A 72089-nucleotide genomic window follows, 5' to 3' on the forward strand; every position below is an offset into this window, starting at 1 on the left:
AAATGCATCTTTGTAGGTTACCCCTCGACCTCTCGAGGATACTACTTCTACAAACCTCAAGATAATAAAGTGTTTGTGTCTTGCGAGGCTGTCTTCTTAGAAAGAGAATTTATTTCTAAGAGACAGAGTGGGAGAAATTTTGAACTTGATGAAGTTCAAGAGCCACAAACCGAGCTAGAGACGCAAGAAGAAGTTCCTTCGTCGTCTAATACGGTTATTCCTCCTCCTCTTAGAAGAATGGGCCGTGTTTCTCGTCATCCCGATCGATATGTGGGACTTATCGAAGAAGATGGAACACTTGATGTGTTGCTTATAGAAAGTGACGAGCCCGCTACCTACAAGACCGCAATCTCTAGTCCTAATTCCTCCTTATGGCTTGAAGCCATGAAGTCCGAAATGGATTCTATGCATGAAAACCAAGTTTGGGACTTGGTAGATTTGCCTAAAGGGGCAAGACCTCTTCAATGCAAATGGATATTCAAAGTCAAGAATGGCATAGAAGGACATGACGATGTCTACAAAGCTAGGCTAGTGGCAAAAGGATTTACCCAAGTCCAAGGTCTCCATTATGATGAGACCTTCGCCCCCGTAGCCATGCTAAGATCCATACGGATTTTGTTAGCGATTTCCGCATTTCATGATTATGAAATATGGCAAATGGATGTCAAAACCTCTTTTCTAAATGGGCATTTAGAAGAGGAGGTGTACATGATACAACCCGAAGGTTTTGTTGATTCCAAGAATCCTAACAAAGTGTGCAAGCTTAAGAGATCCATTTATGGTCTTAAGCAAGCATCTAGAAGTTGGAATCATCTATTCAATCATGTTATAAAGGAAAATGGTTTCACTCGAAGTGTTGAGGAACCGTGTTTATACATGAAATTTAGTGGGAGCAATGTTGTGTTCCTAATCTTGTATGTCGATGACATACTACTCATTGGAGATGATATTCCAATGTTGTCTTCTGTTAAGAAGTGGTTTGGTAACCACTTCCAAATGAAGGATTTAGGAGAAGCACAACGCATATTAGGTATCCGGATCCATAGAGATAGACCCAAGAGGATATTGACACTAAGTCAAGAGTCTTATGTTGATAAGATTCTTCGACGATTCAGCATGGACAAATCCAAAAGGGGATTGGTACCTATGGTAACCGGGACGATATTAAGCAAGACTCAATCTCCCTCCGAACCTCATGATGTTGAACGCATGAAGACGATCCCTTATGCTTCCGTTGTTGGATCAATCATGTATGCCATGATATGCACACGTCCTGATGTCTCGTATGAAAGAAAAGTAGATCTTTATACATACTAACATACTCATATATGAGAAATTAATTTGTCATAAAATTAAATACGGATTTTATGCATGCAAACAATATAATAAAATAGAGAAGAAATCATATCCTTACAATGGTATTTCGATTTAATGGGGCACAAAAGAAATCTTCTTTTCTTTTGTTCTTGAGCTTTCCTTTAATGGAAGAACAAGATCCAAGTGTAGGATCTCTCCTTAGGAATAATACCCAAAGCTAACTCTTAATCTAATTAATATTATTTGAGCTAGTATAATATTAATCTAGTGAAAAATTGAACCAAAATTGTTTGGTTTTTGGGTTCTCAAAACCGGTTGAGAGAGAGGGATTCTTGGAGGATTTTATCTTTCTAAAACTTAATCCTTTTAGAAGTTGGATGAATGAATAAAATGTTTTTCACACTATTACATGTAGTGTATGTTAAAAAATAAAAGACAAAACCCTTTGCCCTTTTCTTTTGTGAACCGTGTAAGAGGAGAGGAGAGGGGAAGAAAAAGACCCAATGCATGCATTAGTTTGCCTTCACAAGGTAAATAGGGTTGCATGGCTACTCTCCCTTTTTAATCATTATGTTTACCACTTAATTATAAACACAATATTAAGCCTAATACTCCTCCAATTTTTCGGCACATTGTATAATATGGATTCCATATTATTTTCTTGTCAATTGTCAATATGTCACATGTCACATGTCACATAAATTTGTTATGTATTTTTAACATATTAAAAATCAACGTATTAGTAAAAATACGTCATATACAAAATCGACTTAGTAATTCATAATTACTTGTACCAAAACATTTTATCTTTTATAAATCGTATTTATAATAATTCATTTAAATTTAATTGTTTCCTTGAACAATAATTTCATCCGAGTAATGATACAATTCAATTACTCAGACCGTATCTCATTTAATCACATTTCAATTTGATACGTAAATTTTACTTCCAAAATCGTCCGTCAATTTTTCAAGTAATTTAATTAACTCGTAACATTATACGATTAATTAAATGATCAATTAAGAGTATTGCCCTATAGGTATGACCTAGGGGGTCAACTGATCACCACCTTCACACGACAGTAATGTCAAACTCTAGTCAGCCAATCATTACCGATATATGTTGACCAGTTGACAGTAACAAAATTACTTCCCAATTGTATTCTTTAAAATGAGATTTAATAATGATATTTAAATCACATGATCGCGATATTGTTGAGGACACATTTCCCAACAATCTCCCACTTGTCCTCGACAAGTGTGCGTCACCAATTCTCTTATCCTATTACTATCTCCCACTCAATGCAAGGTGTCTTTCAGGTCGTACTTGCAAGTGATCATATCGAGAGTGGTTTCCTCGATCTGGAGAATAACTGATTGACCGGACTTATCTATCATAGATACTTTCCGAGCGTGGCCACGCATTTCCAGTTCATTACTCCTCGAGTGGCCCTGAGATATTGTTATAACCCTGACTAGGGGTGGACAATTCCTATCGCACTCATTCCCTTCGACTAGCCACAGCCATCATAACCCAAAATATGCCCATTTGACCCCATTTACGAAGGTCGTAGTAACACAAATCAAAGTTAATCAAATCGTGCCATCTCAGGGCGAATAGTCTTTAGTCAAAAGAATCGACTCATTAGAATACTATAGTAGCTCTCGCCACGACCAGGCTATATAAATTTGCCAGAACTCTATAAGCGGTCATAAGGCCCGACAAAATGTTCCTAACATTCTGCCTATGTGATCGACTAGTCATCTCACATGACTCTATGGCACTTGAACTTGCCATCAATCGCCTCACACTCTAGTCACTTCGAGACGTCACCTCATACAAGTGACTATGGGCAAATACTATGTTAATCCGTGTTCACTTTAACGGGGTTCAATTGTCTTTACAACCCGTTTGGATGTAACAAAGTATAAATTAAAGATAAAAGACAAATGTGATTATGAACATGAACAAAAACAACACTTTTATTTCATTTCAAAATCTAACAAAAACTTGGTACACGTTTAAGTCCCATGGACGTAACATGTCCATCATGCTTAGCCTGCGATAAAGGCTTGGTGAGCGGATCGGCTATGTTTTCATCCGTCCCAACCTTACAAATCGCAATTTCCTTTCTTTCAATGAAATCTCTTATTACATGATACTTTCTAAGTACATGTCTAGATCTATTACTAGACTTTGGCTCCTTAGCTTGGAAGATCGTCCCACTATTATCACAATAGAGAGTGATGGGATCATTGGCGGTAGGTACTACTTTTAGACCTTCCGTGAATTGCCTGATCCAAACAGCTTCCTTAGCGACTTCGATGCTTTGCGATGTACTCACCTCCGTTGTAGAATCATGATTCTGACTTCCTTGAAGCTTCTCCAGCTTACGGCACCACCATTGAGCATAAACACGAAACCAACTTGTGATTTCAAGTCATCTCTATCTGTTTGAAAACTTGAGTCCGTGTATCCATTAACATGCAACTCGTGTCACCTCCAAACACAAGGATAGAATCCTTAGTCCTTCTCAAGTACTTAAGGATGTTCTTGACAGCAATCCGGTGACTCTCACCTGGATTTCCTTGATATCTACTCGTCATGCTCAAGGCATACGAGACATTAGGACGTGTGCATATCATGGCATACATGATTGATCCAACAACTGAAGCATAAGGGATCAACTTCATGCGTTCAACATCATGGGGTTCGGAGGGACATTGAGTCTTGCTCAATATCGTCCCGGTTACCATAGGTACCAAACCCCTTTTGGATTTGTCCATGCTGAACCGTCGAAGAATCTTATCGACATAAGACTCTTGACTTAGTGCCAATATCCTCTTGGATCTATCTCTATAGATCCGGATACCTAATATGCGTTGTGCCTCTCCTAAATCCTTCATTTGGAAGTGGTTACCTAACCACTTCTTAAACGAAGACAACATTGGAATATCATTTCCAATGAGTAGTATGTCATCGACATACAAGATTAGGAACACAACATTGCTCCCACTGAATTTCATGTATAAACATGGTTCCTCAACACTTCGAGTGAAACCATTTTCCTTTATCACATGATTGAATCGATGATTCCAACTTCTAGATGCTTGCTTAAGACCATAAATGGATCTCTTAAGCTTGCACACTTTGTTAGCATTTTTAGAATCAACAAAACCTTCGGGTTGTATCATGTACACCTCCTCTTCTAAATGCCCATTTAGAAAAGCGGTTTTGACATCCATTTGCCATATTTCATAATCATGAAATGCGGCGATCGCTAACAAAATCCGTATGGATCTTAGCATGGCTACGGGGGCGAAGGTCTCATCATAATGGAGACCTTGGACTTGGGTAAATCCCTTTGCCACTAGCCTAGCTTTGTAGACATCGTCATGTCCTTCTATGCCATTTTTGACGTTGAATATCCATTTGCATTGGAGGGGTCTTGCCCCTTTAGGCAAATCTACCAAGTCCCAAACTTGGTTTTCATGCATAGAATCCATTTCGGACTTCATGGCTTCAAGCCATAAGGAGGAATTTGGACTAGAGATTGCGGCCTTGTAGGTGGCGGGCTCATCACTTTCCATAAGCAATACATCGAGTGTTCCATCTTCCTCGATAAGTCCCACATATCGATCGGGATGGCGAATTACTCGGCCCGTCCTTCTTAGTGGAGGAGGTACAACCGCGTTAGACGACGAAGGAACATCTTCTTGCGTCTCTTCCTCGGTTTGTGGCTCTTGAACTTCGTCAAGTTCAAAATTTCTCCCACTCTGTCTCTTAGAAATAAATTGACTTTCTAAGAAGACAGCCTCACTTGACACAAACACTTTGTTTTCTTGAGGTTTGTAGAAGTAGTATCCTCGACAATGCGAGGGGTAACCTACAAAGGTGCATTTTTTGGATCTTGGGGCAAGCTTATTTTCGGCTTTAGTCTTGACGTAAGCATCACATCCCCAAATCCTCATATAGGATATATTGGGAACCTTTCCCGTCCACATCTCATATGGAGTCTTTTCGGTGGATTTAGTGGGACTATTGTTCAAAGATCTAATTGCGGTTTGAATCGCAAATCCCCAAAACGAGTTCGGTAACTCGGTTTGACTCATCATGGATCGAACCATATCAAGTAGGGTTCGATTCCGCCTTTCGGCAACACCATTGAGTTGTGGTGTTCCGGGTGGAGAAAGTTGTGATATAATACCACAACCTTTCAAGTGTGAATCAAACTCAAGGCTAAGGTATTCACCACCACGATCGGAACGTAGTGCTTTTACCTTTTTGTTCAATTGGTTCTCTACTTTGTTTTGAAATTCCTTGAATTTCTCAAACGCTTCACTCTTATGTTTCATTAAATAGACATGCCCATGTCTACTTAAGTCATCGGTGAAGGTTATAAAGTAGTCATAATTACCACGAGCGGTGATACTCATTGGTCCACACACATCGGTGTGTATGAGTCCCAATAGTTCACTGGCTCGTGTCCCTTTATCACTAAAAGGATTACGAGTCATTTTGCCAAGTAGGCAATATTCGCATGTACCAAATGATTGATAATCAAATGGTGTAATCACATTAGTAGAAATTAATCTTTTGATGCGATTCTCGTTTATGTGACCTAATCGACAATGCCAAATGAACGCTTCACTTGGGTCACTTGTTTTGAGTTTCTTTGATTGAATGTTATAAATATCATTAGTCGGATTTGAGGTCTCTAAAATGTAAATGTCATTGATAGAGGAAGCTTGGCCTATAACCAAGTCGTTCCTAGAAATAGTACAACGATTGTTCTTAATGACAAAACAAAAACCGTCCACGTCTAGCATGGCGATTGAAATAATGTTTTTAGAGAGTGTAGGTACATAAAAACAATTATGCAAATACAATTCAAATCCATTTGGCAAAGCTAAAACATAAGTTCCCTTGGATTCGGCCGCTACCCGAGCTCCATTTCCAAGGCGTAGATCCACATCTCCCTTGCTAAGCCTCTCCACATCTCTTAAACCCTGTAAATGATTACAAAGGTGAGAACCACAACCGGTATCTAGTACCCATGTCGTAGTGGAAGTATAATTTATATCAATAACATAAATTTCTTTAGGAATTGTACCTTTTGGAGCAATGAGTCCTTCCCTTATATTTCGCAAATACATGGGACAATTCCTAAGCCAATGTCCCATGCCATAGCAATAATGGCACTCATCATTAACTTGCTTGAAGTTTTTGATTTTCTTTCCTTTCTTCTTGAACCTCTTGCCCTTTGAAGCAAGAACTTGATTGCTAGAGCTCCCACTAGCTTTGGCATCTTTATCTTCCAGAGACAAAGACCCTATAGATTGTATGAGGTAGTCTTCCTGAGACGGACTCACACGAGGTCTAGTAGTAATAGGTGGTTTAGAAGAAGTGATGAAGTTAAGGTTTCCATCCGAACCTATCCCGAAATGAAGTTCTCTAGTAGTATCGAAATTGTTGTTGGAGCAAACGTCGTCAAGAACATTGTGATATGACTCAATAGTTAATCGGTGCGGTAGCATTTGGTGGATTCATTGTAAAGAACTACAAATATGGAGGAAAAGGAAATATTAACACTTGTCTTTTTAAATCATACTTGCAAATTAACAAGATATGAGCATTTATATAGTGACCTCTACCCAACTATAGTAAATGATTCCAAGATCCAAATTCATATTAACTTGGGCACGGTATGGCCGATGAAACCCTTATCAATATAACTCGGTGGATTAACGTTTTAATCGATTCTACTTTTAGAACTCTTGGTCGATAAAATTACTCTAATATTTATCTATAGCCCGGAACACATGCAACTACGGTCGCAAATACTTCCGTTGAGCTCAATCCAAATTTCGAATAAATGTGTCCATGATCCAAGTCCACATCAACTTGGGCACGGTATGGCCGATGAAACCCTCATTAACATGAACTCGGTGGATTAACATTCATCACCCACTTCCCCTACGTAACAAGGTTTGTACCCGGTAGGGCCGAGTGCACTCCCTCGCGAAATAGGTTTTCATGGTTTCTACTATTTGGTAAGGCTATGTCTCAATTGTTTGTTTTAGCGAGAGGTCATGTCAATTTATTATCTATCACGTTTTAAGTGAACTAAAGCGGTGAACTACGATAATTCGAATTGACACGGTCGATAAACTCGATAAAATAAGGATGCATGTTTTAGTTATGGCGATTTAGCGATGCATGCGACATAAAATAAAATGCAAGCATAAAGATAAATAAATCCTAGTATGGCCTTTCCTAAAATAGAAAAACTATTTAACTATTACATATTCGGAAACCAACTCCATTGGTCCCTTGAACTTCGGTTGTGGCACGCATCTCGAGGTAACACCGTCTTTATATATCGCCATCTTGAAGAAATCCGTCTTTGGGAACTCCGAGATAAATAAAATTACATAATAAATTACATAATTTCCTATTATACATTTGTTACTAAAATAAAATAAATCTATTAAATTACAAAACGGTGATACGAGATCACAATAAAAATTACAACCGAATCGATATTCCCATACATTTCGGGAAATACCAATTAAAATCTAAGGCCATACTAAGTAAAATTACATAATTCAAAATTACATAAATTAAAATTATGACAATCATAAAGAAAATGCAGCATTATAATATGTATGGACATGCTCAATTTTATGCTAAATCGCCTTTAATTAGCCAATATCGTATATTACTCGGTTTTTACGGATTTGCGTGATTTCAACATTTTATAATCACAAAAATACATAAACTCATATTTATGCATAAGTTAATTACCCTAACCTCTTAGGACTCAAAATTTAGTCTTCACTAATAATTTGACCATAATTTTTTTTTTTGGTCGAATGTTAGTAATATTATAAGCACGGTCCAACTGGACAAACCATTACATCAATTGCTGTATAGCAAAGTTTGTGACTTCAAACGGATCAGACTAATAAGAAGCATACAGTCATTATAAACTTAGACCTATGTCATTACACCAATTTCTATCTACTGCTTTCATGACTCCATGATACACACCCAACACTCTCCGTTTGCACACCAATTTGACCTGTTGTATTAACTGCTCAGGAAGGTGGACATAACCATCAACCCTACAATGATTCCTATTTTGCCAAATTCCATAAACTACTCCTGCCACAGCAGCTTGGATGATTCTCTTACTCAGGAGTGAATGACTTCTCAACTTCAGTAACAAATTCAGATCAATGAGATTCCCAATTGGAATATGCAGCCAGTCTGCAAGAAGCTGAAAACATCTAATTGCATAAGTGCACTCAGTAAACAGATGAGTGTGATTCTCTGGATCCAGGCCACACACAAAACAGATATCTTGATCTGTGATGCCCATTTTCTGAAGACGATCAAGAGTGAGCAGTCTCTGATGCTGCTTGAGCCACATTATAAAACACCATTTAGGGAGATTATATCTATTCCAAACCAGCGTGTGCCATGGAACCTTATGAGTAGTCCCCTGCATCAGCCAACAATAACCATCTGCAATATGATAAGGAGTATCAAGGCCTCTCCATTTACCATTCACATGCCCCATTTTGAAAGTATCCTTAACTTCACAAATCTTCCTCCAGGACCAGGAACTGTATTCAGTAGGCTTATAAGACATCCAGGGCACTCCTTTCAAGTAAATATTATCCACCCACCGAATCCATAGATGGTCTTGCTTTGTTGCTAACCACCAGACAAGCTTTCCAATGGCAGCAACATTCCAAATATGGCTATCAAGAAGTCCTAAACCTCCAGCATCTTTAGGCTTACACAGGACCTGCCAGGCAACTAAAGGAGCTTTAGAATAACTGTCACTCCCTTCCCATAAGAAATTCCTGCAAAGTGCTTTGATTCTCTCCATAACACCAGCAGGCAAGATAAAGATTTGGGACCAGTAATTGTGAATAGTAGAGAGGACAGACTTAACTAGGATCAATCTCCCAGAGTAAGAGATTTTCCTGCTATTCCATCCCCTAATCTTACTCACCATTCTGTCAACTAGAACATTGCAATCAATTTTGGTGAGCCTTTTATGAGAAATTTTAACCCCCAGGTACTTAAAAGGGAGGTCACCTTTCTTAAAGCCAGTACCCTGAAGAACTTTAACCACCACATCATCTTTCATTCCATTGCAATAAAAATCTGATTTCTCAGAATTAATATTAAGGCCAGAAGCATTGGAAAATCTCCTAAACAGCTCCATAATAATGCATATGGATTTTACTTCCCCTTTGCAAAAGAGTAGCAGATCATCTGCAAACATTAAGTGAGTCAATCTGAGAGGCTTGCAGAGGGGATGGAACTTAAACCCAGGGAGGTTACTACCCAAGCAAAGCAATCTACTAAGATACTCCATACAGAGTGTAAAAAGCAGAGGGGACATAGGATCACCCTGCCTAAGTCCCCTGCCTCCAGGGAAATAACCATAGCTCTGCCCATTCAAACTGATAGAGTAGGTAGGGGTACTGATGCATTGTAAGATAAGCCTGATAAATCTTGGAGGGAAACATAAGGCCTCCATCATCTGCTCCACAAAGACCCACTCAATAGAGTCATATGCCTTCCTTAAATCCACTTTCATCAAGCACCTAGGAGACACACTCTTCCTCTTATAAAGTCTGATCAAGTCCTGACTAATTAAAATGTTGCCCAAAATACTTCTTCCTCGAATAAAAGCACATTGAGAAGGATTTATAAGCTTTGGTAGGCAGTCACTCATTCTGGTACAGAGAATCTTGGAAATTACCTTGTACATGGTATTACAGCAGGCAATAGGACGAAACTCCTTCACAGATTGAGGTTTATCTACCTTTGGAATCAGAACCAGAGTAGTACTATTAATCTGCCTCAGCATTTTCCCATTAGCAAAGAAATCCTTTATGGCATTACAAACATCATCATGAACAATATGCCAACTATTTTTGAAGAAACAGCTTGTGTATCCATCAGGTCCAGGGCTCTTATCATTAGGAATAGAGAACAAAGCAAGTTTAATCTCAGCTTCAGTAGGACTCCTACACAGCTCATCCCAATCAGCAGCATCCAAAGTATTGCCCTGTGTCACCACATGAGGATAGAAGTCACTAGTTTTTGCACTAGTTCCCAGCAGCTCTTTATAGTATTCATCAAAAGCTTGAAGAATAGCTTCTGGATCCTTACAAACTATTCCAGCAGTATTCTCAATTTGGAGCACTTTGTTATGAATTTGCCTATGCTTAATAGCTTGATGAAATATAGAAGAAATAGTATCCCCTTCCTTAGCCCAGCTGCATTTAGCTTTTTGCATAAGATAGTCAGTTCTAGCAGTATCAAGCATATGATAGGAATCTCTAACTTGTCTTTCCTTATCCATCAGAATAAGATTAGAGGAGTCTGCTTGTAACTTCAGTTGACAGTCAATCATGAGGTGATAAGCAACATCAGCATTTTTCTCAATATCAGAAAATAAGGACCTATTTAACTCCTTCAATCTAGGTTTCAGTTCTTTGAGTTTCCTGGCAACTCTAAACAAAGGAGAACCATAGATCATCTTCTGCCAAGAATCAGCAACAACCTTACCAAAATCCTCCACTTTAACCCACATATTGAAGAATTTAAAAGCTTTCTTTTTACCAACAAAATTCTCCCCACAAGAAATGGTACAAGGACAGTGGTCAAAATCACCTTCAGGGTGATAGTGAGCATTCCAGTCAGTATTCCAATTTAGCCAGTCACCATTAACAAGCACTCTATCAATCCTGCTAAAGACTCTAGTGGCACTAGGCTGCTTATTATTCCACGTGAAAAAAGAACCAGTAGATTTCATATCATGGAGGTCACAGCTATTCACAGTAGATTGAAAAGGAACCATTTCATCATCTTTGACCATCTTACCCAGCCTCTCATTAGCATACATCACATTGTTGAAGTCCCCCAAAACAATCCAAGGACCACTCACATTCAACCTAATAAGATCTTGCCAAAGAGAAGCTCTCTCCTCAACTTTATTAAAAGCATAAATAAAAGTAGCCCTAAAGCATTGATCAGTGTTCAAATCTTTCACCTTAAGATGCATATATTGAGCCTCCATATCTAAGACCTCAATATCCACATTATTCTTCCATAAGATCCAGATTCTCCCACCCGGATGCATTATTGTATTAGTACTATAATTCCAATTATAACAGACCTGACTAGCCACTCTATTTAGAGATCCAGGTTTTACTCTGGTCTCAAGGAGCCCAAACAGATCCACATCATTTTGATGTAGAAACCATTTAACATCTTTCTGTTTATTCTCACTGTTCAGGCCCCTAACATTCCAAACTCCTAGTTTAATCATTGGGGGGGTTAACCTCCCCTCCACCACCTCCTTTATCAACCATTTCAGCAGCACCAGAAGCCTCAGCCAGCTCTGCATTAAAATTAACTGAGAATTCCCCTTGCTTCCCATCTACCACCCTTGATTCATGTCTAGTTATTTTTGTGATCACCCTAGCAGGAGTAAAAATTGAACCATGAGGAATTTGTGCAGGGGTAATACTAGGGGTAGAAGGAACAGTAGCAGCTGGGGTGGTAATATGAGGAGAGGTCCTGACAGTAGGAACCAGTGGAGGAAACTCAGTAGGATCCACAGCAGGAGGTGCACCCACAGGTTTAGGCCTCCATACTTGTCTCATTGGTTGAGTAGCCACTGGCTTCCTAGTACCAATTACTCTTCCTCTACACTTAGCAGTCATATGACCAATGCCTTTACATTTTTGACAGGTGATAGGCAACCAATCATACTCAAGAGCAACTCTCACCTCATGACCTAATTCATCCTCAAAAACTATCTGAGACAAGAATTCCTGGTCTATTTCAACCTCTACCATGATTCTAGCAAACCCTAGCAGAGATTTATCCAAAGTAGCATCATCAATTCTAACAAAACGACCTACTAAACCAGATAATTTTTCCAGACATTTAGCACCCCAAAATTTTAAATCCAAACCAACTAGCTTAACCCAAATGGGGACCTTCTTCACAGAGACCTTAGAGATTCTAACAGAAGGGTCCCAAGGACGCACTATGATAGGTTTCCCATCAAAGGTAAACATTCCATTGGCAAGAACTAACTTATGATGTTCAGATTTAGCAAACCTTACCACAAACAAGCCATTTGGGAGGAAAGAGATCTTCGAGATTTCATAGGCAGCCCATATGCGACGCAAATATCCTTCAATAACATCTCGAGGAGGATTTGCACCCATAACATATCCATATATCGCCTGTTTCCAGTACGCAATTTCATCCTGAACATCAGCAACCGATAGCTTCAATAAGGACTTAGAACATTCCCCAGTTTCACACTCAACTTCTGCAATTGGTTCTAATCTCGTTGAAGATTTACCCTTAGAGGCAACCTTCCAATCATTAGGATCATCAGACAACACCAATCCCTCATTCAGAGTCACAACTTCCTCCTCCTGCACCATATTTTCAACTTGAATTCGAGCAGATTCAATTTCTTCATCAATCGTATCAACCTGTACATGAGGTAGTAAAATTTTATTGTTATTAGAAGACTGTTGTATTTGATTTTCAGTAGGATTAATACTAGTATTATTATTATTATTATTATTATTATTATTATTAATTGATGAACTATTATTTTTATTTGATTGTTGTTGATTAATTGGTTGAGAATGTTTAGACAGCGATTGTTTCCGAGCCATTGCTACGAAGAACCCTAATTCCTAGAGATTTTTCTCTCTCTAGGTTTCTCTCTCATCCTCAATGTTTTTTTTTTTTTTTTTTTTTTTTTTTTTTTTTTTTTTTTTTAATTTGACCATAATTAACCCATATTTACAAAATTTGTTCATAAATGGACCAAAAATTACAAAAATAAGCTATTAAACTTCAAATAAATCACAAAATTTCAAATAAATTCAAAATTTGAAATTTAAACTCATGAACATTCTGGAAAAATTCCATGACACTCATAATGTTCAAAATCTTAGGTTAAAAAAATTTCGAAAATTTACCGGAAAAACAATGTTGCGGTTTATCGATTTTTTTTTTTTAATAAAATAATCATAAAAACATGGAAAAATTATTTTCATTAACTTTTAAATTTTAGATCTGAAAAAGATAATAAAAGGCAACATTAGACGTTTTTCCTAAGTCATAGATTACGTTTTATTAATTTTCCACTAATAATGTCACTATTTATGCTATTTTTCTTCAAAAATCCATAAATCATGCAAAAAGACTTCTTTATAGCCAATTATTTTACACACATCTTGTAAAATTGCATGTGACAACATATTAATTTTCTATGACCAGATTCGAAATTTAACTCATATTAACCTATTTTTAACCTAAATCCGAATTTAATAATGAAAAATTCATTTTTCGAGCATAACAAGTCCAAAAATTATGAAAATTTACAGGTTATCTTAAAATAATATATGTGACAACATATCCAAAAACCAACTGAAAATTCGAAGTATAGCTAATTTTAGACCAAAAATGACATTTTTACTCATAAAATCATATTTAAATGCCATTATAGAGAAATATGAACAATAAAAATCCGTAAAATTAACCAAAATATCCTAAAACATTTTAGGACCAGAAATATTAACATGCATGGATTAATTTCGTGATATTTCATAATAACACAAATTTTACAAGTTTTATTTGTTATTCTTATAACTCGGAAAAACTTTTAACCGATTTGCATGCAAACAACCGTGGCTCTGATACCAATTGAAAGAAAAGTAGATCTTTATACATACTAACATACTCATATATGAGAAATTAATTTGTCATAAAATTAAATACGGATTTTATGCATGCAAACAATATAATAAAATAGAGAAGAAATCATATCCTTACAATGGTATTTCGGTTTAATGGGGCACAAAAGAAATCTCCTTTTCTTTTGTTCTTGTGCTTTCCTTTAATGGAAGAACAAGATCCAAGTGTAAGATCTCTCCTTAGGAATAATACCCAAAGCTAACTCTTAATCTAATTAATATTATTTGAGCTAGTATAATATTAATCTAGTGAAAAATTGAACCAAAATTGTTTGGTTTTTGGGTTCTCAAAACCGGTTGAGAGAGAGGGATTCTTGGAGGATTTTATCTTTCTAAAACTTAATCCTTTTAGAAGTTGGATGAATGAATAAAATGTTTTTCACACTATTACATGTAGTGTATGTTAAAAAATAAAAGACAAAACCCTTTGCCCTTTTCTTTTGTGAACCGTGTAAGAGGAGAGGAGAGGGGAAGAAAAAGACCCAATGCATGCATTAGTTTGCCTTCACAAGGTAAATAGGGTTGCATGGCTACTCTCCCTTTTTAATCATTATGTTTACCACTTAATTATAAACACAATATTAAGCCTAATACTCCTCCAATTTTTCGGCACATTGTATAATATGGATTCCATATTATTTTTTTGTCAATTGTCAATATGTCACATGTCACATGTCACATAAATTTGTTATGTATTTTTATATATTAAAAATCAACGTATTAGTAAAAATACGTCATATACAAAATCGACTTAGTAATTCATAATTACTTGTACCAAAACATTTTATCGTTTATAAATCGTATTTATAATAATTCATTCAAATTTAATTGTTTCCTTAAACAATAATTTCATCCGAGTAATGATACAATTCAATTACTCAGACCGTATCTCATTTAATCACATTTCAATTTGATACGTAAATTTTACTTCCAAAATCGTCCGTCAATTTTTCAAGTAATTTAATTAACTCGTAACATTATACGATTAATTAAATGATCAATTAAGAGTATTGCCCTATAGGTATGACCTAGGGGTCAATGATCACCACCGTCACACGACAAGAATGTCAAACACTAGTCACCAATCATTACCGATATATGTTGACCAGTTGACAGTAACAAAATTACTTCCCAATTGTATTCTTTAAAATGAGATTTAATAATGATATTTAAATCACATGATCGCACTATTGTTGATGACACATTTCCCAACATCGTATGCTTTGAGTATGACGAGTAGATATCAAGGAAATCCAGGTGAGAGTCACTGGATTGCCGTCAAGAACATCCTTAAGTACTTGAGAAGAACTAAGGATTCTATCCTAGTGTTTGGAGGAGACACTGAGCTGCGTGTTAATGGATACACGGACTCAAGTTTTCAAACAGATAGAGATGACATGAAATCACAAGCTGGTTTTATTTTCATGCTTAATGGTGGTGCCGTAAGCTGGAGAAGCTTCAAGGAAGCTGTAACCGCGGATTCTACAACGGAGGCTGAGTACATTGCAACATCAGAAGCTGCTAAGGAAGCTGTTTGGATCAGGCAATTTACGGAAGGTGTAAGAGTAGTACCTACCGCCAATGATCCCATCACTCTCTATTGTGATAATAGTGGGGCCATCTTCCAAGCTAAGGAGCCGAAGTCTAGTAATAGATCTAGACATGTACTTAGAAATATCATGTAATAAGAGATTTCATTGAAAGAAAGGAAATTGCGATTTGTAAGGTTGGGACGGATGACAACATAGCCGATCCACTCACCAAGCCTTTATCGCAGGCTAAACATGATGGACATACGGCGTCCATGGGACTTAAATGTGTACCAAGTCTGTTAGATTTTGAAATGAAATAAAAGTGTTATTTTTGTTCATGTTCATAATCACATTTGTCTTTTATCTTTAATTTATACATTGTTACATCCAAACGGGTTGTAGTGACAATTTAACCCCGTTAAAGTGAACACAGATTAACATAGTATTTGCCCATAGTCACTTGTATGAGGTGACGTCTCGAAGTGACTAGAGTGTGATGCGATTGATGCCAAGTTCAAGTGCCATAGAGTCATGTGAGATGACTAGTCGATCACATAGGCAGACTGTTAGGAACATTTTGTCGGGCCTAATGACCGCTTATAGAGTTCTGACAAATTTATATAGCCTGGTCGTGGCGAGAGCTATTATAGTATTCAAATGAGTCGATTCTTTTGACTAAAGATTGTTCGCCTAAGATGGCACAGTTTCAGATTAACTTTGATTTGTGTTACTACGACCTTCGTAAATGGGGTCAAATGGGCATATTTTGGGTTATGATGGCTGTGGCTAGTTAAAGGGAATGAGTGCGATAGGAATTGTCCACCCCTAGTCAGGGTTATAACAATATCTCAGGGCCACTCGAGGAGTAATAAACTGGAAATGTGTGGCCACGCTCGGAAGGTATCTATGATAGATAAATCCGGTCAATCAGTTATTCTCCAGATCGAGGAAACCACTCTCGATATGATCACTTGCAAGTACGACCTGAAAGACACCTTGCATTGAGTGGGAGATAGTAATAGGACAAGAGAATTGGTGACGCACACTTGTCGAGGACAAGTGGGAGATTGTTGGAATATGTGTCCTCTGACAATAATGCGATCACAACTATTGATCATGATGATCACATGTTTAAGTCTCATTTTAAAAAATATAATTGGGAAGTATTTTTACTGTAAACTGGTCAACATATATCGGTAATGATTGGCTGACTAGAGTTTGACATTACTGTCGCGCGACGGTGGTGATCAGTTGATCCCCTAGGTCATACCTAAAAGATAATACTCTTAATTGATCATTTAATTAATCGTATAACGTTACGAGTTAATTAAAAATAATTGACGGATATTTTTGGAAGAAAATTTACGTATCTCATAATAATCTGATTAAAGAAGATACGGTCTAGATAATTGAATTGTTTCACTACTTAAATGAAATTATTGTTTAAGGAAACAATTGAAATTGAATGAATTATTATAAATACAAGTTATTGTAATTTGTAATTGGTAAATTATTTTGGTACAAGTAATTGTGAATTACTAAGTCATTTTTGTATATGACGTATTTTCATTAATACGTTGATTTTTAATATGTTAAAAATACATAACAATTCTATGTAACATGTGACATGTGACATATTGACAAATTGACAAGGATAAAATGAAATCCATTTTATCCTCAAATGGACAGAAATATTGGGTGTGATTAACAATTTATATAATGTTAATTAAGACTAGTGGAATACATGATTATTTCTCTATAATAGGCATGCATACCTAGTGTCTTTTGTGGAAGAGCACCAAGCCCATGCATTGGCCATCCCACACCCTCCTACCCGGTTTCCCCTAGGAAAGAACAAAGGGTCTTTTGCAAAAACTTTAATCATTTCACTACATGCTTTAGTGTATGATTCAATATATTCATTCTATCATCAAATATTATTTTTAGAGAGATAAAAATAATTTTTCTTCCTTCTTCTTCCTCTTGACCGAAATCCAAGAGGACCAAAATATTTTTGGGTCTTTTATTTAAGATTAATATTATTCTAGTTTTGATAATACTAATTTTATTAAGGGTATTTCTTGGGTATTATTCTTTGGGAGGGATACTATACTTGTATCCTCTTTGTTCATCCATTTAAGGAGAGCTCAAGAACAAGAGAGAAGGAGAACTCTCTTGTGCCTTATTGATCCGAAAAACACAATGTAAGATGATGATTTCTTCTTCATTTTGTTTATAAGTTTGCATGCATAAGATCACTTATTAATTTTATGACAAATTAAATTAAAACATATATGAATATGTTAGTATATATAGATCTACATTTCCTTCAAAATGTACAAGTTAGTTCATAAGCTTAAAAATCTAAAAGGGCCACTTAAGAGTCTCAATAGGAATGACTTTGATGATATTGAGAACAATGCTGCCAGGGCTAGGATGTATCTTGAATCCATTCAGGAGAAGTTAAGGATTGATCCCAACAATCCTGATCTAATTCATATGGAAATTGAAGCTGCTAGCAGTGTGAGATTTTTGGAGGATGCTTGCTATACGTTTTTAGTTCAGAAATCCAAAGTCACATGGGTGGATAAAGGTGACAGCAACAATAGATACTTCCACAGTGTGATCAAAACAAGGCAAGTGAGGAGTAAAATTATGAAAATTGAGGATACAAAGGGTGTGTTGTGTGAAGATATTACTCAAATTCAGAATGCTTTTCTTGATTTCTACACTGATTTACTTGGCACCAGCACATCTGTTACAAAAGTATCTCAACATGTGGTTCAGCTGGGTAATCTTTGTTCTGAGGATCATCATGCTATCCTCTTTCTCCCATCACCAATGATGAGATTAAACAGGTATTATTTTCTATTCCCCCCCATAAGGCTGCTAGACCTGATGGGTACTCCAGTGGGTTTTTTAGGGATTCCTGGGACATTGTGGGTCCTTCTGTGTGTGAGGCTATTCATGATTTTTTCCACAATGGTCAGCTTTTAAAACAACTTAATCATACTCTTGTTACCTTAATCCCTAAATGTGACTTGCCCAAAAATGTTACACAATTCAGACCCATTTCTTGTTGCAATGTAGTGTATAAGTGTATTTCCAAGTTGTTGTGCAACAGGCTAGCTCAAATTCTTCCTCATATTATTAGTGATAGCCAGGGTGGGTTTATTAAAGGTCGAAGTATAGTGGAGAATATCCTAATTTGTCAGGATGTGATTAGATGTTATAAGAGGAAGTCTGTGTCACCTAGGTTTATGCTCAAAGTAGACTTAAAAAAAGCCTATGACTCAGTTAATTGGGATTTCTTGGAACAAATGCTTACCTACTTGAATTTCCCTCCTTTCTTTATTCATCTAATCATGGAGTGCACAAGATCTGCTTCATATTCTCTTGTTCTTAATGGTGAGTCGTTTAGACATTTCAAGGGTGCTAAAGGTCTGAGGCAGGGAGACCCCCTGTCTCCCCTTCTTTTCACTATTGCTATGGAGTATTTGAGTAGGATCTTAGCCTATACCACAGCTACATTTCCTTTCAAATTCCATCCTCTTTGTAGTCCCTTGAGATTGTCCCACCTGATGTTTGCTGATGATCTATTACTTTTCTGCAAAGGAGATGTGAAGTCTATTATGGTTATTTTGAGATTTTTTTCCACCTTTTCTCATGCCTCTGGTCTCCAAATGAATCCTACCAAGACTAATGCTTTTTTTAATGGGGTCCCTAGTGATGTTAAGCATGAGATACTACAAATTTCTGGGGTTCAAGAAGGCCTCCTGCCCTTCAGGTATCTTGGAGTCCCCATTACCTGTGGCAGAATGTCTAAAATGGATTGTAGTATTCTGGTGGAGAAACTAATCACTCGCATAAGAAGTTTTGGTTCCAAAAAATTGTCGTACTCTGGGAGATTGGTGTTAGTGTCCTCTGTGCTCACTACTCTTTACAACTACTGGGTGAATATCTTTGTTATACCTAAGGGTGTGCTCAACAAAGTCAATTCCATATGTAGGAATTATCTATGGGATGGAGGGCCTGACTTTATCAGATGTCCAAGAGTGAGTTGGGAGAAAATATGCTCCCCAAGTCCGAGGGGGACTGGACTTAGAGACATCATGTTTGGAACATTGCGGCTATGGGCAAATTAGTATGGTGGATATATTACAATCCGCATGACTTTGGGTGAAGTGGGTTAATCAAATCTACTTAAAGGGCCAATGCTTTGGGATGATTATCAACCTGGGAATGACATCGATTGGGGTTGGAAGTCGGTTTGTAGGATCAAAGATAAACCGTCGCCGGTTATTCCAATGGGCAATGGGTGTTAGATATTAAAGGCTATACAATTCAAAGTGGTTATGAGCTTCTCGGATGTAAATTCCAGATCAGAACTTGGCACAAACAGACTGAATACTTGGTGCATCCCTAAACATCAATTTATAGCTTGGCTTGTGGCTAGAGAGGCTCTTCTTCTCAAGGAGAGGTCATTTGTCACTAGGTATAGCCGATGCGATCTTGCTTATTATGTGGCAAGGGGATAGAAAATCATATTCACTTGTTTCAGACATGTGAATATGCAAGGAAGATCTTTGATGAGCTTGGTCAACTGTTGGATGTTGCTCTTCCTGCAACTGACTTGGTACACCTTATAGATTCTGGACAACATTCAAAGTTGAAGAAAGGGGTCCTGCTGTGTGCTGTTCTTGTAGCACAATACCACATCTGGATCCAGCGTAATCAGGCTAGAGTTGCTGGCTGTATTCTTAGGCCTACTCTAGTTGTCTCACAGATAATGAAGTTACTTAAAATGCGAGTTGGTTCACGTCTTCAGCCTAATTTAGTAAGTCGAGATGTAATGTGGCTAAGTAGTGTTAAATTGCATATGTAGATTCCTTCTTAGGAACTGAAATTGTTGTGTAACCAAAAAACGGTGTTGTAACTTTTGTTACGGTTATTAATGGAATTCTTACATTTCACCAAAAAAAAAAAAAAAAAAAAAAAAAACCAAACAAGGCAACGATTTCCTTACCTTCAATAGACGATCTTATGACCGTTGTAAATATTCTAGGAGCCTTTTTCTTATTCTTTCCGTAAATATTAGGATACATCACTTGTATATATAGTGAAGAGTTTACATTGTACAAAACACAATTGTGATGAATAATAATCCAACGTTTACCGTTTATAATATTGGACTTGAAAAAAAAGTTGGTAGCATGAAATCGAAAAACATTGACCATATCATCTCTCACATTAAACTTATGCAATTACAAATGAGGGCCTCCACAACTTCTCCACGTACTACTCTCTTCATGGGTATCATTTTGTCTTAAGAAAGAGAAATATTGTTAGATACATACATGAACACAAATAGGCGACCAAGAGTAACAACACATTCATTCATTCGTCATCACGTTTAGCCAATACTTGTCATTCGGTAATTTACTTCCTCTTCTACTTTGTTGTATGTTTTCACTTTCCATGAGACTCTTTGTCTTGCTTGCGATAATTACAAGTTTGTGACTTATCATAACCCTCTTCTCTTTTTAACGTTATTTAATCTTTTGTGAGTCGTTATAAACTTGTGACCATCACAAGTAAGAATTTATATTTATTTTATATCCGGAATATTTAGAAGTAAGAATTTGTACGTTTTGGTTGTCACATCGGAGAAAGTTAGAAGACCCTGTTTGGTCAATGTTGTCCCAGTTTTTGAAGTTTCATTATTGATTCCGAAAAATGTATGTAGAGATACAATGTAAAATTTGTGAAGATTGATTTGTAAAAATAATTATTAATAATTTTCGTCATCGGATTATAGAGTAGATGTTAATTAGAAATCTAATATGACATGAGAATAAATAATAATGCTAGACCTTTGTACAAAATGTAATAATGTAGGTGGAATTATTTTCCTGGCAAAAAAATTGCAGTTGTTATTCCTCCGAAAGGTATTGTTTGACTTTAAATTGTGACTGTTTCATAGGTTAGCGCGGTTCCACAAATTCATCGTATGAAATGAGGATGAAAGGAGGTTGCTTTTCTGCTGTGGGGAAGGTCGTCAACTCTGAGCCCAAGGAGGAGAACATTCAGGTTAGATATCAATCAATTCAATTCCTTCATGATCAATTTTCGTACATGATATTCATCAATTCAGTAATTTACATGAGCTCATTATATGCTGCATAAGAGGAATCGGATGTATGCTGCCTTTTCGAATGTTAGAAACTCAAACAACTGGTTTTTTAACGGTTGTTGATGATTTTGTCGAAAAAACATCGCCCTGCTGTTATTTTTACTTCATATCATCAGTCTTTGGGTACATCGTAAATAAAAGCAATTCATTGATACAAATACAATTAGTCCATATGATACGGATTATCGACTATGTTTGAAACCATTTGTGTGTTTTCAACATAAAGAGTACTATTGTGGTTGTTGGCTTGTTGCTGCTGCCTATGACTTATTTCCCACCTTGTTATAATTAACCTTCCTTAGAAATCAGCAAAATCAAGGCGGAAATGGTTTAGGAAGAAAAAACGGGCTATTTCCAACACAATACAACCAGAAACTAGTGCTACAATCACGGCAGTACCACCTGTACCAATTCTGCCTCAAGTGGTTCCTCCAACTGAACTGCCAAAATTAAGTACGGTGGACAAGGAAGACGTAAAACATGCTCACACAAGTACCATCGTTGAACCAATGAAACTGAGTGGAGTAGACAAGGAACTGACAAAACATGCCTACAATGTCTCTCTTTCCATTGACAAGGCCGTCGAGATTGTTGTTGCAGCAGCACCAGCTGCTATAGAGGCGGAATGTGTGACAACTGCAGATCCCATTGTTGACAAACCTAATGAGGAAATGGCTGCCACTAAGACCCAAACATCATTCAAGGGTTACAAGGTACCATTTCATTTGTTACTGCTTTCGTTTATGATATAAAACTTACATACTCCGTAGAAAGGATAGTACAGCAGTTGGTATGAGTTACGTAAACAGCATCATTGACGTGATTCCTAATGAACCATTCCAAATGGACATGATTTTTTTTCTCAAGTTTGTTTTATATTTAACTTTCTACAGCTATCAACAAAATCGAAAAAGAGATGGTTTAAGAAGAAAAGGCGGGCTGTTTCAAACAAGCAACAAGATGACACTGCCCCAACAACAACGACTGTACCTCCTTCACCAATACTGCCTTCAGTGGAACTGCCAAAATTAAGTGGAGTGGACGGGGAACATGGAAACCATGTTCCCACGACTCATATCCTTGAACCAGCGAAACTGAGTGTAGAGGACAATGAAGCTTCAAAACATGCTCACACAAAATTTACTATTGAAGCAGCCAAACTAAGTGGCGTGGACAAGGAAGATTCAAAGCATGATTACATGACTCCTGTCGTTGAACCTGTTAAACTAAGTGGAGTGGACAAGGGAGATTCAAAGCATGATAACATGACTCCTATCGTTGAGCCTGTTAAACTAAGTGGAGTAGACAAGGGAGATATAAAACATGCTTACACGACTCCTATCGTTGAATCAGTTCCATTAAGTGATGTGGAGAAGGGAGAAACTAAACAAGCTTACATGACTCCCGTTGTTGAACCAGTGAAGTCGAGTGAAGTTGTCAAGGAAGATTCGGGACATGTTTTACCATCTTTTATAGAAACGGCCAAACCAAGCGGATTGGACAAGGAAAATTCCAAACATGCTGACACAAATCATATTGCTGAACCAAAGAAGCTGAGTGGAGTGGGCAAGGAACATTCAAAATACACTCACACGACACCTATCATTGAACCCAAGAAGTTGAGTGAAGTGAGTGTGGTGGACAACCGAAATTCAAAACGTGTTATCCCAGCTCGTAATGTCGAACAAGTGAAGGTGAGTAGAGTGGACACGGTAGATGAAAAAAATGGCTATGGGGTCGTTCATGCGACAACTAAGGCTGCTGAGGCCGTTGTTTCAGCTGCGCAGACTGCAGTAGAGGTGGTTCGTTTGTCAATTGCAGGTCGTTTTGCCGACAATTCCAAAGAGGAAATGGCTGCCATCAAAATCCAGACTGCTTACAGGGGTTACCTGGTACTATTTCTTATCTGTTTTTCTTCAACAATATACTTTGTAGCTTACAGAGTCTCATGTCTGATAATTAAGTCAAACCGAGGCCTACACTTTGATATGTACATGTGGCCAACAACTCAAAACCCGTACACAAGTCCGAGTTACATAAAAAGCTAGCAAGTACTGTATATTTTAATATTGATGTTACCTCTGGAACTTGCAGGCAAGAAGAAGATTACGAGCCATACGAGGACTGATGATGTTGAAATCAGTGATGAAAATACATGCGGTAAAGCTACAGGGTTCAAACACTCGGAGATCTATGCAACGTTTGGCAGGAATGCAGTCTTTGTTTTGCGAGGGTAGACTGAGTAACAGCAAAGGAGAATGTGGCAGCTCTAAAATACGAAAGAGCAAGCCATGGAACTTGGGAAATTAGGAGCTTCTGAATCAAGAACCCAAATACAAGTAAAGTCCGGGTTCGAAATGGGCAACTCAGAGAACATATAGAATAATACAAGCAAAATCGCAAAGCAAGCCTAAAGCGGATATTATAAGAGAAAGCAGTTTGGCTTAGGCCTTTTGTCATTAGATTCCTTGCATAGGCAGAGCTTTTGAAACACCGGGGTTATGTTGTTGTAGAGATGATTAAAGGAGTCGGTTTTCAAATCAAGACTTTTGACTTTCCCTAGTAGTTAGTCTGTAATTTAGCTCGGAACTTCATCGTGCTATAGGAAATTTGCAGTCCATTCTATTGTAACCAGCCTTTGTGTATCAACAACATGAATTCTGAGAGATTCAGAACATCTTCGTAAACTGCATCTTCCCTAAGTTTGAATTCTGATTGAACCTTACTGCCTTGTACTTTAGGCTCACAGTTTCAATTCTAGTTTTAACGACTCTAGGCGTATATCGTAAGACTTTTTAAATACGGAGTACATAATTGGCCATTGTTGTTTGATAAATCAAAGACAAAAGTTTTCGTTAAACATAACAACTTGTAGAAACTGATGTTCTTAATTGCCATAGTTAATTAGTTAGACAGCCAAAGTCAAAAGCTAAAGGAATATCGTATATCTCTATCTTCTTCCACGTTAGTTTTAGGCAAATATTTAGTGGAATGGTAATATGTGAAGGAAAATAGAAGTAGGAGAGAAAATGTGGGGTTGCATGTGATATTAACCATAAACGATAGACAAATAAGGAAAGTGGAAGATCATTATGACTTATCGGTTTAGTAAATGTGGAAGATGTTAGTGAATAAGATGGAGTAAAATATAGTTAAGGAATGTAATATCGTGTAATATCTTTTAGCATATTCTTAGGGATTAGTTACCCTTAGTAAAGATTTAGTTTGTGTATATATGTAACACATCCGACTTGAATAAGATCATCAAGTTTTAACCTTTCAATATACTTCATTCTCTCATTTCTTAATTTCACATGGTATCAGAAAAATCATCGATCCATTTAAAAAAAAATCAAATCATAATGCCTGGCGATGGTGCGAAATCCCAGGGACTTAAACACAATGAAAAACATTCCATCTCCATGACCTCACCCCTTTATCTTCATCCCTCCGATAACCCTAACTTGATGCTTACACAAACCCTTTTTAATGGGGAAAACTACAAGTTGTGGGCAGACGCAGTCAACAATGGTCTTGATGCCAAAAATAAGTTAGGCTTCATTGAAGGAGAAGTTAAGAAACCAGAGGGAGTTGAAGGAGAGGACAATCTCGAAGCTGTGGCATAGAGGCAGTGTAATGACATGTTGAAAGCGTGGCTACGGAATGTGATAGATCCGAAATTACATTCAGGTATTTCATTTTCTTTGACCGTTGAAGAAATATGGTCGGAATTAAAGGATCGTTTCTCGGCTGGTAATGCGCCGAGAGTCCATCAATTAAAAGGTGAATTGAACGAGTGTAAACAAGGGCGTCAATTTGTTGTCGAGTATTACACTCGTCTAAAGGCAATATGGGACGAGCTCAATAATTATAACAAAGCCCCAAAATGTACTTGTGGAGCAGCAATGATGATGGCCAAGGAGCGAGAAGAGGAGAAGATTTAACACCCCCTCATACCAAGGTACCTTACCAAGGATTACCCTAGCATGAGAATCTGTTACCATCTCGGTTGCCCGAGGTTAGTATATCAAAAGCAACAATCCAAAACCACTATATTAAAGTATAAAGAGTTTAACGATTACATTATCTCAGACCAACCCAAAATAAAAGTGTAAGGACCTCAATACAACTGAAATCAAAGACACTAAACTCGTAAATAAATGAAACTAAACTCGAAGTGATGACTCCCCATGTCTGTCCCATAGCTAAACATCTGCATTACCTGTCATATCTGCTCACCATCCCCGAATGGATGACCGCAGGTTTTACAAAACAACAACACGGGGTCAGCTACTGCATAATTCAAATAAGACAAACAAATAATGTAACCGGCTGATCATCCTCCATCCCCGGTCTCCCGATCTCACACAGTAACCGACTACACACCGAAGTGCGTAGCCCTGCCAGATTACCCATCGCAACAGGTAATCCTCGCCGCCAGTGGGTGACCGCAGCCCATCCCCACCTAATCCAGCTCATCAACGAGCGACTAACAATCTCTGTCCCTTAATATGCACATCCCCTCCCGTGACGGGTTCCACGGAGGGCGAACTAGGGTGTTAAGCCACTCCCGCAAGTGACTCCACCACAATCACACACACAAGATCACAAAATTGTCACAACACCACAACCGTCACAACACAACCACATCAACACCGTCACCACAACACCCAACCTCTCGATGATCAACGATAACAATCATACACAAGACAATCACAATCTTAAATCAATTAACAAGAACCGAGTAGGAAACCCTACCTTTTCGCAATCCGCTATGCTGCAATCAATCATACAAATACATAACAAATACCACATCGTCACCTACAACAATGGTAATCAACAATCAACACATATATGATGAGCAAACCCTAAACCCCCAAATTAATCAAAATTAGGGTTTGCTAACTTATAAGAACAACAATAGATTAATAAAGATAAGACACTTACTATGACGACTGACACAGAATATGGTGCTAGAACCCACAATCGATGACCTTTACCTTGGAATTGATGAAGATGATTAGAGGGGGAAGAAACGTAGTTTATGTTTTTGGAAGAGAATGCCTTTATAAACTGACAAACGATTATATAAATAATCACTAATCATTTTAATCAAAACCGCGAAAATAAGACCCGACAGACCGGATACTCGGTCGAGTATAAAGTATACTCGGCCGAGTAATCTCTACTCGGTCGAGTATTCAGCATACTCGGTCGAGTGTTCCTGGGCAGTAGCCAAACAGGCTACACGACACACTCTACTCGACCGAGTAGGTCATACTCGGTCGAGTACCAGCCTATAAAATCCGTAGTATTACGCGTCTTCCTCCTTAAAAAGAACTTCGTCCCCGAAGTTCCAACCCAACCTATGAAACCTGAACACCTAACACTAGGTCTACCAACCACACTTACTTCCACAACATGACTCACGATATCGTCCCAACTACAGCATATACTCTCAATACTAACTCCATAATATTACCAAATAACCACAATATAATGTTGCCAACCTTGTCTCACTTCCATAACACTCACTGGTAACTCAATACCGAGACAATCCACCAGACAAGATCAACCATCAAGATGGAATGTTACATTCTACCACCCTTATAACGAACTTCGTCCTCGAAGTTTACTCACACACATAAACATCCTCATACAATCCGTTAATACTATCAAATTTTACTCACAGTCCTAAACATCATACTACTACGAACACTGCCATTACCTGTATTAAAATCAACCATAACACGAATCCATCCTTTACTCTACACCAACACTCAAACTTCCAAATGTGTTATAACATGTACAACCATCAAACTCTCTTTTCCCTCTCTACTCCTATTAAGATAAATGTTACGTCCTCGTAACTCACTAATACTAGGTCCTTTGCTATACCTCCCATAAACCCTCATTACCATCGCATGACAACGATAACCCACTACAACCTTAAGACCTACAAACATTCCTATATCCAGGGCTCTCTTTCTCTAACAGTTCTCGTGCCTCCAATTATTCTGTACTCCCATAACATATATCAGAAAATCCTCAGTATAACCACTACTCCATATTTTCTATATTACCACAAAATGACATACTTCTATATACATATACACTCATCTCCACAATCTTATCTCACAATCCACAATTGTTACACATACTCACATTAGCTTCTCAATTTCATCTCCTTTATTACCACAGAACTCACTCTTAACTTGACATGATGCTAAGTCCCAAAACTCCGTACTTGTTGTCCCAAGAAAAGGTGTTAAGCACACGTAGTTCCAGTTCAATATCATACATGCTCCACAATTCTCTTGCCACAACTATGTCCACCAATGCCTCATCTAAAACAAGGTCAAAGTACTCCAACAACCTCTCACAACGGTGTCCCATTAACAGAATATTACTTTACCATGACAATAACAGAACCATACCCAACTCTCTTTCATATCATACTCTATACAAACCAATAGGAACATACCCATACCGACACTGGTAAGAAACATCGGGAAATAACACAACGGTCTATATGCCCTGACCGACACTGACAAGAAATAGCAAAAAACAAACAAATGACCTATGACAACACGAAAATACTCGTATCACAACACGAATTACCGTGCACAGTGCACAAAACCACATCGATAGCCATCACAATTTTTACAATCTCATTACACTGACTCAGCACAACTTCCTTGACCATAAGACTTTCTTAAAACTGCTCTACCAGATCACGACGCAGCATATTAGACGGGATCACAAATACCAGCCTTATGATTATTATCCATACCATGACTCTTGAGGCCGGAACCTCACACCATTACTTACATATATCATACATACACATATAAGTAGAACATATAACGCAGGACACACATATAACGACTCGTATCTATCACGCCACACCATTACTCGTGAGGCCAGGACCTCACACAAAGTTTTACACACCTCATGGACCCATAATCGAATCTAACTAGCTAATCCTGATCACGTAAGTTACCACTTGACAATGAATACCTCTCATCCGGACTTAACTCAGGTGCCTTTCATAACATATCCTCTCATACACACAATTATCACCCCTCCGGCAAACGTAGCCATAACATCAGTATCCAACTTCGAGCGAACACCTCATATATCCACATCTTATACTCCCTCACAACCAAACATACTAATCACCTCCACAAAATCAACCACATTAGAATAACTAACTTCTCTAAAGTAACATCATCCTCAACCACTAGTGACAATACTATGACACCAACATCCTCCATGTGACTACTCTCTTACTATCACTTCTTAATATAACAATCCGTTTCCTCTCTTTGGTTATCATCCCAAATAACAAACATCCAATCCATCAACAAAATCTACCTCAACATTATTCCCAATTCTATCTTTTATCATATCGTTACCTAACTCTCCATCAAAATCTCAGATCGTGCAAACACTCTACAAGCTTCTCATTCCATTAATACCTCGAAACTCACGGCTAACATGTCGTCTTACTCTCCTATATAACCACTAACTCACACCCTCTAATGATGCTATTGTACATTTCCATAATTTCCTACCTTCAAACTCCTTAACTCCGGTCAACATTCTCTCAACTTACTTCCATCCTTATTTCCCTTTTTTTACTCAATAATACCAATTAATAATTTATCTCCTTTCTCTTTCTACCTAACTCTTTAGTAATTTGTTTATTTTTCCATAGCTCCATAACTCTAATTCCCTTAATTCATATCAATATCGTATCATTCTTCTTATCATTTATCCTTTCTCATCTTGCTTCCCACTCACCCTTGTCACCATCAAGTCTACACACTAACAATTACTCTTCAATAAGCCGTATCTCCCTGTCGTATCTCTAGGAAACCAAAAATTCATCTCATACCGTTAATTGCCCAAAGAATTACACACTAGGCTCACCTTTGATATTCCAAATTCCCAAATCAACCACTATCTACTCATCGCGGCATAACTCGATCCCACTATACACCATTCGTTTCCATCTCTCTATAGCGACCTTTTATCACATATATCCTTAAGCAACTCAATTCTAACCGTCTCCCTCCATAAATCCTTATACACCCCAATATGCCACTATTCGTATCCCTCATTTCAATCTTTCATTCTCACGTTTCTTTACACTTACATCACCCTTGCCCATATACACTTACTTTTATATTACTCAACACACGATTATGTTACTCATCATATCTCACAAAACATGCTTCTTGTCTTGATTAGCTCATCAATCTACTCTTTTCTTATTCCACTATCCCTCGCAACCACATATAACTCATGTCCTTTATATCCAACACCTATCCCTCATACGCCGGCATCCTCCCTATCATAGCATTTGGTAACTTACGTATCAAGACCGTCACATATATAAAAGAATGCGTTAAGAGTCAAAACATACGTGTTCACATACCCCACGACTCAAAACAAAGGTAAGAACATAGCCACCGACTTAAAAATTAAGGTGAAAATATAGCCACCGACTCAAAATAGCCGCCCAGTGAGGTACTCGGTCGAGTACATAGCATACTAGGTCGAGTACAGGATACTCGGTCGAGTAACTATATTACTCGGCCGAGTTTTCGACTCCAGAAGCGAACGTAATTATCACAGAGGATTACTCGGTCGAGTATTGGGAATACTCGGCCGAGTAGCCCTTACTCGGTCGAGTATTACTTTACTCGGTCGAGTACCAACACAATTCTCAGCATCGTCCAGTTTTCGTAAAACAGTCATATCTCACTCGTTACTTGGTCGTTTTGGGCGTGTGACCTATCGTTAGAATCGTAAGAAGACAAGCTATCACCTCAACTTGGAATCACAGCCATATCATTTCTAGAACTCGACTTATTACAGTTTTAAGACAACCTTTCCGTAATCGATCTTCATACAAATCAAATTTTCTAAACCCAAACAATTTGAACATGCATAAGGCAACAACAACAACTCAATACTTCAAGAAAGCAGTACATAATTGAACTCTTATCATACTCACATGAAAATTAAACACAACATTCATATATATATAGACGCATGACCTTAATCACATGCTACTACCAACAACCAAACATTAACATCATCATGATCATATACGCATGTACCACTATCCTTTTGAAAGCCACATAATAAACACTTAACATGCCAACATATTCCATACTAAAATTCAAATCAGTAAATCTCGCCACGCTTTTCACATGTTTCCACATACCACTTCTCATACCGCATTATCCAACCATTCAAGTTCTAAGTACCACACACATACATGACTCGACACACAACAATCCCCTCCATGTGACCGGCTTGAGATCGTAAGGGCCTTAATGCGACTTCGGGACGACTCCCAAGTCTTTGCGGCAGCTCCAAATAACTCTCGTCGGGTTCATTTTATTTAGACTCACTAAGTTCATTGGGTTCATTAGTTTTAAGTGCCGGAATCGTCGGCTCTGATACCACTTTGTAACACCCCCTCATACCAAGGTACCTTACCAAGGACTACCCTAGCATGAGAAGCTGTTACCATCTCGGTTGCCCGAGGTTAGTATATCAAAAGCAACAATCCAAAACCACTATATTAAAGTATAAAGAGTTTAACGATTACATTATCTCAGACCAACCCAAAATAAAAGTGTAAGGGCCTCAATACAACTGAAATCAAAGACATCTAAACTCGTAACAGCGGAAACTAGACTCGAAGTGATGACTCCCCATGTCTGTCCCATAGCTAAACATCTGCATTACCTGTTATATCTGCTCACCATCCCCGAATGGATCACCGCAGGTTTTAAAAAACAACAACACGGGTTCAGTTACTGCATAATTCAAATAAGACAAACAAATAATGTAACCGGCTGATCATCCTCTATCCCCGGTCTCCTGATCTCACACAGTAACCGACTACACACCGAAGTGCGTAGCCCTGCCAGATTACCCATCGCAACAGGTAATCTTCGCCGCCAGTGGGTGACCGCAGCCCATCCACACCTAATCCAGCTCATCAACGAGCGACTAACAATCCCTGTCCTTTAATGTGCACATCCCCTCCCGTGACGGGTTCCACGGAGGGCGAACTAGGGTGTGAAGCCACTCCCGCAAGTGACTCCACCACAATCACACACACAAAGATCACAAATGTCCACAACACCACAACCGTCACAACACAACCACATCAACACCGTCACCACAACACCCAACCTCTGATGATCAGCAGATAACAATTATACACAGTACAATCACAATCTTAAATCAATTAATAGTAAACTGAGTAGGGAAACCCTACCTTTTCGCAATCCGCTATGCTGCAATCAATCATACAAATGCATAACAAATACCACATTGTCACCTACAACAATGGTAATCAACAATCAACACATATATGATGAGAAAACCCTAAACCCCCAAATTAATCCAAACTAGGGTTTGCTAACTTATAAGAACAACAATAGATCAATAAAGATAAGATACTTACTATGACGACTGACATGGAATATGGTGCTAGAACCCATAATCAATGACCTTTGCCTTGGAATTGATGAAGATGATTAGAGGGGGAAGAAACGTAGTTTATGTTTTTGGAAGTGAATGCCTTTAGAAACTGACAAACGATTATATAAATAATCTCTAATCATTTTAATCAAAACCGCGGAAATAAGACCCGACAGGCCGGATACTCGGTCGAGTATAAAGTATACTCGGTCGAGTACCCTCTACTCGGTCAAGTATTCAGCATACTCGGCCGAGTGTTCCTGGGCAGTAGCCAAACAGGCTACACGACACACTCTACTCGACCGAGTAGGCCATACTCGGTCGAGTACCAGCCTATAAAATCCGTAGTATTACAGAAGGTCCATCAATTTTGATGGGCCTCGCTAACACACTATATCGAAATATACGTTCTAATCTGCTAATCGGAAGATATGATTACCTCGCTCACTCGGGCATATTCGTTGATTGTACGAGAAGAGAGACACACAGCAATGACGAAACTAAAAGAAGAAAAGAATGAAGCAGCCATGGCCCTTAAATCATACAACACGGGACGAGGTAGAGGCTCCTTCATAAAACAGGATGAAGGCGAAGACGAGAAACCACCGCAGTGTAACTATTGTAGTAATTTTTATCATATTAAAGAAAATTTTTATGACAAACATGGCTATGAAGCATTTAAGAGTCGAGAAAGAGGCAGAGGACGTCGCGGAGGAGGAAACAATAGAGGTGGTTATGGACGCGGAACAGGACGCACAGAAGGACGTGCTTCCCAAAATACGTTCCAGGCAAATGCAGTAGGCAGTTCATCGGGGACGAAGGAGCACGACGCATCATCACAAAACCTACCCTTCACCAATGACGAGATAGAGCGCATCCATAGTCTCTTAATGGCAAGTTCGGAAGGTAGTGACAAACTCACATGTATGAACGTTAATATAGTTAGTGAATGGTTAATAGAAAGTGGGGCTTCCCATCACATGACGGGAAAACGAGAGTATCTTTCGAATATATTGGAAGAGACACCATTGATTGTTGGGTTGCCTGATGGTAGACGAGTTGAGGCGTATGAACATGGGGAAGTTAAATTGAGTGCTGATTTTATTCTCAAAGATGTTCTTTTTGTACCTTCGCTGACATGTGATTTAATCTCGGTTCAACAATTAATACAAGAAAGCAATTGTGTAATAACATTCCATTCTGATTATTGTGTTATGCAGGACCGGCTTACGAAGACGGAGATTGGACGGGGTGAGCATTTAGATGGGGTTTATCATTTTAAGTCAAGAAAGGCCGAATTGGCAGCACACTCGACACTTTCCAAGGAGGCTAGACTGTGGCATAAAAGGCTCGGACATCCATCAAGTAGTATATTATCTCATTTCTCTTCTTTAGTTGGCTGCAATTTAAATTGGACTTCTGGTGCTGTTTGTAACCCGTGTTGTAGGGCTAAGCAAACACGGTCCTCTTTTAAGCTTAATAATAAACGGTGTGATACTTTATTTGGTTTAATTCCTTGTGATATTTTGGGCAAATATCGAGTTGCTAGTTTGTCTCGTGCTCATTATTTTTTGACCATCGTCGATGAACATAGTAGGGTAGTGTGGATATACCTTATGAAAGATAAGAGTGAAGCGGGAGAATTACTACGAGTTTTCTGTCAAATGGTTAAGACTCACTTCTCGACATGTGTTAAAATAATTCAAAGTGATAACAAAATTAAATTCTTATATGAGCCCTTGAAGTATTATTATGAAGAGAATGGTATCCTTTTTCAAACTAGCAACGCAGATACCCCACAATAAAATGGGCAAGTTGAGAGAAAACATCGTCACATACTCGAGAAAGCTAGAGCATTACCATTCCAGGCTTATTTACCAATTTATTTTTGGGGGGAGTGTATATTAACGGTGGCTTATTTAATAAATAGAATCCCGACACCATTGCTTAAAGGTAAAACACCTTTTGAGTTTTTATATAAAAAAAATCTGAACTGGATGGTCTAAAAGTATCCGGTTGTCTTTGTTATGGTCATAACAAAGATAAACCTCGTGACAAATTCGGGAAAATAGGGAAGCGATGTGTGTTTTTAGGGTACCCCCATGGGAAGAAAAGTTGGAAATTGTATGATTTAAAGGAAAAGTGAATGTTTGTGTCTCGAGATGTCACTTTCTTCGAACATGTCTTTCCCTTTGCAAACTTAATCGACACAAATGGATCACTGGACAATAACAATAAAAAGACAGAGGGAGGTGTGATTTTCACAGGAGCTTTTGATGATGAAAACGTTAATTGTGAGGCTCACAAATCAGATAATGAGGTCAGGGACAGTGAAGAAACGACAATGCACAATGAAACACAGCTAAATGAGGTTGAAAATAGCAAAATTGCAGTGACCACGGTTGAGAACACGACTAATAGAGGACATGCGGATGGACTTGGTCGAGGTGAAAGAGAAAAATTTAGACCTTGATGGATTCAAGATTATGTATGCAAGACCGCAAGAATAATGAACCCCGTCGACAATGCTCATCACGCCCAAACGAAGTCTTCACGGCCAGGTACTCGCTATCCATTAGTCAATTATGTTGTTACAAATTATTTTTCTAATCCCCATAAAGACTTCTTAGCAGTTATAGATCATATTCGAGAGTCGAACAATTATTACGAGGCAGCAAAGAATCAGAAATGGAGAGAAACGATGAGCAAGGAGATTGATGCGTTAGAACGAAATGGGACTTGGAAAATTGTTCAGTTGCCGGAAGGAATGAAACCCTTTGGGTGTCGATGGGTGTATAAAGTTAAATTCAAAGCCGATGGCTTAATTGAACGATACAAAGCAAGGCTTGTTGCTCAAGGATTCACTCAAGTTGAGGGAGTTGATTATCATGAGACCTATGCACCCATAGAAAAAATAACTAGTGTGCGGTGTATGTTGGCTGTAACAGTGGCAAAGAATTGGATCATTGAAGAATTAGACGTCAATAACGCCTTCTTACACGGGGACTTAGACGAAGAAGTGTACATGAAAATTCCACAAGGGTTTGAAAGTAAGGGAGAAAACAAAGTGTGCAAATTATTAAAATCGATATATGGCTTGAAGCAGGCCTCGAGGAATTTGTTCGCGAAATTGACAACCTCCTTGAAATGGTATGGATTTGTTCAATCATTAGCTGACTATTCTTTGTTTACATACAATAAAAATGGGGGTTTTATTGGAGTTTTTGTGTATGTTGACGAAATGGTGGTCGTTAGTAATGATAGTGCAGCGTGTGGAGTTTTTAAGAACTTCCTTGACAATCGGTTTAGAGTTAAGGACCTAGGTCGTCTCAAATACTTCTTAGAAATTGAAGTAGTGCATGGGGCGAAAGAGCTATTTCTCAATCAAAGGAAGTATGCTTTGAGAATTATCGAAGAGGTAGGCGTGATGGGAGCAAAACCAGTGGACACACTAATTCAACAGCATCATCAATTAGCGTTGGCAAATGGGTACGTGTTGAAAGATGTGATGAAATATCGAAGGTTGGTTGGAAGATTGGTTTACCTTACAATCACACAACCTGATTTAGTGTATGCGGTACATATATTATCGCAATTTGTCAACGAGCCAAGAAAGGAGCATTGGGACAGAGCATTGAGAGTGGTTCGATATATTAAGATGAATCCAAGTAAAAGGATCATTTTCCATCGTGAGTCTGATTTACAATTGCAAGGTTATTGGGACTCGGATTATGCGAGTTACCCATTGACACGACGATCTTTAAGTGGCTACTTCGTTGCATTGGGTAATTCACCAGTATCATGGAAAGCGAAGAAGCAAGTAACGGTTGCAAAGTCATCGGCGGAAGCGGAGAATAGGGCTATGGCCGCGGCAACCAGTGAATTGATTTGGCTGAAGGCTTTTCTTGCTTCGCTTGGTGTATTTCATTCAAGACCAATGAATTTGTTTTGCGATAATCAAGCGGCTTTTCACATAGCAAAAAATCCGATTTTTCATGATCGCACAAAACATATTGAGATAGATTGTCACTTTGTAAGGCAACATTTGGTCACCAAGAACATCAATACGTCTCATGTTTGTAGTAAGGAAAAAATAGCGGATTTATTCAATAAGGCACTCGGAGGTGAGACATATGAATATTTGCAATACAAGTTGGGACTTGGCTTACCAAGTGCTCTAACTTGAGGGGGAGTAAAGGAATATCGTATATCTTGTCATGCAAGGATGTAATATTTAGTTAAGGAATGTAATATCGTGTAATATCTTTTAGCATATTCTTAGGGATTAGTTATAGATTTAGTTTGTGTATATATGTAACTCATCCGGCGTTGAATAAGATCATCAAGTTTTAACCTTTCAATATACTTCTCTCGTTTCTCAATTTCATAAAAGCAAAACGAAACATCAAATATAAAAGTGAAACAAACGTTGGAGGAAGAGGACCGTCAGACAAGGCAGCAATCATCTGTAACGAGCTAGCTCACTGAATTGATTTGGGGAGGAGGTAATCAACAATTATGTAAAAACCTGCTGTCGAAGCCAGGGGGATTAGTAGTGTATGAATTGAATTCATGTGAAAATTTATAATTCAGACGATTTCGATTCCTTCATGTTTTGTTGGATTTTTGGTCAAAAACTACCTTATATTTAAGGTATTTGTAAAAATACTATCTTATATTAATTTTTTTTGTTTTTAACTACCTTTATTTTCTTTATTTTTGGTTAATAACTACCTGCGCCGAGATTCTAGACATATTTGGTCAATTTTATGGCATTAACTTATCTCACAAGAGTCTTTTCTTACTTTAATCTTGCGTAGGTCCGATTTCAGGAAGTCGATATGTACTTAGACTATACTTTAGTAAATATTTGTAGTTGTTATTGACATATGTAAACATAACTTTTGCTTGTCTGAAGTTAAATTACAGTTTGATCTTAGTTGGTAATTGTTGTCTGATGTTAACAAAGTCATGTGAGATACGTTAATGTCACTAAACTGATCAAATCTCAACAGATTTTCAGCTCAGATAGTTAATGACAAAAAATAAAGAAAACAAAGGTAGTTAAAAGCAACAAAATTAATATAAAGTAGTCTTTTTACAAATACCTCTAAATATAAGGTAATTTTTGACCAAAAAAATCCTATTTTGTTGCCATAATGGAGTTCATCTTTCCCATATGGATTAAGTTCTCATATTTTGTTCGGTTGAGTTAGCTGAAGTCCAATGATTTTAGTTTGTAAATACCAATATGTTGTGGAAAAAGCCTTAAAAAAACTTCCTAATATATTAAGGGTACTTTAGTTCATTTGGTAAATCGAAATTTGAAAGAGTTTTCAATTATCAGGTCCACAAATTCTTATTTAAGACGTATCTGTCACAAGCATAAACAGCTCGGATCGTACCAATTGAAAAGGAAATGGATCAGCTCATACCAAATGATATGCAAATTGGCTGACGGAAGGAAGTGTGTAGCCGTGTAGGGTTGTGCTTAAGTGTATTATGTTCATTATTTTATTATTATTTTCTTAATCATTTGCTTTACACAAGTTCATTAAATGCACATTGCATTAGAATTTCAACACGTCACCCTTTATCACCTCTATTATTCAGTGTAAAGCATTCCTCCTTACCATCATCCACCATTATTCACATCTAATTTTACATCCTAAATCTCTTTTAAAATCTCACTTTAACATCCACCAAATAAAAAGAAATATGATGGATAAGGCTCTCAATTTCACGGTTTTAGAGTAGCAAAAACATGACGGTGAAAACGAGAATGGTGTTATGTATAATGTAGTTTTAGATAATAGTATTGCAAATGACGATGAAGTTGCGAGGATGTGGACAATTAATGGTTTGTATTCTTCTATTTTATGAAATAGTATTTCTCATCTATGTCGATGAGAATTAAAGCAATATTATTATTAAGATTACCACAAAACAATATCACCTACTTAGGTTATCATAACGTAGATTTGCTTGAATATTAAGATTTGCTTGAATATTAAGATTTGCTTGATAATATAAAGTTCATTGTCAATATCATTCACATTACAGAAAGAACTAGCTACTAATATATGAGGGATCTTCAATAAGCATGTCTATGAATGTGTATAGTCTAATTAGGTTACACTCGTGATAGTTAATGACCTTTCAGGGTTTTTACTTGGAGTGAAAACTATAAAATAGGACACATTTACAACATGTATAAGAATCATTCACAACTCGTGTGATTCAGTATCAAGAAATCTACTTCTCGTAGGGCCAAATATAAAAATAGGTCGTTTATTGAGATATATACTTTGAATGCTCTTGTGAAGGTGAACACATGAACCGGAGTAAAGGTGATCTGAATATCGCCTCTGAAGTCTACACTAGCAATGGGAGGAACGTGGTAATTACCCAATGTCAATGCAAAGCTGGTGTTAAGGCGAAAGTAAACGCGGATGGGTTGTGGGAGGTACTGCAACATGTGATCGATCATAATTACCTTTTAATTCCTCCTCGGTGGTAGCATCATCATAGATCGGAGAGGAAAGTTTCAAAAGTGGAGGGTGAGGTAATATAGGCGATGACTCAAGCGCATGTAGCCCCTTCTGTCCAATTCAGGGTTGCTGCGGCGGGGGCTGGTGGTGATGTGTTTGTCGGGCACACAAAAAGGGACCATACTAAATATGTTAATAAATTGAAGATGCGGTCAGTTAAGGGTGGTGATAGGTTGGAAAACTCCTTTTGAGAAACTAATAGAGAAACGACCAGATTATTCACATCTCATAATAATTGGATGTGAATTCTTTACATATGAAACTCGGAGGCCAAAACGGATAAATTTGATCTCAAATCTCACACATGTATTTTACTGGAGTATTCTTATGCCTAAAGGAGATGCCAAGTCTCCAATCTAAAGGAACACAGATGTTTTCTAAGTAGAGCTATTACATTTAGTGAAAACAGTTTTCCTTATCACAATGGAAATTCACAGTACAATAACAATGTCCACATCATACCTTTGACCAACTTAGAAGAGGATGAAGGTTGTGTATAAAGGACAAAAAAGGCATGGTGATGAGGATAATGCTAACACTCAGAATACTACTATACCATTAAATTCCTTACAAAAACACATTAGTACAAGTAGAGTCATGACCAAGATCATTAGTGTACCAAATAAGTTCCAAGATTATGTGTTATTGCCAAGTAGAAAACCTGCACAAGAAGAGCACACTGCTATTAACCAAGATAGTAGTGCAACTAATGTTAACACTATTAATGAACCTTAGCTTCTACATATTAGCGAGCTAATAAAGATCCAAGATGGCTAAAAGTCATGGAGGATGAATTAAGAGCTATAAAGTTAAACCACACGTAGAAAATGACTAAGTTGTTGGTCAAAAAGATCAAATTCAGACTTAATGAAGAGGTTGAGAGATTCAAAGTAAGATTGGTTGCCAAAGGACACAACCAAATAAAGGGGGGAGGATCACAAACACGCCTTCTCCTTTGTGGCTAAGTTTGCCATTATAAAAACCCTCATGAGTGTAGAAATTTTCAAGGCTTGGGCATTGTATCAATTGTGTTGGGAATTGTAACCCCTACATTATTATGATAGTAACATATAGAGTCTTTATTTGTATAGATTTATGTTTGGTTAAGTTACTAATATTTACATATTAGATGTTTATGTTACCAAGTGTAAATATTAGGAGTTATGTTAGCAAGTGTTAATGTAATACTACGGTTTTATGAGTCTCGGGGTACTCTATCGAGTGGACCTTACTCTGTCGAGTAAGAGTGTTTTGGTTTTTAAAACAGTTTCTGTCTGCAGGGTACTCGATCGAGTAGCTTTGGTACTCGATCGAGTATGTTGGGCACTCGATCGAGTGGCTCGGTTTACGGGTAATATTTTGTCGGGTTTTGTTAATAATGCGAATAGGTATATATAACTTTCCGTCATCATCATTAAACACTTTTATTAAACCTAATTACCTCAAAAGAGATTTCAAACTACGTTCTTCGCATCTTTCGCATTATTGACAAATCCCGGAGCTAGAGAGGTCGGAATTCACATCCTTTACATTCTTGTGATCCTTGCGTCGAGGGTAAGATCTACGTACCGATTTTATAATATTTTAAGTTTGTTTAAACCCTAATTTGGGGGATTGGGGGTTTTTGTTAGTTTTTATGATTGTTAGTAATTATGTGATCATATGTTAGGAGGATGATTCGTAGAGGAGGCTTTTTGATAACAGCTGTTGAGATCGTCTGATTGTGTTGCATTCCAGGTAGGGTTTCCCTACTCAATATTAGTCACATGATGTGTTGGTTGTGCTTTGTGATTGTTGAGTTTTATCGTACGAGTATTGTGACAGTTGTTGGGTTTGATTGCTGATTAGTAGTTGTGATTGATTGTATCTGTCTGTGTTCTTCGGGGTGCGTCCCTGGCTGAGTGGAGTCACTTGCGGGAGTGGCTTCACGCCCATGATTCGCCTTCTGTGGAACCCGCCACCGAAGGGATGTGCACATTAATAGATTTGGGTTTATCGCTCGACGGAGATGAGTGGGGCTTAGGTGGGAACGGCCGCGGTCCCCCATCGGCGAGGAGTAACCTGTTGCGATGGGTACTCTGGCAGGGCTACACACTTTAGTGTGTAGTCAGTATTGTGGAGTTGGTGATGGAGTTCGGGGTTTATCTGTGACGATTGAGCTGTGTTGTGTGTTGTTTTATTGAGTTGTGTAAATTGTGTGATTAGTACTGCCCCGTTTAATTGTTTTAAAACCTGTGGTGATCCATTCGAGGATGGTGAGCAGTTGTTGAGCAGGTATGAGTCGAGATACATGGGGGTAGCTGGGATGTGTCGCCACTAGATGATAGAGTCTTCCGCTGTAGTTTTGATAGTTTTTAGACGGTTGTTTTGAGATCATGTAAACCGTATTTTGGCAGTTGGTTTTGGATTGTATTTACTCACTTAAACTTCATACTATTTAAACGTTGTTTCTTTATTGTCTTTTGATTATCATTGCCTCTGGAAACCGAGATGGTGACAGCTTTATACCTGAGTGGTCCTGGTAAGGCACTTGGATTATGGGGGTGTCACAGTTAAGACTCTTTATGTTACTAGATAAGTTAGGACTTAGGACCTTATATAAATAAGGGTCACTAGTCATGTTGGATAAGTAAGTGAGTGTATGCTTAATATCCCGAGTTAAACATAGTTGGAAATCTTGGTTAGTAACTAAGTGTTTGAGGTTTGAAATTGTATTATTGTTAAGATTTAAGAATAATAATACAAGTATTATAATGTTGTTAAGTCCATAACAAAATATTGTGTCTTTTGCATCTTTATATTATTTGTACCAAAAACCCCAACAAGTGGTATCAGAGCTACGGCTCGATGGAGAAAAGTTTTGGTACAAAGATTGAGATGGAGTTGTTCAATGGCAAGAACAATTTCTCGTTGTGGCAAAGCATGATCAAGGATGTTCTCATACAACACGGGTTGTATGCGACTCTTGAAGATAAAAGGCCCGATGATGTTCAAGTTCTCAAATGGGAGGATATGAAGTTGCGCACGGTTAGTACAATCTGGTTAGCCCTTGCGCCCGAAATCAAGTATAGTGTGTTAGAGGAGACAAATCCTAAGGAGTTGTGGACCAAGTTATGTAGCATTTAAAATGCGAAGTCCTTGGCTAAAAAACTATTTTTGAAGAAAGATCTTTTCGAGCTCGAGATGGTAGATGACGGAGATTTGAGGGATCGTCTAAACAAGTTTAATGGCTTGATCACCCAATTGGCGAGTTTGGATGAGACATTCAAAGAAGAAGATAAGGCAATAATGTTGTTGGCTTCTCTTCCCAAAAAGTATAACACGGTTATCACTAGTTTACTTGTGGAGAAGACAACATTGGCCTTAGATGAGACCGTTGTAGTTTTACTAGAGTCCGAAAAGTTGATGAAGCAAGGAGGTGGTGGCTCTTCAAGTGATGGAGGAGCTTTTGTGAGTGAATATCGCGGCAAGAAGAAGGGCGGTTGGAAAAAGCACAATCCTAATATCAAGTGCTTCTACTGCGATGAATTAGGCCATATACAAACTGTATGTCCTAAAGCAAAAGAAGATTTAAAAGAGTTGAAAAAGACTCGTGCTAGTGGGGTTGCAGCCATGGCAGAAGTTGGAGATGGTGAGCTCTTAATGGTTCATGGTGAAAAGGAACCTAGTGAGAGTTGGGTATTAGATTCGGGAACTTCCTATCATATATGTGGGAGAAAAGATTGGTTTTCTTCTTATGAAGAATGTGAAGGAAAGATGGTTAGTTTGCCAAATGGTGATATGGCAAAGATTGAAGGGATTGGTGAAGTTAAGGTGAGACTTCATGATGGCTAAGTTAGAAGGTTTGGTGATGTTAGATATATACCAAGCATTAGTAGAAATTTAATCTCATTAGGTAGATTAGATTCTAAGGGTTGTACTATTCATGTTAAGAGTGGTGTTTTGGAGGTCACTAAAAAGGGTAAGGTGATTCTCAAAGGTAGAATAGGTAAAACTAACTTATTCACATTTGATGGAAGATTTGTTGAAGATGGGTTAGTTCAAGGGGAGGTACTCTCAAGTGAAGGGGAGGTGCTTCCAAGTAAAGGTTTGGTCGCTCCGCTCAATGATTGACAAGTCCAAAGTAATGTTGGGCTTAAGGGGAGGTTTGTTGGGAATTGTAACCCCAACATTATTATGATAATAACATATAGAGTCTTTATTTGTATAGATTTATGTTTGGTTAAGTTACTAATATTTACATATTAGATGTTTATGTTACCAAGTGTAAATATTAGGAGTTATGTTAGCAAGTGTTAAGACTCCTTATGTTACTAGATAAGTTAGGACTTAGGACCTTATATAAATAAGGGTCACTAGTCATGTTGGATAAGTAAGTGAGTGTATGCTTAATATCCCGAGTTAAACATAGTTGGAAATCTTGGCTAGTAGCTAAGTGTTTGAGGTTTGAAATTGTATTATTGTTAAGATTTAAGAATAATAATAATACAAGTTGGGTTGTGGTTAAGTCCATAACAAAATATTGTGTCTTTGCATCTTTATATTATTTGTACCAAAAACCCCTAACAAATTGGATATAAAATGCCTTTCTTCATGGGTTTCGAGAGGAAGAGGTCTACATGACTGGATAAGAAAGTTATGCGCTAAGGACAGGGATCAAGTTAATCTGTAGACTAAAAACGTCAATCTATAGTCTAAAACAAGTCTCAAGGCAGTGAAATGTGGAGTTAACCAAATTCCTTCGCAACTTGGGATTGTTCAGCCAAAACATGACTATTCCTTGTTCACTCATAAGGTGGCAGGTCTAATTACCATAGTTTTTGTTTACGTGGATGATTTGATCATCATAGAAGAAAATAAAGTGCAAATGAAGAGGACTAATAATGCATTAAATGAAACTTATACCATAAAATATCTTGGATATATGAAATACTTTTTGGGATTAGAAGTCACCAAAAATGAAGAAGAGGTACTTCTCAATAAGAGAAAATATATACATGACATCCTCGCTGATACAAGAATGCTACATTGCAAGTCGGCCAAGTTTCCATAACCAAAAGGTTTAAAATTAGCCACTGACTAGGATGAGATTCTTGACAATCCTGAAAAATACAATAAAATAATTGAAAGATTACTATATCTTAATTTAACATGACCCGACCTATCTTATGTTGTTCAACAATTAAGTCAATTCATATGTGAGCAAAAAAAAACCTCATTTTCTAGATGCTTTGCGTGTTCTCATATACTTAAAAGAAACCGTGGATATATATGACATATGAGCCTATTCGATTCATCAAAATTAGAGTACCTCCTCAGAGGGTATTATGATGCAGATTGGGTGTCATATACCTTTAGTAGCATAACCTTGACATGGTTTTGTGTCTTCTTTGGGGATTCTTTAATATCTTAAAAGACCAAGAAACAAAAGTTTATCTCAAAGTTCTCAGCAGAGTCTCAGTACATAAGTATATCACAAACAACAAGTGAACTGCGTGGCTTGCATGATTACTATCTGATCGTGATGTTCAATTGTTTATCCATCTTCATTGTGGCAACAAGTAGAAAATCCAGTGTTATATAAAAGAACTAAACACCTGAAATTGGATTGTCATAATATTGTGCAATCAAGTTTTATTCAAACCCTGTTCAAGTAAGGTCAAACTAAGCATGTTAAATCCTCCTTTCAGCTTGCAGATGTAATGACCAAGACGCTTAGTGAAAATCAACATTTCTTTCTCTGTGCCAAGTTAGGGTTGATCTTAGGTCAATCACCCAACTCCAACTTAAGGAGGGGATATGGAAGATACACATTACTGCAAATATGGAGAATGAGGTAGGAAATGTTGTAATTGCAAGGAATGCTACAAGGATAAATATGCTACAAGCTCTGACCGACATAAGGTGCATCCAGGGTAGTACAAATCAAAAAGTCCAGAAACATAGGACCACCAGCTGATGCACAACAAAATTAGTGTAATGGTAATATATTAGTCGTTATACATTTTTGTCTTATTAATGAGTCATGGCTGTAATTGCCTGGGAGATTAAGGAATGCACTCAATATATATAGACATCCTCATATCGTAAATACATAAAAATTATTGAATGAAGTATGAATAAACTAAGGCGCTATTTTTTTCGACTGAAAAAAGCTTTAACTGAACTGAACTTAATGGAGCTGAATTAAGTAAGAGATAATTTGTGAAGAGGTGAGATGAACGAAACTGAATTGAAATGAGCTGAAATTAAGACCAAAAAAACATGGCCTAAACTCAGAAAATATTCACATCCATTTTATTTTCCTGACAAATCATTTTTATAGATGTCTGACAAGTAGCTTATTTGCTAGTTGTAATAAAAAGCTACTTAGAGTAGTTAGTGAGAAATAAGTTAGTTATAACTTTTTTTTATCCCTTCAATTGTTACAACAATAATATGTTAAATATATAAGTCATAACATGAACCCTAAGATCTTGAATTACATGATTATCACAAAGGTAATTTTATTTTAATCATATTAGAACAAACCTCTGGACAACATGATGATAATAAGCTTTGTTGAATAATAAACCCTTAGTTGAGAAATGAGGTTTCTCTCCCTTTGCCTATAAACCTTTAATCTGTGTGTGTTTGTAATATTTTTGTGATAATCTTTGTGATGGATAAAGGTCACTATTTATAGGTAGAGAGAGGACCAAATTTCCTAACATACAACATAATATTAACCTTCCATCAAGGTTTAATTAAGAGCGAAACTTACTCTTTGATGTGTAACCCTTTATGTTTATTAGCAAATTAATATGAAACATATGTTTTTGAATTGTAACGTGTTCATTATTTACAAAAGAAACATCTCTTACTAATGACCATAAAATGAGTAAGACTAATAACATCTTATGTCATGAATTACATAGATGTTTTCTTACAGTGTCCCACTTGGTCATTAGGAAGATACTTTAGTATTTTCATATTAAAATCATAAGGCGTGCATGATATGCTAAAATTTCTTAATTGGTTATCATAAGTGTCTTGGATAATCTAACGATCAATGGGAGTCATGGCGTGTACATGTTATTTTGCAACATGCTTACTTACATGTACTACTACATTAATAACTTTTATATCTAGACCATAAGTAAGAGTATCGTAATAGTCACATAATGTCTTATATAAAAGACTTATTCTGTTTTATTCATCTAATACTTGAGGTGTACACATTAGAAAACAGAAAAGGTAGATGTAAACGTTATATAGAGCTCAATAATTGTCGTGCATAAATAGAAATCAAATGGCATAATATGAAAAAATTAGGAACTATCTGTAAGACCCATACTCTCAGTGTGTTTCTGAAAAGTTGGTGCAGGTAGTCCTTTCGTAAATATGTCTGCCACTTATAAATCTGTACTTATTGATTCGACGACAATTTTCTTTAGTTTAACATCTTGCTTTAGTAATAGGTATTTGAGGTCCATGTGTTTTGAACCTTTGGTTATCCTGTTATGCTTTGAGAAAAATGTTGCAGCTTCATTGTCACAGTAGATAAGTAGTGGCTTAGAGATAAAACTTAAAGCACCAAACTGTGAGACAAAATTACGCAACCATGTTCCTTGAATTGAAGCCTCATAACATGCCACATATTCAGCCATCATGGTGGATCCGAAAAGCAACTCGTATTTTTGACTTCTCCATGATATTGCACCCCCACATAAGAGATACACATAGCCAAGAGTGCAAATCCTAGTGTCGGGACATCCAAGAAGATCTCGAATCGGAATAACCAAATCACCGAGGATGACTTGATTTTCTATAGGTGAGCATGTAGTTTCTTGTTCCCTTTAAACATCGTAGTACTTTCTTTGCAGCTTTCCAATGAGCAATTCCTGGGTTACTTTGAAATCTACCCAACATGCCAACAGCATGGCTGATATCAGGTCTAGTACAGACCTGTGCATACATCAAACTCCCCACAAGAGATGCATAAGGATACTTTGCCATTTCGTCTCGTTCCATAGGAGTCTTTGGGCACTGCTCAAGAACAAGTTTGTCTCCTTTATGCAGTGGCACAGGACTAGAGGAACAAGTCGTCATGCCAAATATCTCAAGTACTTTGTCAATATATGCTTTCTGAGACAATCCTAAAATTTATTGTGATCTATCACGGAATATTTCTATTCCTATCACATAAGAAGCCTATCCCATATCTTTCATTTCAAAGTTTGTAGAGAGATAATCCTTAGTTTTATGTAATAAACCAAGGTCGCTACTGGCTAATAAAATGTCATCAACATACAAAACCAAAAATATGAACTTACTCCCACTGAACTTGAGATAAATGCAAGGGTCAACAACGTTTTCAGTGAAACCGAAAGCAGTTATGGTTTCATGAAACTTTAAATACCATTGCCTTGAAACTTGTTTCAATCCATATATTGATTTCTTAAGTTTGCAGACCTTGTCTTCCTGACCTTCAATTATGAAGTCTTCAGGTTGACGCATGTAGACTTCTTCTTCTAAGTCTCCATTTAAAAAGACGATTTTTACATCCATTTGATGTAATTCTAAATCATAATGAGCTACTAATGCCATGATAATTCTTAGAGAATCTTTTATTGAAACAGGAGCAAAAGTCTCATTATAGTCAATGCCTTCTTTCTGATTAAAACCTTTGAAAACAAGTCGAGCTTTATATCGTTCAATTTTTCCGTTGGAGTCATGTTTGGTCTTAAAGACCCATTTACATCCGACGACTTTATGGCCCGAAGGCAATTGAACGATTTCCCATACTTGATTACTTTCCATAGATTTTAATTCATCTTTCATGGCATCAATCCATTTATAAGAATTAACATCCTTAATGGCTTGTGAATAAGAAATCGGGTCCCGAGTCCCTTGAGATTCTATTAGATAAAGCTCATAATCATCAGGAATAGCCGATCTCCGTTGTCGTCGAGATCTTCTTAACGGCGGTTCTTGTGGTGCTTCATCATTATTATGATTGGTGAAGTCTCATTATGAAGTTGATGGTCATTTATTTGGTTTTCCTCATTATTGTGAATGGGTTCAACAATAGGAGGATTTCCAATATCATTCGAAATTAAGGGTATAGGGATTGGTACCCGTATTTCTTGAATGATCACTTCTTGTTGTTTAGTACTCCCACTGATTTCACCATTCTCATAGAATCTGGCGTTACCAGTTTCAACAATTCTCGTACTATGGTTAGGACAATAAAACCTATATCCTTTGGATTTTTCAGGGTAACCAATAAAGTGACCACTGATTGTCTTTAAATCCAATTTCTTTTCATGTGGATGGTAAATTCTAGCTTCAGCTGGGCAACCCCATATTTGGAGATGTCTTAAACTAGGTTTCCACTCTTTCCAAAGTTCAAATGGCGTCTTTGGAACGAACTTACTTGGAACTCTATTTAAGATATAAACAGCTGTTCGTAACGCATCCATCCATAACGATATAGGCAAGTTAGCATGACTCATCATGGATCTAACCATTTCCATATATGTACGATTTCGCCTTTCAGCTACAACTGTTTTGCCATGGCGAACCAGGCGTTGTGTATTGAGCAACAATTCCAAGCTTTTGGAGAAGTTTAGACAAAAGGTCCAGGATGTTGTCCTGTTTCGTCATACCTTCCATAAATTCACCACCTCTATCAGATCTAATGATTTTCACTTTCTTTTTTAATTGTATTTCATTACGCTGTAATGTATGCTTGTACAGCATCCACAGATTGAGATTTTTCATGCAATAGATAAAGATAACAATAACGTGAATAATCATCGATAAAAGTAATGAAATATTTTTCTCCTCCGAAAGTTGAAACATCAAATGGTACACAAATATCTGTATGTATAATTTCAAGAAGTTGAGTACTTCTTGTGGATGCTTTCTTTGTATTTTTCGTTGTTTTTCCTTTAATACAATCAACACAAACTGTAATGTCAATCAAATTAATGTCCGGTAGAACACCATCTTTTACTAAACGTTTTATTCTTTCGCTAGATATATGACCTAGTCTTTTATGCCACACGAAGTAAGAGTCATTTTTGGATGACTTACGTTTTGTTTCTTTATTATGCAAGGTGAGACAAATTTCAGCTTCAATATGTTTAAGATGAAGTTTATAAAATCCATCTATTAATATTCCACAACCAATAAGGTTAGAATTTTCAAACAAACTGAAATTTTATTGCCTATTTCAAATGAATATCCAAACTTATCAAGTGCACTTACAGAAATTAAAGTACGAGAAATAGACGGAACATAAAGAGTTTTACATAAGTGTAACTGGTAACCGCTATCTAAAATTAGACGAAAAGTTCCAACAGATTTAACTGGAGCTTTGTCTTTATTTCCCATAAAAATAAAATTCTCACTTGAATTTGTGGTTTGGATCGTAATGAATCCCTGCATAGAATTCGAAACATGAACATTAGCATCGGTGTCAATCCACCAAGTAGAAGAAGATACATTAGTAAGATTTGATTCGAAATAACTTACGAAACCCATTGGGTTACCCTTCTTTTCAAACCATGCTTTACGTTTAGCATAATCCGCCTGGAAATGTCCAGATTTCTTGCAGAATTTGCAAACATCATCTTTCTTTTTCTTCTTTAATGGTTGATTAACATCATCAGATTTAGGTGTTGCTCTCTTACGGGATGAATTACTCTTTTTCCCAACTCCTTGAACGAAATGAACAACTTTAATGTCTTGTCAGCCTTGCCTAGACTCCTCTTGAACCAATTTATTAGTTAATTCATTTAGACTCTACCTTTCCGTAATAGTGTTGTAATGAATTTTGAAAGGTTCATAATGAGAAGGTAAGCTAGTTAAGATAAATTGAACTAGAAATGCATCATCCATAGTCAATCCCAAATTCTTAAGTTTGGCCGCAAGATTTATCATTTCAATGACATGAGCACTCATTGTGCGAGAACCATCAAACTTCATGGTTACAAGATCCGCCATAAGTTTCCCAGCAAGGGATTTGTCTGCAGTCTTAAACCGATCTTCAATGGCTTGCAAGTATTCTTTTGCACTCTCAGTTTTAGGTAGGGATGTCTTGATGTTCGTATCAATTACCATTCGCATAAACATCATGCTAAGTCTTGTTAGAACGATCCCAATCAAGGTGGAGTTTATTTTCTTCAACAATACTCTTATCAGTTAATGGTGCAGGCTTATCCGTAATCAGAGCCTTATCCAGTTCGAGTACTTCTAAGGAAAATTCAACTTGCTCTTTTCATTCTGAGTAGTTAGTTCCATTAAGTTTGATTATAGACGTAACATATGAATTAAGAGTTGACGATACATTAACTGCAAACGGGATACAACAATTTAGTCATAAAACAATACATACAATCAAATTATATAATTTTAGGTTCTTCTGTGGGTAGTCACCTAATATTGCGTATAGACTTGATACAGTTTAACGGTTATCATAAAAAACATAATTATAATAGAATAATTTTTCTTAATTATTACTCAACTATATATAAATTCTATTTGTCTGTGGACAAATAATATGTATTCTTGCATTTGACCAATACTTATTATTCGCGTAAGATGAGAAAAGAATGTAGGTTAATATGTTACATTTACCATTTCTTTGTATAAAATATATAGTTATGTCGTATAACATACTAATACATTAAAAGTACATTATTTTAATGTCATAAAAAAATATTGTTAAAGTAAACATATTATTTATAAATGTTAATGTTAAAAAATTACAAAAACATAAAATAATATTTATCACGACATAAACAACGATAATAATAAAATGGATTGAACATTACTAATAGTCGACATTATTAAAATGTTAGTGATAACATTATAATCTAGCTAATATCATTTTAATTATTATTAATGTAACAATAATAAAATCGTTTTCAAACTTAAAATTGCGGAATTTAAATAATTATATGTTAACAAAATAGAGTTAATAATGGATTTATTATTCATACTAAATCAATATATGTATATCCTTTTAATGGATAATCATGCATTCTAAACAATGCTCTGATACCACATGTTAAATATATAAGTCATAACATGAACCCTAAGATCTTGAATTACATGATTATCACAAATGTAATTTTATTTTAATCATATTAGAACAAACTTCCGGACAACATTGTAACACCCCCTCATACCAAGGTGCCTTACTAGGACCACCCTACCATGAAAGTGTGTTACCATCTCGGTTGCCCAAGGTTAGTATATATCAAAAGCGTCTGAACTGAGCACATTTATTAAAATACCATAAAGTGGAAAAGTTTACATCAAACTAAATCCAAAACTGATTCAATAAATAAATCCAATGTCTAACAACTATGAAATCATAACTAAGACTCGACTGTGATGCTACGACTGGTGATGACAACTCTCCCATGACTGCCCCAAGCTCACCAATAGCAATACCTATCAAGCCTGCTCACCATCCCCGAATGGATCACAACAGATTACACAAACAACAACGGGATCAATATTACTCAATCAATATAAGACAAACAAATAAGGTAACCAGCTGATCATCCTGCACCCCCAGTCTCCCGATCTCACACAGCAGTGTGTAGTCCTACCAGATTACCCATCGCAACAGGTAATCCTCGCCGCCAGTGGGTGACCGCAGCTCATCCCACCTAGTCCAGCTCAGCAACGAGCGACTAACAATCCATGTCCCTTAATGTGCACACCCCCTCCCGTGACGGGTTCCACGGAGGGCGAACTAGGGTGTGAAGCCACTCCCGCAAGTGACTCCACCACAAACACAACATACCCAGCCTCACAGCTGTCACAACACCACAACACAACTACACCAACACCATCACCACAACATCCGTACACCGATGATCAGCAGATAACGACAATCACAATACAATCAAGTCTTAAATCAATGAACAGTAAACTGAGTAGGGAAACTCTACCTTAGCAATCAACAAAGAAGATTTTAAACCGAACAATTAGAAAGGCTCCTCTATGAAGTCTTCTCCTATACAATAACCATATAGCACAATTACACATCGCACAATTCCCCCCTATTCCCCAAATTCCATATATACAATAACCCTAAAAACATAAATGACATGAGGAATGAAACTTACCAACAATAGGATGAGAGATTACACACAAGGAGTACGACAATTGCACACACAAAGAGATTAAAGAATGATTAGGGAGTGATTAGAGTGATCGTAAAATGATTAGGGTTGAAATGACGTTTTAGAAACTGACTTTGAATATAAAATAACCCTAAACACTCCCGCATCAAACCGCTGAATTAATACTCGCCAGACCGGATACTCGGTCGAGTAAAGTGTATACTTGGCCGAGTATCCTCTACTCGGTCGAGTATTCTTCATACTCAGCCGAGTATTCCTCGGCAGAACCAAAACAGACTACACCATTAGCACTACTCGGCCGAGTAGGCTCTACTCGGTCGAGTATTCAACTTAAGAAAATCCGTAATATTACAAACATGATGATAATAACTTAATAAGCTTTGTTGAATAATAAATCCTTAGTTGAGAAATGAGGGTTCTCTCCCTTTGCCTATAAACCTTTAATGTGTGTGTTTGTAATATTTTTTGTGATAATCTTTGTGATGGATAAAGGTTACTATTTATAGGTAGAGAGAGGACCAAATTTCATAAAATACAACATAATATTAACCTTCCATCAAGGTTTAATTAAGAGTGAAACTTACTTTTTGATGTGTAACCCTTTATGTTTATTAGCAAATTAATATGAAACATATGTTTTTGAATTGTAACATGTTCATTATTTACAAAAGAAACATCTCTTACTAATGACCATAAAATGAGTAAGACTAATAACATCTTATGTCATGAATTACATAGATGTTTTCTTACATAATAAAATCATGTCTGTTTATGTCAATTTATTAGATACCAACTACCTTTTCAACTGGTTCATCAAATAATTTTTAATAATATCAATTATTTTATCAACTTCTTAGTTTTTTTTGCTTTCTTTTCAGATAATTTCTGAATAAATTTTTAAGTTTTCACCTAATTTACCAAATAAAGCTTAATAAACTATAAAGTATTTGTTGATTATTCTTGTAAACCCGTCTTGCATCACAGAATAAAACGATTTTAAACCGAGCTTGATTGAGTTGTTAAATACTCTAAATGACTCGAGTAAAACAGAAGCCCTATGACCTTATAAACCCTTCAAGAATAGTCATAACAAAAAGCCCAACCCACATCTAACATCTAACAAACAGAAGTGATCCGCCATTTTCACAAAACCCTAACCTTATAAACCCACATCTTCCTCACAAACCCCCACTCTTCTTCGCCGCACACAAACACTCATCCTTCCTTTCTCTCCCTTCATTTCCATCAAAACCCTAAAAAAATGCCGCCAAAGTTCGACCCATCTCAAGTAGTGGACGTATACGTCCGAGTAACAGGAGGCGAAGTCGGTGCAGCTTCATCTCTCGCACCCAAAATCGGACCACTCGGTCTCTCCCCAAAGAAGATCGGAGAAGACATCGCAAAGGAAACCGCTAAGGACTGGAAGGGTCTTCGTGTCACCGTCAAGCTTACCGTTCAAAACAGGCAAGCGAAGGTTACCGTCGTCCCATCTGCTGCTGCTCTTGTCATCAAGGCTCTTAAGGAACCTGAGCGTGACAGGAAGAAGACAAAGAACATCAAACATACTGGTAATATCTCTCTTGATGATGTTATTGAGATTGCTAAGGTTATGCGTAGTAGGTCTATGGCTAAGGAATTGAAGGGTACCGTGAAGGAGATTCTGGGTACATGTGTGTCTGTGGGGTGCACTGTTGATGGGAAGGACCCGAAGGACTTGCAGGAGGAGATCCAAGATGGTGATGTTGAGATTCCTGATGATAATTAATTTAATCATAAGTTGTTTTGATTAATTAGTTGTTTTCTGAATATCTTACCAGGTTTTACCATGTTTTTTTTGTTTTTGTTGTCGAATCGGATTATGGACGACTTGTATGCGTTTCGGATTTTTGTCTTCGAGAACATCATGTTTCGAAATGCTATCTTATCTTACCATCCTTCGGATTATTGCGTTGTTTTAAGTTTGTGTTGCATTTTATTTTGGTGTTGTTGTATTGTTATTGTGATATGTTGATGTTGCGATGGTGTTGGGCTTCTGAGATTAAGATGCGTTGGTTAATATCTTTGTTATGAACTCAGAAAATGCATTTATCTGTGTTTAAGACGTTTCTGTTGTTTGAGAATTGCTGATATTAGATACTGACATTTTAGGAGTCGGTTATTGTGATTTAGGGAATGCTGATGAATTGCTGTAGATGCTATAAATCTATTAGTTTGCTGGGCTTATTATTATGGTTCTTTTTGGTATTGTGCTATATTTAGATATGCTGTATCTTGTCTGGTTGCATTATGATGCTTAGCTTCTATACTAGAATTTTAGGGTTGATGATGAGGATTGTCATGTATGTGAGGGTCAGTCGCTGTATAGTCTTGCAGGCATGGTAATAAGATATTTGTAGATAATTTCACTGTAAGTAGTTTGATTGAGTTTGGATAATTGGAACGAATTTTAAGATTTGTGGTGTTGATGGATGAGATACAGGAGGTTAACTGAGATGATTACTGTTTCTGATGTTTGAGGTTAATTGCTGGTATTGATTAGTTTAGGCATTTGATGAGTATTTGGAGGCTTCGTAAGTGATGAGTTAAGGAAACGCTGTAGATGCTATGAATCTATTAGTTTGCAGGTTTATGTTTCATGGTTTCTTTCGGTTTTGTGTTATATTTAGAGATGTGCGGTATCTTGTCTGTCGGTTGTGTACCTTGTAACGGTTTTGTTTTGATACCCGGCTATTATGTAGAATTTAAGCCCTCAATGGTGTGGTGATTGTCATGGATGATGTGAGTGTCAGGCACTGTATACTCCTGCAGGACGATAATATGATTTTTTTTATAGTTAGTGTCACTGTAAGAGGGGTTGTTCTTAAAACTGTCATACTTCGCATGCATTACCCATATACGGAAGTAATAGTTCTTGCTAGCCCTTGCTCTTTGTTTCACCACCTTTTTTACCTTCTTTTCACTATCATTCCCTAACCATGTAAAATTTATCCTCAATCTAAACTAGGTTTAACATTGTGAAAAGAACATTGATGAGTAGCTTGGAGCAAAGCTGGGTGGTCTAGGTTCCTATGATTGTCTTTATGTATGTGTTTAGAGTGCCTTACTCGGGTAGAAATAAGAACTCCCACTTATGTGCTTAAAATTCGGTAAGCTAGTGCAGAATTAAAAGCCAATGTTATCAGCCTTGTTTCTATTCCGCAATTTTAATACCCTGGTGTCAGAACGCAGTTGCTATGCAGCTTGGTTGTCTGCAATGTTTGGAACTCGCCTAATGTTAATAGGGTGTACCAGGTTGGGAGAGTCGCGTCATTTCTTCTTCTGTTCCCTGGTTCCTAAATATTAATAACTAAATGGTTCCAAGCCATTGGCAATGCTTTGAGCTTCAAGCCATTGACATGGAATCACTGTTGGCATTGTATTTCATATGTTGGTTGTCGTTCAAACCAAAACCTATATGCTTTGTTGTACAGGAGATAACAGCCGTATTTTGTTTTAGCGATATGATACAGATCCTGCTTAGCAATCTCAAGAAACAGATTTTAGTAGTAGCGCCTGTCTAATGCAGTAAATCTCAGCACTAGAATTTTAAATAACTGTTCAGTATATATTCATGTAGACGCTAGAATTAGTTTGATACGTAGTATTAAAAGCGTTGGTCCTATTATCGTATATTAGAAATATACTTGGGTAAAGTATGATGCACGCTCCGTATTTGTAGAAATTGAGGAGGATTAATGGTGGTACGTAAAAAAAGAGTACATAGATGGGATGTGATGGAGTCTGATAACCACCATATTCACTTATTAACATACTTGAGACCGGTCTTGCTAAAATTTTGCTTTGTTATGACACAAAACAGACATAACCCTTTGACCCTTTTAACCGCTGTGAGGTTGAAGGTAAATAAGTAAACCTTGTATTGGAATTGGATCCGGGTTATACATAACCTTCTCATTTGGATTCACCTTCTTTAACTTGAACCTTGTCACTACATTGTGCACAAACGCTAGTATCTCGATCCGAGCATACTCTTGACCGGCACACATCCTAGGACCTCCTCCAAACGGTACAAATGTGAAGGGTGGGGATCCTTTTCCTTCAAATCTCGTTGGGTCAAATTTCTCAGGATTAGGGAAGTAGTTAGGGTTATTGTTTGTTGAATGAACTGTCCACATCGCCTGATCAATATCAAATACACCAAAAATTAGAAAGTTGGTAAGACAATCTCATTTTAATGCCACTGTTCTTTGAGCAAAGTTTTTTGGATATTCACATGACTGTTTCATAAAAGAAAATACAGTGAATGCAGTAATTAACAGGAGTACTGGATGGGAAAGTGCAGTATTTAGACTCGAAAGGGAGGATGTTTCTGACCATACATTTCGACCTCGCTCATATATTTGGATTGCGGATTAAACACCAAAAAAAGAACAAAAAAAGGGATCAGTTTGGCGATACATTACCTTCCAGCCTTTTGGAACATTGAAGCCTGCCAAACTGAAATCTGAAAGAACCTCCTTAAAACCTCCGTGGGCAGGTGGCATTACTCTCATTGATTCACAAACCACATCCCAAGTGTACTTCATTCTCTGTATATCCGCCCAATTCAACAATTCCCCTGCTTTCGTCTTCGCAATCTCTACCTGCTCTGATGATAAATAATATTCGTTCGATAAATTGAGCAGTAATGCAGTTAAATCAAGGATTAATTCAGATTTCAGCATAAGACTAGTATTGAAGAACTACCTTTGAAGACTTTGTCATAAACATGAGGATGATCTGCAAGGTGGCTCAAAACAAAGGTAAGTGCGTTACTAGTTGTATAAAAACTAGCAAGCAAGTAACCAATGATCTTGTTAGCTATGTCCTCGTCGCTGTAAAATTTACCATTCTTATCAGAAGCCAAAAGCAGTTTACTCAAGATATCCAGACTTTCCGAATTATCTCCTCTTCTCGCTATCTCCATCTTTAATTGCCTAATGATTTCTACAATGTTTTTCTTGATAATCGCGCCCCCTTTTACAGCACCATTAAAAGGCGTCCCAGGAAAATTCACAGGTGCGGAAATAATCCCTTTCGCCACATCGAAGAATGGTTTAGCTAAAGTGTTCAATTGGTCCTTAGAACTGTTGATGAATAGCCTACATGATAAGTCAAACGTGAACAATTTTGCTAGGGTATGTACTTTGACTTCATTGTAAGGAATCCAATTGGTATTCAAATGGTCTTTGGTGGTGGAATCTATGATAGGGACATAATGGATGATAGAATCTAATTTAAGAAATGAATTATCTTCTGTCAATGGTGAAGGGTAACACGACTCGAAGAGCAAGGCTTTGGATACAGATTTCGGCCACCAAGGTTTCATCAATTTGTCGTCGCTCGAGAAAAGGAACTTGTTACCAGCAGGGCCACAGAGAACTGCCATGGGTTCTCCTGCTATAGATGTCTTGAAAATTTCTGAGGAGTGTTTGGTCATTCTATCAAGTATGAATTTTCCAGGGTTGGATGCGAAAGCTATGCTTTCTCCGATTATTGGCCATCCTGTATTACCCGGAGGAAGTTTTGTTTTGATGTTGGAGGATTTGAATCTAGACACAATCAATTTGCCAAAGAGAAATATAGCAGCAAGTATGAGCCACAAGGAAATGAACAAAGCCATTACTGTTTGACGGCTGATAAATAATGTTGTACTCCGTAGCAACTACCTTGGAAATTTTAACTAAAATCTTTGAAATTTCCGTCCCCTAGCTCCACCACGGAGTATCAAACGCAACTTATTTTCGTAAAATTCCAAGTTACTTACTTCACGTAATTCTCAAAAAAGTACCATTTTCTGAAAATTTACTTTTGTATATTGTTGACTTGAAAAAGCAAAACATACAAAAACCGCAGTCAAATCCTAACTGGTACATCAATTCGATCAGTTTTCTACAATCACGGATCATAACTCAATTGTAGAATAAATTTTGGTTCGTTATAAAAAATTATCGATTCTTTCTTTATCACATCACTCAGCATTATTTTTTTTAATTTGAGGTTTTCTTCCTTTTTATATTAGCAATTTCCATGCGAAAGGAAAACGACGGGGAAATGGAATCATGAAACTTCTACTACTACTTCGTTGCAAATGTCCTTTTATTTTAATTTCTAACGTCTTTAATAATGTCATGTTGCTAGCATTATCTCGAGAGACGTGGCAAAACGGGTCACTTTGTTGGGTTGAGTCGGGTAAGTGTAAGTCTCTCATATTATCGGGTTATTTTAGGTGTTTTCGGGTATGTTGGCCGGGTCATTTTGAGCGGGTCAGATTATTTTGGGTTCGGGTCATTTTCGGTCAACGATTAAGACATAAAAAAATACGTTTAGTATTATTACCTATTTTTATTTCAGTTTTGATGATTAATTCTTTATTTTTAACATTAACAATATTAAATGTGCTTTTAGATAGTCATTTTAAGCCTTTTTTTGTTAAATTAGAGTTGTGGTTTGTCGGGTTGTTTTTGGGTCGGGTGGTTTCGGATCGTGACAATTCAGGGTCAACAAAGTTCAGGTCATTTTCGGGCCGAGTCGGGTCAATTCGAGTTTCGGGTCAAAGTTGAGGGTTGTCATTCGGGTCAATTTCTTGTCTCGCATCAACCTTTTCGGGTCGGGTCAATCGGGTCGGATTGGTTATTGCCATGTCTAATCTCAAAGAAAATTGTTGGACATGTAGAGATTTGGCGGGTGGTGGGGCGAGTACGGGTACAATTGTACCTGTTATGGTCTATGGGTAGTGGGTTACAGATGAATTTTACATCTTACCCACTTCATAAGCGCTTACCAGACAATCATTAAAAAAAATTGTACCTGTTATGGTCTATGGGTAGTGGGTTATTGATGAATTTTACATCTTACCCACTTCATAAGCGCTTACCAGACAATCATTAAAAAAGATTAAGAATATTATAATAATTTTATAAATCTTATTTGATTATAATTAAGATATAAACATATAATGAATGTTTATAATTTTAACTACTTTTTAAAGCTTTGTTTAATTAAAAGTGTTTTTTCCCCTTTCCGAGAGCTAAGTACAAGTTAATTGGATACTCGAATGAATTTGTTTAATTCTAAAGTTTTGGAGAAGAAGCACAATTTGATTGATCATTTGATCAATATAGGAGATACAAAAGAGTCGGGTATACTATGTTTGAGCAAATGGCCAAAGATCATAGCATTAAATCATAATGGAAAGTTTCCAGGATACCCTCGAGCTAGTTAATAATAATAGGAAGAGTGGATTATTTGCACTACTACTTATCGTAATCATAACGTGGAAACCAAAAGAAAGATCGAGAATAAATGTTTACCTTTTTTTTGTCTTCCTTTAAATCCCATTACAACATTTTACATATTAATTAGACTAACATCTACCTTTTAACATTACAATGTTGAATTGCAATCGAGGGTTCGTTCTCAAGTTGATAGCATAAAAGTAACTAGTTTTAAACCCGTGCAAATTTTGCACGGGTATGTATTTAGATCGGTATAAATGTTTTATTAATAAATATTTCTTATTATGTATCAATTAGGCAAATAAACAGATATTGCACGGGTATGTATTCAGTTGTATTTCTTATTATTCTGAGAAGATATTTCTGAAAATTATAAGATCTTATTTTATATAATAAATTACTCCGTACTAATTAAAAGAGATATGTCTCATATAAAAATATTAAATAAAAAATCCCATTTTAAAATTGTTAACATAAATGTTCATCTACCATTTCTTACACCTATGAAGTCCTTGATCGGTCCCGTTATATGTGTAACCCAACCCGTATACGAATTGACTTGTATGATCGGACTCGAGACCTAAGTATAGACCAACCCATTTGACATATATCTCTAATATTTGTGTTCTTATATGCTTGCTGCTTACCCGTAAAAAATACTCGTAATCTCTATAATACTGGTGGGTTCAATACATATTGTAAAGAATGACCCAATAACAAATTCTGCTCATTACCCCTTAAACTTAGCATTATAGAGCAACCCATTTAATAGCTACAAAACTTAGCTCTTCAGAGTTCTGCCCCCAACAATGTTCTTTAATTGCCCAATCGTCTCTTCATAGTTACACACAAATGCTCTTGAATTAGCATTTTGACTTCAAATCATCCTCTTCAGAACAACTTGAATGGTTATAAGTTATGATAAAATTTAAGCATCTCATCAGTTTTATATTATGGTAATGTTGCTTTATTAATTTTGATAATTTCATAGAAATTTAAAATTTTATATGTGGAGTAATATTTATTTTACCTTAATTTCATAGTATTTTATGCATGCGGCTGATATTATGGTAATGTTGCCTATATTAATTTAACAACTAAATATGCTTTGTTTTTAACATATACGGAATTTTCAGATTCTCTTACATGCATTTTAAAGAATTATTAATACCCCGAATACGCTAATATGGTCCATGGGCCCAAGTCTTATATATGGCCTGAATTTGGTAAATGACCGAACATGCTAATTTAAAAAGAGGCCGATCCACGAAATCGACTCACACAATCCCTAAAAAATCCCTAAGCACATGGCCATATAAAAGACTCACTCATCAGAGTCATCACCCTCATCCTCAGTCCTCACTCAAGCCTATCTTTCCGTCTCCATCATCTTCACCCAACCCATTTCCTTCTCTCCCTAACTCTGTCACTTGCTTACAAACCCAATCACAATAACCCATCTACCTAATCCTCACTCAACATGTCTCATTCCCTCCCTCTCAATCAATTTCAACATCTTCTCATCACATTCTCAACAAATCTCAAAATATCGATATTATAATTGATGAACTCGGATCTAATTGACGTCCTCAAATTGGTAAAAATCGATGAAGGTGAACAAATGGAGTGCGCAAAAAATATAGATCAAGTAGAAGAAGGTACACAAATTGATTTTCACCCTTTTTTAAACAACATGCAAAACAATTTTAGTATTTTTTTTTGCATGCATTGATGTTTTGTGATATTTTTTTAATATTTAAATTGATTCCTTTTGTTAATTTAATTTATACGAAATTTTGTGATAATTTTTTTTGGCGATTTTAATTATCACAAATGGTGTTTTTATTTTACAAATACGTAGATGTATTCTTTTAACATTCTAATCTTACCATACTTGCAATTTTGGGTCTGACCCGACCCGAACTACATATATTTTTCTTATTTTCTTATTTTCTTAATATTTTATGCAGATAATGAATTATGTAGCTCATTTCTATACTACTATCACAAAGATAAGTATGCTCTGTCTCCTGATTTGAACCTTTTTTGCTATTTTCAAACAAATACAACCTTTTGATCTGAAAATGATATAAATGATACAACCACATGAAAAGTAATCAACGTTTCCAACTTGTTTATAATTTTTATACAGATAATACTGGCCGTTATGTTTATCTTAATTTCATGTCTCTAACTAATGAGCAAAATTGTTATAGTTGTATTTTGATAATTAAGTGTTTTTTTTTTAAATTAAGTGCTTGTTTTTTATAGATTGTTGTACTTTGTTTGTAATAATTAATTTCATAAATTTATTGTTTTCGTTCCAAATATATGTAATTCATTTCCGTAGTGTAATGTAATTTATTCTCGTAATTATGTAATTTTATTATTAATTATGTAATTCATTCCGATTATATGTTGTTAATTTCAATTATTCCGTAATTCATTATGTAATTCATTCTCATAATGTAATGTCATTCCTACTCGTAATTATGTAATTTTATTATTATTATTATTATTTAATTTTGTTTTAAAAATTATGTAATTTAATTTTATTAACTCCCATTTGTAATTCATTCTGCGTATATGTTATTAATTTTATTTACACGGAATATATAAAATTATTTCATAATATTAATTCATTGAATTTTTTCATAATATTATTTCATAGAATTTGTTGCAAGACGGAGTTTATCGCATGTTTGAAAAGACGGAAATCTGAAGAAATAAATATCATTTAACACAATCTTAACCCCACCATAACACTTAATTTCAAAAAAAAGAGAGGTGATTAATGACGTGGCCACACCGGATTGAAAGATTGTCTTTTGTATTAATATAGATAAGATTGCATTTTACATTTTATTAAGCTTTTTTCATAAGGTATTGATTAATACTTTATTGCAATGTTTTGATTCTTTATTCTGTCTTACATAGATTCGAATTTATTACAAATTGAATGATGGAAGTATACATAAAAAACACGTATGACAAATATTCCAGTTGCAAAATTCACAATCAAAACATTTGGTTATTTTTTTTTCGAGGAAAAAAACATTTGGTTATTGGTTAAGAACAAATTGTGTTTTGTATTTACTATATATGGCGGTAGTTAGTTTGTTTTTTTCTTGATGTTTTTTTAACCAATAAGAGAGCAAATTTGTTATTTTTGTGCGGATGTAAATGTTTATATTCCTAATATTTTGCAATTTTGAAAATATATAAACTAAATTTCACCATTTTTACTTCAAAATTTCAATATTTTTATATAGCATATAAAGTTTTTTATAATAACAAATCCGTCTCTCTTCTTAACGTTATTTCAACTAGAAGAAGAGAGAAAACAATATTAACATCATATTTCATTGTGATAATCAAAATTTGACACTTGATTAGAGGGATCGATACCTAAAATTTATACGTCGATTCATATATTTGCGAATAGAAGTTTGTTTAGAGGATGGGAAGAAAGATTATTATGATCAAGAATTTTGCAATGGAGGTTGCTCCCTCTCCTATTCTTTATCCTCGCAAGCCTTCACTTTCACCAAGACTTGAGCCTATAAGGGAAGAGAGGACTGAGGGATTTGAGGACGAATCCAAATTTTACGATGGTTTTGATCACAACTTGTCAAATGGGTTTTAAACTAAATCTGAATTTTAGAAGATTCGGTAGATCTCACATGAAACTGTTGTTGAGTTACTGGCTAGTGGAATCATATCCAAGAAATGCAACCGTTAATCTAAATTAGAATATGTACAAAGGACTAATAGAAAGCGACCAATTCCATATAGCCTTATTATTGGAGGAAATGAGTCATAGACATTTAATTTGATGTATGTATTGTAACAAATTTCTAATGATACTGTCATATAATTTAATGTGAATAGGGTAGATTTTTTAAATGAATTGACGTGATCAGTTAAAACATGATTCACTTATAAGCTTCAAGCTTAACCCTTGCGAGAACGACTTGATTCGAGATTATACTTTGCCAATTCGAAGATCACAAATTCTTATTTTAGACTGTCATATCCGTCTGAAATTGTTAGACGGATACCATTTCCCCTCACAAAAAACCCATTTAGGGCGTGAGTGGGAATGCACATGGGGGTGTCCCACACCCATGTGCTTCTCACTTGTGAGAGGTCTTATTGCGGTCTGAAATAAGGCGATATGAAGCAAGGAATATGGGCCGGCTTCATAAATAACTCTGAATAAAAATAATTTGCCAATTATTTATTAATGCGTACTTATTTTTATTTTTTGTTTTTTTGAGGGAAATTTAATACGTACTTGTTAAAGACATGTCTATGGATATGAATATATGATAACATATTTGGACACAATATTTGTTAACTAATTTTCAAGAATATACTTAACTATAACAAGGAATATTAAAATTAAGTAAATGGCGATGTCAATGGTACAAAATGTACTAGGTATGTCTTACTGCGATTAAAATAACCTAATAAACACCTTTATCACTTTGAGGGTCAAATTTATCTAATCTGTTTTTTCATTATTGTGTTCGAAACACTTATTGATAAAACATCGTTTTTTTTTTAAAAAAAAAATGCAAGTTCATTATATTTAGCAAATTACCAAATCATTATATTAACTAGGGATATAACCCCTAGTTAATTACAAATTTGACCCACTCTTTCTAGTCACATTCTAGCTCTCCGAGTCTTTCCTATTACATTTCAACTCCTCAAATTTAAATATAACCTTACGGGTTTTTTTTGTCAGCAACTACCTTTTATTTAGGGTCATTTGTGAACAACTATCTTTCATTTTATTTTTGGCTTTCAACTACCTTTTATTTCTTCATTTTGCGAAAGATCACTAAAAAGTCCACTTCAAATAAAAAAAACTCAATTTTCCTAAGATTTACTTGCTCTTTTCTCCCTTTTCACACATATAACCCATATTTCTCCCTTTGTTCACCCAACAAAATTTGAAAAAAGCTCCTCTCCATGCCCAACACCTTATCAAAAGTTTGTTCAAAGCAATAACAACGCATCAACCATCTCAATCTTCATCTCCATCTCCGTCGTCACCTTTACTACCACTGTCAACTTCACCCTTACATTTCAACAACCTTATAGATTACTCATGATTCATCAACTTATTGTCCATCTAAGTCTTAATAAAGTACCTTCTTCTCTCTTCATGGTTAGATGGTGGTTATAAGAAAACAAATGAGATAGTAGCACACAAGTGATCCTAGGAGTGAATCCATGATTATTTTCGAATAGTTAGTATTTGTAGTTAATTTTGCCAACAAGGCCATAATAAATCATTATTGTTAAAAAATTATTTACCATGTTAAGATTAATATCAATGATGATTTTGTTTCGGTAATTAGGACTTTGATTTGGGTAAGAGATAGACAAATTGGGGTGATTAATATTGGGTTTAATCAATCTTTATCATTGATTATTAGGGTTATGAAGTAAAGAGTTAGATATAACATGAAGTGGTAAATCAACGCCGAAAAGTTGATTTTTTTTTTCGCCGGATGTGGATTTTTGGTAGTCTTTCGCAAAATGAAGAAATGAAAGGTAGTTGAATGCCAAAAATAAAATGAAAGGTAGTTGTTCACAAATGACCCTAAATAAAAGGTAGTTTCTCACAAAAAACCCCAACCTTACCTTCACTTGCTTAAAAGTACAACAAGCAAAACTTCCCGCCCTTTCATTCTACATTTGTTCTTAGCATGCCATATTTCATATATAAGATGCACAAGACCTGTTGCAAGGACTTGTTTAACTAACAATGATCTTCCTCTATAGAGCAATCACCAATTAGCCACTTTCTTTTCCTAAGCAAGATCTCAAACCAATCAACAAGCAAAACCGACACACCGCTATATGGACATAAGAAAAAGATATGATTGACACTCTCCTCCTCGCACATCCACACAAACCAAAGACGAGTTGCTTTGTATTATACTCATCCTCACTAGTGTGTCTTGCGCGAGCAGTCATTTATAAGCCACTAACCAAATGAAAAATGAATGTTTGGGCACCATAAAGAGAATCCTGATCCATGGTAGACAATTAACAACCTCTGCATCTTCCTCTAACCAGTTATAACCGAGTTTTACAGTATACACCTGTCCAGATCTCATCCAAGGTTCATCAAATTAAAGATCCTTGAATATATTCTTTACGCCACAAATTCTTCTCCATTCCCAGCTATTACCAAAACATCTTAGGCGATAAATATTTGGTTTTCTTCCTCAAAGTAATTCACAGGGGTTTTCTTTATGATTTTTTTGGGGAAATGTAAGTTTTTAATAAGATCAAACAAGCTATTACAAGTTATTTTCATTCTAAATACAAAGACAATTTCTAACACCCCACAGGGTGTCTGAAGAGTCGAGGACGAGGGCACCTAAGAGGGGGAGGGGGTGAATTAGGTGTCTATTTAAAATTTAAGCTTAATGAAAGCTTCTTTTAAAACTCTTAAACACTTTAAACAATGCTTAGATGAAAGGAGAAGTCGATACTTAGAACTAGAGAGTTAGAAGTATTCAACAACGATTCAAAGAAGCGAAGTTACATGCACTCAACAACATTGATTACGTAAATAAAAACGTGAGTAGAGTGTGCAGCGGAAATAAAACGAAATAGACACGACTAACGATGTTTTTAAAAACTGGTTCGGTCACTACTCCGCGACCTACGTCCAACGCTATTTTATTAAACGTCTCAGAAGTAAACTCATACAAACTAAGACCACCTCGAATAATAAAACAACTCCCAACCTACTCCGGTTGCTAATGCTTAAAAGCTACTCCGCTTCCAAGACTTTTGCTTTGGGCTACTCCGCCGAAAGACTCCTTGCTTAAAGCTACTCCGCAATAAGACTTTTGCTTTGGGCTACTCCGCCGAAAGACTTCATGCTCAAAAGCTACTCCGCTTCGAAGACTTCATGCTTAAGGATAACTCTATCCTAAGACTTTTGGTTATACCCGTTTGTTACAAGACCGTTTATCTCAATGTTGTTCACTCAATTGAACGGAGGAGATAAAGTTTAAGTACAAAACACGGGATCCTTGAACACGACTAAAACGACTAGGTGCAACAACAAACTCAAGTAAAAGACTCAAAAGATAAATAAACAAACTTGCAAAAGATTCAAAGATTTGAAAATGATAAACGGTTTTGCAAAGTTAATTTACTCGATTGAAAGCTTAAGTCTTTTTCAGTTTAAAACTCGTTTGTTGCACACTTGTAAAAATGAATTAAGCAAGCTATTTATAATGTTCAAGTAGTATACTTTACATTAAAATATCTTACACTCATAAGCACAAGTGATTAAAATAATGTAAGTAGTTTGCTTGGGCAACATGCAAGACCAACCGAATTTCTCACCAAGAAACCGAGTATTCTTCCTCAAGAAATCGGTGCCTAAGATTGCAAGAAATCAGGTTGTGCACACATACAAAAATAGGCTGGGTTTTTCAACAAGAAACAAGCATAAATGGTTGTGTTTATGGGAACCATAAACATTTCCATAAATGTAAAAGCAAACAACCCATTTATAGTAAGTGTCTTATTGTGCAAGCAAACTCCTTAGCAAGTCATTGAAAGCTCTATATTATTTAAAAGACTTCAAAGTATTTCCAGAAAACATTTGTGAAAGTTAAAAGCACTTTAACAAAGATTCAAATATTTTCGAAATATTTCTTTCAAAGACGAGCCTTAATTAATCACTCACTCAACTGTTGTTTTTGCACCTAAACGTAAATTCGTGTTAAATGATCACCTTACAACACATGACATTAGCACTAATGACTATCTTCATCTTTGATCTTCATGATGACATTCTTGATAACCTTGAATTGATAATTGGAGCTTCATGCTACATGGTTAAACTTAAGAGGCACACAATTAAATAACAAATGAGATTAATTTGTCTTAAGGCATCATCAACACAATCTTAATCAAATTAGGTTTCTTCAATTTCCCCCTTTGATGATGGCAAGACAAATAAAATTCAGTGTGCAATTCCCCCTTAATCCATGGTCAAGGTTAACAAGTCAAAACATGATCAAAATAAGATGCATAAATACATGGTCATTGAAAATTAGTCAAATTTTTCGTTAGCCTAGGTAGAACATTTAATCGCCAAGTAAACATAGTTACGGTGTACGCAAGCCTAAGAGTCATTGAATTACCACCTGCAATTTTAAACAACTTCCCCCTCTTGACATCATCAAGTAGGAAGAACACAAGTCTAAATAAGGATTAGAGTTATACAAAACAAATTGTTCAACAACTAACAACATAACCAATATTAGTAAATTATCACAAACACAAAGCCAAGGTAAAAAGGGATTAGAAAGGCTTTTGTTTTGATTAGGCAATGGCATGGTTATGGCAAAAGGCTTGGTACGGCATTAGGCATAGGCTAGGCACGACATAGAGCAAGAGATCAATCATCAACTTCATCGGTATCCTCTTCTCCAACCAACCCGTGAACCATCTCCATAAGCTCTTCATTTTGACCCTTAACCTCCTTGAGTTCCTCACGCAAACCCGACACTTCCAAACGAAGACCCGCAATCTCACCCATTTGAGCATGTTGGAGATCCAACAAGGCTTTAACATCCTTAGTGAGACGTGTCATAGAAGACGATTGCATAGAGGAGAAGGCGACATCCGTAGCCTTCATACCCGACCAAATACGAGCAAGTTTATCACCATCAATTTTCAAGTACATTTGTGATAAAACTCCCGAGGTCATAGTGTCACACATGTGATCCACACCGAAACTAGTCGAGTCCACAATATCCAATTTCTCGAAAATGACCGATAACCACATCCCATATGTTAACACGGTGGAACTATCAACCTTACGCTTTTCAACAATCTTGGCAAGATGATCAATGTGAAAGAACATCAAAGCGGGTAGGTTAATTTGAAGGTGTTTAGCAAGATAATAAATCAGCCACATGTCTAGCACACCACACACACCACAGCTCTCATCACATGGAATCAAGGTTCTAAAAATGAAATTGAAAAAGAACCGGTGGTTTATTTTGATTTCTCTCGGTTTTAGTGTGATAGGGGACGTAGCTTTAGGACTTAGAAACTTTGTTACGGTCAAGGAACTTATACCATCAATAGTCGGCCAACCACCCTTTGGAAATGAGGACAACCCGGTTGTAGGAATACCGAGTAAATTTCCAACAATTTCAACATTGAGACACAAGGGTTTGTTATTGATAACGGTGGTAAGACTACCCGATTGGACATCGACTTTGACCGTAGTATAAAATTGAACAATCTCCGCTAAGTAAACTCGGTTATAGAGATTAAGAAGACTCTCCCACTTTTGTGCATGAATTGCATCTTTTAAGAATTTAAAAGCGGGGGACGAATCATACCATTCGAGTTCATAGCGACGGCCCGATTTAAAGTTCCCTTGGATGACATGCTTGCAACAATCAAAGATTTCCTTTGGAAAGCGTTACCCATGAAGAATCTCGAGTGCCTTGGACTTGTTCTCATCAAGAGGTTGCTCAATAGCAATCATAGCACTATTCGATTCATCATCAACTTCCTTTGCCATTTCCTCAACTTTCCTTTTCCTTGAGATAACCCGAGTGGACATTCTCCTTGCTTTGCCTTTCGGTTTGGGAACGGTTTCCTCCTTGAATAACTCGTCATCATTGAAGACGGCATTCAATTTCTCCGTGTCAAGTTCCGTTTCCACAACCGTTGCCTCACTCACGGTTTTGCCTATCCTTTTTCTCCTTTTATTTCCAACCATATCCTTCAACATCTCATCATTACCAACACTTCCCTTCGATTTCGATTTTGATTTCGATTTCAATTTCCCATTACTCTTCTCACCGGATTCCTCAACAACATTCTCAACACTCTTTTCTTTTTCCTCACTTTTTTCAATTGATTTTTCAACACTCTTCTCTTTTTATTTTTCAATGTTTTCCTCATTCTCCTCTTCACTTTCATTTTTCTTTTCCTCACTGTTTTTCTCTCCTTCCTTCTCGGCATTCTGATCAACAATCTCCTCATCTTTTTCACTTTCCTTACCAACACCAACATCAACATCCTCAACATCTTGAATGATTGGATTTCCATCATCATCAACCTCACCAACAACCCGTGAGCTTCCTTCTTCACCCTCGGTTTCGGTTGCATGCGGCATATTCAAATCGAATTTTTGATTGAACACCCGACTTGAGAATCTCCTAGCCTCGGCAGCTGTTTTAGGACGATTAGCAACAGATTTCTTTCTTGTCATTGGGGCGTTTGGCACAAAGACTCTAGGTTTCTTTGGTGGTTTTTGATTTTGGGCAGTTTTTAATCCAAGACTTTTGTGGTTTAACCGATGGTATTTTCGGTTTGTAGGAGTCTCGGATTTCCTTCAAGGTTTTCTTAGTTGATTTTGGAGGCATGATTCTTATAGTGAAAGTAAAAGTGACAGTTGGGAGAGGGATGTGTAGGACGGTTTTGGAGAATATTTGGGGAAGGTGTAATTTTTTGAATATTTTGAAAGTGAGTAAAGAGGTCATGATTTAAGAGTTGAAAATTTGGACATGTAGTAAATGAGGTGAATAGTGTTTTAGGCTTTTTTATTTGATTGGTTGAGAGGAAGGTGGGTGTAGCCGGTTAGGTGGGGTTTAGGCGGCTAGGACATGGGTAATGGGGAAAGGAGATTTGATGGTTAGATGATGGTTGAGTGGCTCCATGTGAATAATTACTTTACCCATTGGATTTACATGCAAATTAATCATCTAATTCATTGAGTAATACTAACACATAATCACTTATAAAAACAAGTGTAACATCTACTCTAGTCAATCATCGAGGGCAAGTCGTCATAAAATTTTTACGCGGAATCCAACAAACCAATTTCCAACCGAAGTTTTACGAATTGTTCTCTTTCAAGCGGTTTTGTAAAAATGTCGGCTATTTGATCTTCCGTTCTACAAAATTTAAGACGAATCTGACCTTTTTCCACATGATCACGTAAAAAATGATGTCTTATGTCAATATGCTTAGTTCTTAAGTGTTGTATAGGGTTCTTTGAAATGTTAATGGCACTAGTATTATCACAAAAGATAGGAGTTGAATCAAAGATAATACCATAGTCCCTTAGTTGTTGTCGAACCCAAAGAACTTGCGCGCAACACAATGCGGCACTTACGTACTCGCTTTCAGCGGTGGAAAGAGCAACGGTGTTTTGTTTCTTTGACGCCCATGAGATCAAACACGGACCTAAGAAAGTAGCCATCCCGGATGTACTCTTTCGATCAACAACGCTTCCGGCATAATCTGCATCCGAGTATCCTAAAAGCTCAAAAGGACAATGTGAGGGATACCAAAGATACAAATTAGACGTTCCAACTAAATATCTAAGAATACGTTTAACGGCAATGAAATGCGATTCTCTAGGACTAGCTTGGAAACGAGCACATAGACATACACTATATAAAATATCCGGTCGACTAGCAGTCAAATAAAGTAATGAACCGATCATACCTCGATACATCGTTTCATCAACTTTCTTACCATTCTCATCTTTGTCAAGCTTTGTGGACGAAACCATAGGTGTAGAGAAAGGTTTAGAATTAGTCATACCGAACTTACATATCATCTCCTTTATGTACTTTTGTTGATGAATCATCACACCATCTTGAGTTTGCTTGATTTGAAGCCCAAGGAAGAAACCTAGTTCTCCCATCATACTCATCTCAAACTCAGGTTTCATTAGTTCCGAAAAGTACTAATAAAGGAGTTCATTCGTTGCACCAAATATTATGTCATCGACATAAATCTGTACAATCAACAGTTCACCACACTGTGACTTTATGAACAATGTCTTATCAACCGATCCACGCACAAAACCATTTTCCAAAAGAAAATTTGACAAGCGATCATACCAAGCTCTTGGAGCCTGTTTTAAACCATAAAGCGCCTTGTCCAATTTAAAAACATGGTTTGGAAATTCATTGTTCATAAAACCCGGTGGTTGCTCCACAAAGACCTCTTCTTCTAAATAACCATTTAGAAAAGCCATTTTGACATCCATTTGAAACAGTTTTTGATGCCTTTGTGAGTCTGCAAGCTATGAGCATACGTATGGCTTCAAGCCTAGGTACTGGTGCGAAGGTTTCATTATAATCAATGCCTTCTTGTTGTTTAAATCCTTGCACCACTAGTCTAGCTTTATTCCTTACGATATTGCCCGAATCATCTAGCTTATTGCGAAAGACCCATTTGGTACCAATCACGGTACAACCAAAGAGGGTCTAGGGACAAGATGCCATACCTCATTCCTTCTGAATTGATTTAGTTCCTCTTGCATTTCCATCACCCAACTCGGATCTTCAAGTGCCATGGTGATGTTCGTCGGTTCAATTTGTGAGAGGAACGCATGAGATGCAAAGAAATAATTGAGGGATGATCTTGTTTTCCTTCCCGAATTCAAGTCACTGGTCAAGTTAGAAAGGGGGTGAGATTTTTGGTGTTTCCACTTCTTTGGTACGATTAAGAATGGTGAGGCTTCTTGGGGTTACACTCAACCGCTTCAACTCAAGTTGTTCCGGTTCATTTTGTGTTTGAGGGTTTGTTTCTGTTTGTTCATTTTGTTCAAGTGTACCCTCATTCCCCCTGGATGTCGTAGCCTCATTTTGTGGTTGAAGTGGTTTTGTTCCCCCTGTCTCTTGGCCAGTTCCTTCAGTCAACAGTTG

The 72089-nt window shown here is 36.7% G+C and overlaps 4 protein-coding genes across 4 annotated transcripts; 3 read left to right on the top strand and 1 right to left on the bottom strand.

Annotated features, from left to right (window-relative positions):
* Positions 1–18005: 18005 nt before the first annotated feature.
* Positions 18006–20556, top strand: LOC141590096 (uncharacterized). Its single transcript, XM_074410708.1, has 4 exons — positions 18006–18529; positions 18796–19458; positions 20053–20166; positions 20250–20556. The coding sequence occupies exons 1-4, from the start codon at positions 18006–18008 to the stop codon at positions 20554–20556; spliced, it is 1608 nt and encodes a 535-aa protein (XP_074266809.1).
* A 412-nt stretch (positions 20557–20968) lies between these two features.
* LOC141591089 (uncharacterized) lies at positions 20969–24619 on the top strand. Its single transcript, XM_074411529.1, has 5 exons — positions 20969–21105; positions 21655–21761; positions 22167–22577; positions 22758–23756; positions 23959–24619. Exons 2-5 carry the CDS (start codon positions 21687–21689, stop codon positions 24172–24174), a joined length of 1701 nt encoding a protein of 566 aa, XP_074267630.1. The 5' UTR covers positions 20969–21105; positions 21655–21686; the 3' UTR covers positions 24175–24619.
* Positions 24620–53179: 28560 nt separating this feature from the next.
* Positions 53180–54019, top strand: LOC141592165 (large ribosomal subunit protein uL11). Its single transcript, XM_074412760.1, has one exon. It carries the CDS (start codon positions 53337–53339, stop codon positions 53838–53840), a length of 504 nt encoding a protein of 167 aa, XP_074268861.1. The 5' UTR covers positions 53180–53336; the 3' UTR covers positions 53841–54019.
* A 1460-nt stretch (positions 54020–55479) lies between these two features.
* On the bottom strand, positions 55480–57767 carry LOC141592164 (beta-amyrin 6-beta-monooxygenase-like). The gene is made up of 3 exons (XM_074412759.1): positions 56822–57767; positions 56539–56723; positions 55480–56253 (listed from the first exon to the last, which is right to left on the bottom strand). Exons 1-3 carry the CDS (start codon positions 57735–57737, stop codon positions 55954–55956), a joined length of 1401 nt encoding a protein of 466 aa, XP_074268860.1. The 5' UTR covers positions 57738–57767; the 3' UTR covers positions 55480–55953.
* Between the last annotated feature and the right edge of the window lie 14322 nt (positions 57768–72089).

This window comes from Silene latifolia, chromosome 7 (genome assembly GCF_048544455.1).
Source record: "Silene latifolia isolate original U9 population chromosome 7, ASM4854445v1, whole genome shotgun sequence".
Lineage (NCBI taxonomy): Eukaryota > Viridiplantae > Streptophyta > Magnoliopsida > Caryophyllales > Caryophyllaceae > Silene > Silene latifolia.

Excerpts from the sequence above, each read along its gene's own strand:
- LOC141590096 (XM_074410708.1), top strand. The coding sequence starts at position 18,006 with ATGTACAAGTTAGTTCATAAGCTTAAAAATCTAAAAGGGCCACTTAAG. Across the intron at positions 18,530-18,795 it reads CCAATGATGAGATTAAACAG|GCTAGCTCAAATTCTTCCTC; the intron begins GTATTATTTTCT and ends GTTGTGCAACAG. Across the intron at positions 19,459-20,052 it reads GAAGGCCTCCTGCCCTTCAG|ATCAGAACTTGGCACAAACA; the intron begins GTATCTTGGAGT and ends TGTAAATTCCAG.
- LOC141591089 (XM_074411529.1), top strand. The coding sequence starts at position 21,687 with ATGAGGATGAAAGGAGGTTGCTTTTCTGCTGTGGGGAAGGTCGTCAAC. Across the intron at positions 22,578-22,757 it reads CATCATTCAAGGGTTACAAG|CTATCAACAAAATCGAAAAA; the intron begins GTACCATTTCAT and ends AACTTTCTACAG. Across the intron at positions 23,757-23,958 it reads CTGCTTACAGGGGTTACCTG|GCAAGAAGAAGATTACGAGC; the intron begins GTACTATTTCTT and ends TGGAACTTGCAG.
- LOC141592165 (XM_074412760.1), top strand. The coding sequence starts at position 53,337 with ATGCCGCCAAAGTTCGACCCATCTCAAGTAGTGGACGTATACGTCCGA.
- LOC141592164 (XM_074412759.1), bottom strand. The coding sequence starts at position 57,737 with ATGGCTTTGTTCATTTCCTTGTGGCTCATACTTGCTGCTATATTTCTC. Across the intron at positions 56,724-56,821 it reads TTATGACAAAGTCTTCAAAG|AGCAGGTAGAGATTGCGAAG; the intron begins GTAGTTCTTCAA and ends ATTTATCATCAG. Across the intron at positions 56,254-56,538 it reads ATGTTCCAAAAGGCTGGAAG|GCGATGTGGACAGTTCATTC; the intron begins GTAATGTATCGC and ends GATATTGATCAG.